General features: G+C 40.8%; 1 protein-coding gene across 2 annotated transcripts; it reads right to left on the reverse strand.

Moving 5' to 3' along the window:
- Positions 1-7,125: 7,125 nt before the first annotated feature.
- On the reverse strand, positions 7,126-13,375 carry TBXT (T-box transcription factor T). 2 transcript variants are annotated; one of them, XM_042888286.1, is made up of 8 exons: positions 13,176-13,375; positions 12,825-13,089; positions 12,549-12,683; positions 11,823-11,884; positions 11,668-11,729; positions 10,584-10,760; positions 8,920-9,052; positions 7,126-7,650 (listed from the first exon to the last, which is right to left on the reverse strand). In XM_042888286.1, the coding sequence occupies exons 1-8, from the start codon at positions 13,373-13,375 to the stop codon at positions 7,383-7,385; spliced, it is 1,302 nt and encodes a 433-aa protein (XP_042744220.1). In that variant the 3' UTR covers positions 7,126-7,382. The 2 variants fall into 2 exon arrangements, with proteins under 2 accessions (XP_042744220.1, XP_042744230.1); XM_042888296.1 differs by lacking the exon at positions 10,584-10,760 and having other exon boundaries at positions 8,920-9,049.
- Positions 13,376-72,089: the final 58,714 nt, after the last annotated feature.

Genomic DNA, 72,089 nt, shown 5'->3' on the forward strand with positions numbered 1-72,089 from the left:
ACCACCCCAAGGTTTTCAGAAGGGCCATTCCTCACCTACCCTGAAAAATACACAGGTTAGAAAAGCAGAGGAGAGGTGACTGCACATCCAGCTGCCAAAGCTCATGTCTGTGCTCTCCGTGGCACAGGAGATGGGCTCTCCTCACACTCAGCATCCTACTGTTAGATGTTCTGAGTGCACTGAAACATAACCCAAGTCCAACATAGTCCAAGGCAGTCCTACTTGCTCTCATTAGCTTTACATTTACATCCATACCATGTAAAACCTGTAACACTCATCCAGTGCTCTTCTACACCACATGTAGTTATCACTTAACACTCATTACAAATGATCTACACAGATAAGGAAAAAATTATCTTTAAATGAGAGATACCAATTTACAGGACTCATTTCTTACATTCCCCAGCTGAGTGCTCTGCTTCTGTCCATGTACCCCAGCCCAAGCCTGGATTTCCTCCTTGCCCTAGTGTATAATCAATAAATGCACAGATGTTATAGTTATGAAACATACCAGAGAGTTTGGCTACACAGTTATTATACCAAAACAGAATAGAGTGCTTACCCATATTCTGGGCTCGCTATGAAACTCCAGAGGAGGAGATCTCCAGAAGAGATCCTTCCCTACTGGTAGTCAGCCTCTTAAACGGGTCGAGGAGAGGTGGAGCCAGGCTTCATCCCTGCTGGCAGCACAGGTGAATCGCCTTCACTTGTGCTCCCATGGCTGACTCATTGCTCACCTCAGGTGATCAATCAGAGGTTCAGGCCATGATTCAGCAGTTCCCATACACCCTGCACAAACTCTGCACCCCATCCCTGTAATCTGCACAGGAGCTGGAGTACTGCAAAAGGGCAGCCCTCATCACCAGGGCATAAGGCAAGCATGCACGTAGCCCACATCCATTTTGAATTGTTTTAGTGAGTGTGCATGTGTCCACACCAGAGGAAGGGGAAGAAGCCAGCAGTTTCCATTCACCTAATGGAAAGGCTTCATTTAATTTCAGAGTAGAGTCAAAGCAGCTACATGAAGCATAAAATCCCACTGTCGGGGTGAGCGGAAATTTCTGTCTTTTCCCTCCCACCCACCAGAGTCAATGTATATCTAGGCAAAGAAGTAACAGATGATGGAAACTCATCTGAGCCATCCCCATATTAGTAAGAAAAGAACTATCCTGGGTCGCAAGTGTTAAAATTTTCTCACATAGGCCACATGTGTCAGGCACAAGTTTAGATAGAGAACATAGCAGGGTGCTGGTACAACACTACTGTTATGTATCTAAACATAGGTTTTCATAGGGAGAGATCTCAGAATGATTAAAGTTTCACAATTACTAATGTTGCGTTAAGGTGAATGATGGCAAAATTCATCACAAATGAAGCAGTATGTATTCAAGACTGCGCCAATAATCCAACTCATCCAGTCAAACCTTTGCAAGAAGGAGCCGACAGTCACACAGGATAGCTGGTAGCATCTAAGGTAGCGCAGAAACTGCTAAATCGAGTCTAGGTTAAGACAACTTACCAGCCTGTAGCAGCTTCTCTTGAAGGAAGTATCTCCTCTAGGACGGGCCCAGTTTTCTGATACTCAGACAAACTTGTCTTCATGAAAACCTACAGAGCCTCTAGGCCCCTACCACTAGCCAGCTCCTCTGCCCTGGAACACCCCTTTCTCCCCAGTGCTGGGGGAATCAAGCATCAGCCAACCACAATATCAGCTCCCAATTGCCCAGACCCTGCCTCCCCAGGGAGGGACAACATGTCAGCTCTCATAGCTCCAGCAGCCCTCTTTTAACCAAGAGAGGAAGGACAAAATGCATTCTCTCCAGACCACAGACTATAATGCCTCCAACAAAGGCTTTGCCTTCCCAGACCACAAGTTTCTTAGCAGAAATGCTCGTTACTTCAGAACATCAGTGAGCAACAAGACACCCCTCAAGCAAGTTACCCCCCAAGGGAGCTGAGTCCTGGGACATCCCCAGACCTACCTGGGTGTCCCCCCTAGCCCTTCCATCACAAAGGTAAGACCAAGCAGCAGTTCCACTTCAGGAGGACTCTGTGATGGAGGCCTCCCCAGTCAACAGTACTTCACATCTCCCAACAAACTCAATCCTACAGTACAGCTCAACATTTGTTCCACACATACCTATAAGCTGCAAACTGGCTGTTCCTGAGATAAAGGGCAAACGCTCCACTGCTGTCCAGCTATATCTGCATTCCCTTCTCTCCAGGAACAAATCAGCCTCCCACACCACCACAGCTCCACCTGCCCCTAGAGCCCCACCTGTGCCCATCAAAAACAGCCTTACTTGCCTGCACCAATTGCCCAACCTTCCCCATGCTCACCTGCACAACACAGAGCTGACACTGAGGAGAAACCACTGAACTTCACTCCAAGAGCTCAAGGGCTGCTATGTAGCTGGAGCAAAGGAAAATGTGAGAACCTTCGTCATGATTTAGCTGTTACAGGAAAGCTCGCAGATTGTATACACTAAGAGAAGAGAGGGAGAACAGGTGTGCCATTAGAGCAGGAAAGAAGTAAAGGATATTTCAGGGTTCCTTTCTACGAGCACCTATTAACCTGCTGCTGCTCTCGGGAAGAAGGAAGAGGTGTGATGTGGAGGCTGGGAAAACTAATGGGAGCTAGGCCTTGGGAACGTTCACCTGTAAAATGTAAAAAAAAAACAAAAACAAAACCAAAAAGCCTCAAGCAGGTTAGCATATTTGAGCTTGGAGATTTAACACGTTATTTCTCTTCTAGCATTTTTATACCCAAAAATGTTCTCCAGCAGCAAACATCTGTTTCTCAGTGCAGGACATTCAGCAAGCAGCAGGTATAGGAGGCATGTTTTAAAAGTTGGCAGGAAAGAGCCACTTGAACAAGGCCACATCTGGTAGTGGTGCAGTTGCATGTGATAAACTGTGTGAGATTCATCATCAGAAATGTCACTATGAAGCTTGATAGAGATGAGATTTAAGGACAGGGAACAGAATGAAACCTGTTCAGCCTATCGGTTTGTTGTTTGCCAGACTCAGCTGAAGCACAGAGGCACCTGCGCCCCTCTGAGCTGGCAGGGACAGGGGCAATCTGCATTACTTTGCAGAATCACAGAATGGGTTGGGTTGAAAGGGACCTTAAAGCCCAGCTAACCCCAACCCTCTGTGCTGGCAGGTTGCCCAGGTCCCCATCCAGCTTTGCCTTGAGTGCCTTCAGGGCTGGGGCATACACATCTTCTCTGGGCAGCCTGTGCCGGTACCTCGCTGCACTCTGAATGAAGAATTTCCTCCTAACAGAAATGGTAGGGGAACTGCAGAGCCATGTTTCCCCTTGGGCAGGCTATGGCAAGCCTCACTGGCTGAGCCTTCGTTGGGGTTAAGAAATGTGGTGGTGTCTGCATCACAGCCTTGTTTCCACCAGAAGCAGCTAAGGTGCCCCAGCAGGCATAATGTTGCTGCTGCAGGCCCACAGCGGAGAAAACCTATCCAGATGAGTCACACCAAATCCACATGGTTCTTGTGCTGACTGGAGAGCTTGTAGTTTGGATCTGATCAAGTGGCAAAGGTGAATTTGGGTTTTCCTGGATGGCTGCTGGTTGCAGGAACACCATGAGAGCAAACATACAGTGCTGGAATGAGAAGGTGGCAGAGCAGGTGTGAAGAGATGTGTAAGTGCTCAGGCTGCTTTGGAGCTGCATTCAATGGTATGAAAGGTTTGGGTTTCTTTCATTTGAAAGCAAAACCCCACACCAAAAAAAAAAAAAAGCAGGTAAGGTAAGCTTGGCCTGATACAAACGCTGAGCTGCCTGGGGATGTACAATGCTGTACTCACAAGTGAACTGTGTGCATGTATGGCTGCGCTTCATGCTCAAAAATCTTTAATGGTAATTAGCTGATTTTAATCTGCTGTCAGTGGTCCAGAATTCTCCTTGGTGTATTATTGGGGCAAAAATTTGTCTTTACAGATTCAGGCCTCTGAATCTGCCCAAGGCATTGCTTGCAGAGGGTGTTCAAAGTGCACGCATATACTTAAGTGTGCCCCTCTTCCTGGAGTGACTTGTCCTTCCTGAAGGGAAAAGCAGCTGGTAACAGCGTATCTCCAACAGGAGAGAGAACCTCAAAGGTTTTATCTACCCTTTCTTTCCTGACAACTCAGCTGATTCTGCTACACAAACGAGTATCTGTGCCTCTTGGGTCATGTACTCTGAAAGGAGCATTTCCTAAGTCGAAGGGTTTCTTTCCAGAATCATGCAGACAAATTTGTGCACAAGTCACATCACATAGGTGTTTCTCAACCACATTAGCAAGGGGCTTCACCTTCTGAAGAAAATCTATCCCTACTGCAAACCAGACCGTGAGGTCAGAGCAGCGTTCATGTGCAGCACTGTGCATTTTCATAGACTCATTAAGGTCTAAGATCATCAAGTCCAACATCAGCCCATCGCCTCTATGCCCACTAACCACATCCCTCAGTGCCACAGCCACACAGTTCTTGAACTCCGTGACAGTGGTGACTCCACCACCTCACTGGGCAGCCTGTGCTGCTCCCTGACCGCTCTTTCAGAGAAGAAATATTTCCTAATATTCAACCTGAACCTACCATGGGGCAACTTGAGGCCACGTCCTTTTCTCCTAAACAAGTAGGAACTTATTCCAGCAAAAACTGACAAACTGAATATTAACACAGTGATCCCCACTGCTACCCAAAGCACGCAGACTTTAGGGACTTTCTCACAAGTACATGGGCCACCTTAAATGCTCACCACAGGGATAGACCTCTTGCACCTAGGGACTGAGTTCCTTTAGGGATCACAGGGGAATGAGAAACAGTCTAGCTCCTAAGTTAGCATCACATGCATTCAGGCACCATGGAGCTCCTGCTGGCCTTAAGTGCTGGTCAGCACTGCTATGGAGGTCTCCAAGGCACCAAGTTAAGGCAAGAAATAGGTCACAGGCAGGCAGTCCTTATTCACAAGCAGGTCAGCTGACAAGCACCAGCTAAATCAACCGGAGGAATTATTTTTGTCTGCGTAGATGGCAGTTGTTATTTCAGGACAGTCTCTGAAAGGACCTGTACCACCACTGCCCTTGTTCTGGGCAGGAGCTGGGAGCTGCCCTCCTCTGAGTGCCTCAGTGGGCTGCCTGCCAGAGGCAACATGAGGGGACATCCTGCAGGCCTTGCAGGCCCTCCAAGGTGTAAGTTCTGGCTCACAGAGGTGACACTTGCAATGACTGATTGTCAAACAACACCCAATGCAGACCAACCCCAACTACCATTCAGTTGCAGCTTTACCAAATCAAGGAGGAAACAAAGAGGGGGAAAAAACAGAAGGAGCAGATGAAAAGAACCCAATAAATTTCTCTGTTAAAGAAATGTGGAGGTAAGCACTTTAAGTTCCCCTTAACTATTGGAACCCATTGACTGGGTTGTGAAAAACTCTCTGGTTCTTCACCCAGAGCCAGAAGCTGCGCTGTGCAACCAGAGCCATTTGTGAAACCACTTTGTGGAAGCTGGACATACTGTAGGCTCAGTATGTTTGGTTGGCTGTGCGGTGTTTCAGCTTTCCAATCCACCCCCAAAAACTGAAAATTAAGCATTGAGTTTATTTAAGAATCTTTACTCTTTTTTTTTTTTCCAATTTAAATTATACTTCCAAAGTACAATTAAAAAAAAATACAATGAAATAACACTATCTTCTACAAAATATTCTAAAAAATAATGCACTTACATCATATACACAATTTCCTTTCACAATAAAATAGGAGAGCTTAGACCAATATTTACACTATTGACAGAGAACACGGTTGCACAGCTATCTGCTGCTGGTGCAGTCTCTTGATGGAGTACCTCTGAGAGACCGTACTCTGCAGTTGCACACAAATCCTTCGGCAGGGTAAAAACCCTGACACAATCCTTCTGGGTACAGGGACCTGCCCATGAGGTTCCAAGGAGACTGACATGGTGGCAAATATTGTCGTCTTCTGCTTAAAGCTACCACCATAGCTCATGCGCACACAATGAAGAGTTATTAAGGAATTCCCTGATTTAAAACTTTTGCTCCAGTATATTAGGCACTTCGTTTTAAAAGTTATCTCCTATGGCTTATGTAGAACAAACCATTCTCCTCAGGATCTGAACTTGCCAGGTAGTGGGAGCAACAGACAAGTCCAAGGGCACCCTTTGTGCCAATGAGTTAGTCTGCGTTAGAAATTTAAGTCGTCTTGTTTTATCAAGTGTTTTATCAAGACCTGGCCATCCCAGCAAGTCAAGCAATGTATTTTAAAGCTTAGTATATCTGCACTTTTTCTCCAGCTATCGGGGACTAAAGTTTTCCCCCTCACAATAATTTAACTACTGACACCCATGTTGTTCAATGTGCCATTGGGTGACAAATCCTACACATCATTGTCTAAAGAAATACACTGCAGATTGACAGATTATTTACATATCTTAATGTGTAGACAACGAAGATGCAACTTAAGAAATAATAAATACAATTCAACAGAGTATAACATTGAAAAAAAATATATATTAGAATGATTCTCCAGGTATTGAATTCCCTCCCTTTAAGGCCTGAGCAAGAGATCATAAAAGATCGTGATGTTTTTCAATGAGTTGAAATGGTTTTGGATAGGACTTCACATTAGACACTGGCTTTTTGAAATAAAGATATTTAGCAAAGCTGACAGGTGTCTGAATATGATCAAACAGCAAAACTTACCCTGAAAAGGAATCTTTGGGGTAAAACAATTTAGACCAAATGATAATACTGTAATTTATTAGGAGGAAAGCAGTTTTTGCAGATTGTCTCAACATTAACTCAGCAGCAAGGAAACAAGCATACAGTTAAGAACACAACGTATCCGTGAGACAAATACGCATTAGTGCACATGATTTTCCAAAAACTTTCATCCTCAGCTACACTTGTGCAGAATTCAGAATGCTTCTACCTAGGTGGTTAATAACAGTCTAATATGGCTATTCCTAGGTTTGCCATTAAGAAGGAAAAAAAAACAATAAGGAGTAACTTACTCAAGAAAGTTGTTCAGATGCCAAACTTCAGGTCCAAATACATCAGAACACTGAGAAATTTGGAACCTAAGTCAAAATCTTAAAAATTAGACCTATCAAGCTAGGAAAAAAAAAAAAAAAAAAAATGAAAAGCAGTAGACCTGCTCTCAGAATTGCACGCTCACCAGATTTGTAAACTCTGCATGAAGTTAATGATGGTCTGTTCACTATCAGAGACACAACTTGGATGCTCTATGCAAAGCAGTGCAGATGCTTTATCTATAATTTCCTTCATGTCTCCTCTTCCTCTTCCTTGAGGATTAAGCATTAAAAGTAATTCAGTAGCTAAAAAAGTCAGTTCTAAAGTAGACGTCTGGGTTTACATGGAAGGTGGGGTGATGGGCGTCCACATGGATGCCAGCCGACTGTGTGCGGAGGCATCGTACTGGCTGTCAGGAAGGTCTGCAGGTGCTCCTCCATCGTACAGTGGGGATGTGGAGGTGGTGGCAGTGACGGAATGTGGGAGAGCGGTGTAGTGCACCGGAGAGCTGCGCAGGAACTGGGAGCTCAGGCCGTTGGACATCCCGCCTGACTGAGATGCTGGGGTGATGGTGCTGTTACTCACAGACCATAAGTTCGGGTACTGACTGGAGGAGGTAGAGCGACAAATTCGACAGGTTATTAGCGACTGCAGGTTCTGTTGGCTGGTGCTCAGTTTACCACGTAGCCCCAGGCCAGCTTCACTTATCCTTCTAGTCCATATCAGCACTCTACTCAGCCTATTGTCTCCCTCTCTCTCCCCCCAGATATGCACATAAACAAATATATGTGTATATATTAAAAAAAAAAAAAAAAAAAAAAGTAAAATAGAATTATTATTCTTACTTTACAGGGGCTTAAACAAAAGAGATGGCAGAAGTGCCTTCCTCAAGGTCTCACAGTTCCAGTCCTCCAGATTTTATCTACTGGACAACTCTTAATTCATCAACTTAAATTCAGTGGACTTTACAACTTTCCAAGTATGTATCCTGGGGTCAGACATGGAAAGACACGCCAGGAGTATCTGTTTACTTGATAAATGCACGTTCAGGGCCAAAACTTCTGTTCAGCAAGTCAGCTGTCTTATACTGGTTATTAGTACGTACTCTAACAGCTGAGTGCCGGTGTGCATGGCTCAAAGAAGGACGTTTTCCACAAACTAAATGGTAGATACGAGCTGCCAAAAAAGATGCCTAAACATCAACCTTCTGTGATTAACAGCAGAGGTTTTACCACCTCAGCTGTATTGCTTTGAATTTTCAAGCTCATGAGACTGAGGGTCTAAATCATGGAAAAGAATCACAGAACCATTTAGGTTGAAAAAAAAACCTTCAAGATGACCAAGTTCAACCACAACCTCTGCTAAAGGACTGAAGCTTTAAGATAACTAAGTACAACGAGGAGAAAAGATGCCTTTATACAGTCTATTGACAGTATGATTTGATGCTATGCTGGCTTATTACTCCCCCAGCCACTTCCTCATCCTGCACGCTGCAGTTCTCTGCCCCCTTTGTAGCACAACAAGGGTTTGTGGAGATGAATGGGCAAACAGTGACCGACTAAAATGAAACAAACTTCCCAACTCCACTTTGTTTAAAAGCAAAATGAGATGAAACCTAAAAGAACATCCTCAAATTCAGTGGATGCCTAGATGATTTTTGTTCTATAAAATATTGCTGTCACCAATATCCATCTACATTTCCAAAGCTGTCTTGTGTCTGTTTCATCTATCTGCTCTCTTTGCACAAAGTTCCTTCACAGTGCCCCCCCTAATGCTGACGATTCGACATGCAGCCATAAGGATTTTTCAATTTGATGGTGAGCCTCTGCCTCCTTTTACAACCTTCTCTTAGTGCTACTAAGGGATGAATTCCTACCTGGAGCTGGTAGCAGTGCCAGTGCTGTGGCTCATGGGCAGCATAGTGGTGTGTGTGGGAACTCCCAGAGAGGACCAGTTGTCATGGGACTGGAGCATGGGAAGGCAGGCAGAGGAGTTATCAGCATAAGCTGCTGAGAAAACAAGCAATCACTTCAATGCACTAGAATCAGAACAAACAACAATCTTTTATTCAAACGTCATGGATCACTTTAAAACCCTCTCCCACTGTTGGCTTGCAAAAAAGTAGTAATTAAAAAAATGAAATGCTCCCACAAAGAAAAATAAAGTCATCTACTGGTTGTATCAAGCTTACAGTTTCAGCAGCATTGCTGATTGCTTAGCTTATAACTGCAAAGTCCTACTTCTGCAAAGGATCTACACACACACAAAAAAATGCTGTCTTCAAACCACCTGCTCATTCAGATCATGCTTCCTTACCCTGTCAACAGAAAGGCTCCTTATTCACACCACTGACATCTCTCTTCCAAGGCACCTTCTTTATCACCATCACCTACACTGGCAATAACAGTCTGGCAGCCCTGATAATATGCAGTCTGGATTACATATCATAGTTCCGAGCTGTGAATGCCACCACAGAGTGATTGGACCGTGGCTTAAACCACACAGCGGGTGATCAAAACTGGCCATCCAACACAGCAAAGCCTTTGAAAAGCTATAAAGGGAACCCTAAACAGCTCCACAGAGCTAGAAGTTGCATTGCTAGCTGGCAAAGGGAAGGAAAAAAAATGGTTTCTTGCTGAAAACTTGGGAAAGAAGAGGAACACTGGAAGTGTTTTGTTCTTTCAATTTATTTCAGGTCACCAAACTTGCCCATAATGCCCAAATGTAAGGAAAGCCAAAGGAAAGCTTGTTTTCCTCTTTAAAATAGCCAACAAAGCTGCACATATGTTTGACCAGGCAGCACCTAGAAGGCTATGTATTAATACACAATCCAAAAATATTAAGCATTTTTCTAGATGGAAACCTTCAGCATAGGCAAAAGCTGTTACCAAGCCTTTGCCAGAGTAAGGGGAAAAAAAATCATTATTAAAAATGACCTCAACTTCTGTTCCTTATGCACTCCTGCTTTAAGGCACTAAGCCTTAAGCTCCTTGGCAGTTTCTGAGCACCACTGATAAATAGCTTTGCAATTCACTCAGCTCCACATTGTTAACACGATATATCCAGTTGCGACACACTTTTTGAGGACAATCTTCATGCATTAATATAAACCACGGCAATAGGTAAATAAAACTGATAGAACCAGGCCCTCAATTATTTGCTTAAACATGTTAACAACAAGTAATCCCATTACCAGAAGTGGACATAAATGACTTCATTTCATCATATCTCCTACTAACAAATGAAATCCTTACTTTCAAATTTAAAGTAAGTTTAACCTCATCAGTCATCAAGAATACATAGCGAAACCAGTACAATACAGTCTAACAATTTAGGGACCAACAGTTCTATATAGCCTCATTTTTCCACTGCAAAGACTGGAAATGCACACTCACTGCCACTCTTTCTTTGCAATGCTACCCCCCTTCCCTCTGACAAAACTCAACTGGAAAGCAACTGCCATTTCCTGCAGCATCAGTCTAAATGTACACTGCTCAAAGCTTACATCCCATCTTCAAACAGCTGCAAAATACAACTTACTTGGTGAGTTGTTTCTATGGGTGTAGGGATTGGGGTAGGGGGCAGAACGGTGATTCCTCAGCGGTGAGTACCTTTCACAGCTGTGAGCAGGGGAGAGAGACAGGGCTGCTCCAAACTGAGGATGAGGATTGGCAGGTGGGCACAGAGCCCCAGTCCCAGGAATAAGCCAACTACCTACTGTGAGAGAGCAAGAGTTATCTACTGTACGTATGCAATGCAACCGGACACTGAAAGAACAGCATGGTGACAAGGTACGTAACGGATCCAAAAGGAAATGCATGCTCATGAAAGGAGAACAAGTCGTAATACAGCTGAGAAGTCTGGAATTTTACAACTTCTCAAATGGTCTTACGAAGGAAAATTGGAAAACAGCACAGAAAAAGCCATGCATCAAGTTAAAGTTTGTTAAAATTCTCACTTAATTACAACCACAGTAAAGTAAGGAAACACTGAAACAGTTAAACTCTCCCTTAGGTGGGAAGGATGTGCTCAGTAACAGTGTAATTGTCAGTTGTAAATTGCTCTTTTGGGGGTCTCAACATATAGCTAAGATCTGAGGTTTCTCAAAATGCTAAGAACTCTCACAAACTAAGCCTCTTTGCTAAAAGAGAGTAATTCCTACTGTGGCTGAACTCCTTTTATAGGCTGCAGACAAATTTTGGCAATAACCCTTTAAACACAGACCATTGAAACACTACTGCTTTTTACTCATCTAAGAGAACTTTTCAAGCAAATGCCCCTATCTGAATTACAGAAATACAATTCCAGCAAGTTTCTGCTGTATTTTGAAATAAGCATTGATTTCCATATCTGTATGAATACCCCTGTCCTTGGCTGTCTTTTCGGAAAAGAAGGTCAATGCAAGATCCTGTTAGAGAATGCTTAAGATAATAGTGCTGCCTTTACCACACCTTTACATATCAGATGTTTATACACCCATTAGATTGCACAAAGAGCAAATTTGAAGATTGGTGATGTTGTCTCCTTATGAACTTGCACACCAACCAGCAAACACTGCTCTCCAAGTTTTGCTAATAGAAGAATTCAGAAGTATATTTACAAAGAAAAAGGTAAGGAAACATACACTGCGAGTATCCAGACTGCTGGTTGTCTCCCACTTCCTCCATCATTTCTTTGTGATCATTTCTACAAAGGAAAACATGCCAAAAGTTAAGGATATGTTTTCACAAACCTACACAATAAATCCATAAACTTCAGAATTGAGTTAAGAGCTCTCACCTTTCCTTTGCATCAAGAAATGCCTTCGCAAATGGATTGTATTTAATTTTTAAAGCTGTGATCTAAAAACAACAGATATCTTAATTATCATACAGAAATCAAAGACTTGAATGAGGACTTTCCAGTGAAGTCAGGGAAGTCATAGATTTTTGAAGAACTAAGATTAGACCCACGTACACCAATTTAACAGCATCTAATGTCTGAAGTGTTAGCAGTGGGCTAGGAATGGGTCCCACCACCTCAAATCTATGTGACCAAAGTGCCCACATTTATCTATCAACTGAGGAAACAGTTAAGGAAAATAGTACACTACAGGGCTGAAAAAAGGTTTAAGTTTCAGGACAGAGCAGAATGGGCACCAAAAAATCTCAAAAAGATCGGCAGTTTACAGATTTATGATACACAGACGAGCCTTTTGGCTAACATCAAGACCAGTTTGGAGAACGGCATGACCAGCTATTTTACAATGCAATGGAAAACTGCAACTCTGTTTCATACCACGTTGGTTTGTCCCAATAATCTATTAAACTTACTTTGCATATATACTGGGACAGGAATCAGAACTTGTGAAAACCCCAGGCACGCATAATAAGACATTTAGCTTCAGATTCAGCACAGAGAGAAGTGAAAGCTGTGGCACAAGCCCCATCGGTTTGCTGGGTAATAACATGCACTTTGCCACCTGGAAGGCCGAAAGCACCAGAGGCCTCTGCCTGCCACACGTACCTCCTCGTTCTGGTACGCCGTCACAGCGATGAACTGGGTCTCGGGGAAGGAATGGCTGGTGATCATCCGCTGCGGGCCGCCCACCCGCACGATGTGGATGCGGGGCTCGTACTTGTGCAGGGAGTTCAGCATGATCTGAGAGCAAAGGGATGCATCAGGTGAGTGTGGACCACAGACAGGCACAGTGATTCCATGGCCCGCGCTTGGGCTGATGGTCGAACTAGGCGATCTTAGCGGTCTTTCCCAACCTCAACGATTCTACGTGGACCCACCTACCTGCCCTCCGCCGTTGAGCTTGTTGGTGAGCTTGACCTTGCTGAAGGAGACGGGCGCCTTCATCCAGTGGGCACCAAAGTTGGGCGAGTCGGGGTGGATGTAGACGCAGCTGGGCGCCTGCGGCTCCGGCTTGCCGCCCGGCACCCACTCGCCATTCACGTACTTCCAGCGGTGCCCGTCTGCCGCCACGAAGTCCAGCAGGAAGGAGTACATGGCGTTGGGGTCCAGCCCCGACACGCTCACCTTCAGCACCGGGAACATCCTCCTGCGGGGTGACACCGTGGCGCGAGGGCCCGATTCCGGTCCCCTCTCCCCGTCCCCCGGCCCTCCGTCCCACCGCCCAGCCGCTACCTGCCGTTCTTGGTGACGATCATCTCGTTGGTGAGCTCCTTAAAGCGCAGCCACAGCTCGCCGTCCTCCAGCGCCACGCGCAGCTCGCGCTCCGTCGGGTCTCCCTTCTCGCTGCCCGCCTGCAGCTCGCTCTCCACCGCGCTCAGCAGGTGGTCTACTCGGTACGCCGGCGCCTTGCCCGCGTCCTCCGGGGAGCCCATGGCCGCCTCCGAAACCCCCCCCCCTCCCCGAGCGCCGCCGGCGGGGCCCGGCTGCCTCCGCCCGAGCTCGGCGGCCCCTCGCCCGCTGTCTCCGGCCGGGGCCGCCGTTATACCCCGCCATAAACGCCCCCCCGTGACATCACCGCGCCCGCGGGGAGCCGCCGCCGATTGGCGGAGCGCCGCTTTGATGTGCCCGCCCGGGCCGCCGATTGGCTCCCCGCGGCCATATCAGAGCGCGGCCCGCGGGGGGGCGCGCCGCGAATTGCCGCCCGCGGGACGCGGCGCGGCTGTTTGATGCAAATCCCCACATGTTGGCACCTCCATCAAAGCGCCGGGCCCGGCCGCCGCGCCGCGGAGGAAATGGCCCATCGCGGCCCCGGCTGCGCCCCACTCCCGCTGCCCGCGTCCGGCCGTAGCGCCCGGCCCCGTGCGGGCGGAGCTCGGCGCGGGGAGGGGCGGAGGATGCTCCCGGGATGGGCATCCTCGGGGCTGCGGCGGTGCGGGGGAGGGAGACGGTTTATTGCCCTCTGCGAGCATCTCTGGGCAGAGGGCGAGAGGTGACAACGAGCAGGAAATCGTTCAATGGGCGCTCCTTGAAAAACAACAACAACAACAAGTGACTTAAACCGGAGCTAAGGAGAGGGGGGGGAAACGGCACGGGGCGAAACCAACTCTCTGTTCACAAACACGCGCACCCACTCTGCCGCCGCCGAGCGCCGTCGCTGTGGGACGTCCCGGGACGGTGCCGTAGCCCCGCTACCCGGGGCTCAACTCTGATAGGGCCGCCGTGCCCGGCAACGAGCGCCGCGAGGTCGACAGCGGCGATAACCACCGGCACCGGAGGCGACGGGGCCAATTCGGTGGGAAAGGAACGATCCCGAAAACGAAGAGGGGGCAAAGTCCACCTGCACGTGTATTTGAGTGAGCTGCTCTTAAAAACGCGACGGCAGCTCTTCCAAACGAGCGCTCCAGGCCAGGCTATCCCCAGCGCCGGCGGTGCGCTCCAGCAGCACGCACCGGCAGCAACGCTTCAGCAGCAGCCGCGCTGCGTGAGTCCTACCGTGCGCCGAGCACTTGGCACATCGCATGGCAGCGAATCCGCCTTCATTTGTAGACATTCCCCATTTACTTAAAACGCAGCAAGCGGCCGTGCCGCTCAGCCCAGACAAAGCGTGCGCTCAGCTGAGGTTGCCGACCCAGAAGCAGTCTGGCTAGCTTTAGAACTCGAAATGACCGTGATCAAGTTTTCTGAAGTTACACATGTTTCCAACGGGTTGAAAAAAAAAAAAAAAAATTACCCTTCAGCTTGCATTCCTGATGCTGTTATTTTATTTCCTTCTCCTTTCTGATCTTAATTGCACTCCGGTTGCTCTTAAGAGAGAAAACTCCCCGCTCCCAGAACCTTTTCACTGCGAGCTGCAGTGCATGACAGTTTACAGCCAAGAAACTTCCTCCAACCGAACAGTTGTAAAGATTGCCCCTTTGTAGCGATGCCTTCCTTCTCGCAGGGGGAGAGCAGCCCCAGCTCTCGGAGAGCCCGGCTGCCCAGCCCAGCGCCCGCCCCTCGCTGCCCGCTGCCGCTTTCGCTTACAGCAGAGCGGAGCACCGCCTGACGCTGCCGTATTTCATACGGACACAGGATATTCCTGGTCCCAAAGGGTCGTCGAGTCCAGCTCCTGGCTCCATACGGGACAACCCAAAAGACCAAACCGTGTGGTCAGTCCTCTTCGTTCATTAAGAAAAGTGTATGGAAGAAAAATGAATAGATTCCACGAGATATCCATGTAAAAGAGATGGAGTTTTTTCCATGGCTGTCCATTGCTTTGGCCTGGACCCTAAGAAGGGCTGTCTTCTTGGAACTACCAATTAGTGATGGCAATTCCATTTGCATACAAAGCTGCCTAATTCCATTTCATTCTGGAATGTGTGCAAAGCTGAATCAAGAAAATTCCTGAAGTTTATTCTGTAGGAGCTCTTTACGATAACTTAAACTTTTGTAACCCCATCATTCTAACATATATGCCTAAAGAGGAAGTGACAATATGCGACAACACAGCGTTTTTTACTCATTTTAAGTTCATATAGTGTGAGCATTGGGATTATCTGGGATAACTGTGTTTCAGATTCCCTGTTTTTTAAAGGTTTTTTCGATATTTAAGAGCTGATTTTCTCCCAAAGTCGTAATTTTGAAAAATATTTTCTTTTCAAGCAGGCTGAAGGGAGCACAGCACGCTGGTTTCGGTTTGTTTTGCTGTCACCCTGTAGCAGGAGGGAGGGCAGCGCAAAGGCAGAGTGCCGTCCTGCATTTTCCGAAGGTGGCAAAACTCCCGTTGACTCGGTCAGATCTTTGCTTGAGTACTGCTAAGTACCCTCCCCAGCTCAAACGCTCAGATCCTGAGGTTTCCTTCATGAAAGTCAATGATCGAACTTCCAACGGCTTCAGCGCCCGCTGCACTAAACAGCACCAACCGGGGAAAAAAAAACAACACTAAGCTGAAGCTCAAAGGAAAGCCCTTAAGGGAGAGTCTGGCTAAAAACGGATGACATGAGCAGGCTTGAATGCAGATTACATTTGATCCAAATTCATAATTTTTAGATGAAGTATTCTTTTCAGCATCTTCATAGAATCATAGAGTTGCTCAGCTTGGAAAAGACCTTGAAGATCATCAAGTCCAACCTCCATCCGACCATATTGCCCTAACTCTACAACACTAGAGATGCTTAACCAAGGAATCCTGAGCAGGAGCAGGCAGTTGGAGCCACCCACCTCCCTTAGTCGAGCACTGCTTGAAAAACCACAGATAAAGCAGACCGTGGGGGGGGGGCTGCAAAAAGGCATAGTTGCAGAGTAAGAGGTGCTGTTTAGTGCTTTATCCTGACAGAAAAACCTGGAGACCAATGAACAAGCTAGCAACCACAGACCACTGAGCATGTGTTCTACTTCAGAGCCCATAGGAGTCTGGTGGCACAAAGTACTTCCCTTGTTGTAGACATCCTTGCAGGAGTCCCACTGAAAGACCCTGAAAAAAAAATAAACTTGTTTTCTAACTCCAACCCACATAGTCTCCAAAGTACACTGAAATAAACATTTCTTGATGAGATATAACAAGATAAGCTAAAAAAAAAAAAAATTAACATTCATCTTAAATGCAGCAATCCTGAGATATTCTGACATTGTTACTAGTAACCAAAGCAACACAGTTTAATTGGTATTCATCTTTGCCCTGAGCACTATTTCTTTTCATCAAAGAATGCAGTGCTAAGAATCAAACAGGCCATATTCTATTGCTTTAATACCAATAACAGATCTAAGGGCAGTAGGGTAGCCACAATCTCCTTCCCCTGCCTCTGAACACTTCATGGAGACAATGCTGAAAACAAACTGGGTGCTTCTCAGCTTCATAGTAACAAGGCCTCTAGAAAAACAAACAAAAAAAAAGTCTTTGTAATGGCAGTATTTAAAAAAAAAAAAAAAAATCAACTTTTTCCTTTTTTTTTTTCTTCCCCTACAGTTTAAAAACTTTTCCTCCATTCTCCATCATTGCTCCACATGCAAGGTAAACACTGTTCATAAATAAGGATAAGGTTTTTCCTATTCAGCTAGCAACTTGCAACTACATCTTAATTGTCTTGTCCTTTGCAATTAGCATTTGCCTTGAATGCTGTGTGAGGGCTTGCAGTCTCTTAGGAGCCCTTTATTGCCAAGATTACTTCCCAGTTTCTTGCTAGGTAGCTCCTCCATCCATACAAAATAAAAACACTTGGACAGATTCCTATGAGAGGTTACCGGAATTGAATTATCTGCCTGTTTCACTGGGGTTGTAGCTACTGTTAAAAATAGCAAGGAAGCTACTTGACACACAACATGGTGTTGTTTTTTTTTTTTTTTTTAATTTCATTTAATAACCTCTGACTAATACCAACAGTAGTTGTAAACTGTATCCGGTTTTTCATCATGTTGATTAAGTTGGCTCATAGGAAAGGACTGGAACTTAATTCAGCATGGATATAATTTGGACTCACAGGTTGGATTCTTGTACATCACCTGACCCAACTTTCAGGCCCCTCCAATTTCCCCACATCTTTGCAAGATGCTCTCTACCCTACCTGTCAACACCTACCTTTGCCTGCACTTGTTTTACCACTGAGGACTTTTCCACAGCTGATATGTATTTTTTTTTTTTTTTTCCACTAGTATTTTTTAAGAAAGTGAAAATCCCTCAAACTAATAAAGTCACCACCATGCTTTCCTGTGAATCTTCTCTTCTATTATGTATTTGGTATCCCTGTTGTGTGCCATCCCTGACAGGTCTGCTAAGAGGAAAATATAAGGTAGAAGGATTGCATGGAGTAGAAAAATTGGACAGATACCAACGATTCTAAATCTGAACAAAGTCTAAATGAATAAGCAGAAATGCAGATAAAAGGGAAATGACTGACACAGCAGCTCCTTTAAGCTCCTGCTGGGCTTCCCAGGGAGACAACAGGCAATGCCAACTCCTCCTTATCAGGCAGAACTAAACCAGAGAGCAGATTCTGGGACATACAGAGCAGGCTGTGCTTCTCTGCTCATGAAGAAGAATGCAAAATGTTTCAAAATGTTCAGTCTTTCTGTGCTAAATGTTACTCATTAAGCTCCAACAAATAGAAACACTCCCTACAGTTCTGTATCTCAGCAAAGATTAAATGGCTCTTGATCACTTTTCTTTCTGCCTTAAGCCACCTGATGAGGTGATCTGGAAGAAGATGTTTGATTTAATCTACAGCACAAGAAACTGGGAGCCATGACAGCCGATTGTGAGACAGACCCTCCATCTCACCTGAGGCATCTCTACTTTGGTGAGCATCTCTCTTCACAGTAAGAGCATTCCATAGCAATTGTCTTTGGTAATATCCTTATTTTCTCTGGAACCATTTGTAATGAAAGTATCAGAAGCTAATAATGCATAACAAGAAATAATTACTGTCAAAACAACAATTCATTACCTTTGTTCTCAGGTAAAGCAATTATGGCCTGGTTCTCTAACAAGGATGCATCTAATCTGCTGAATTCTTTTTGAACACTTGTACTTCTACTAAGCCTATTTTAGCTCCACCTGGTCTCAACACTCTGCAGGCATTGGCTTGTTTTGCTCTTCCAAATTGCTTAAAAAAAATAAAAATAAGAATACGCTGCACAGTAAAAAGAAGCTTCTTGAGTGATATCTTTTTGTCTAGCAGTCCGTGCTGTCAGTACCCCATACAGATACAACAGGGATGAATGAACAGCAAATGATGAATGTGTTGGGAGCACGTTGTGCAATAACCAGCAGTGCATGTGCCGCAGGAAGCAGTGCTAGGGATGCCTAGGAGACGTGACAGATACCTCAGCCCCTCTTTGAATTCGGTGCATAGCAGACACTTTCCCATGGCCAGAAAATATTTCTTGTCCTTGCTAAGAGGATGTCAGCTGCAATCCAGGATCAGCGGCTATGTAGTCTGGTGTCCTGTCTGGCAGCTACGTAGGAAGACGTGACCCTTCACCCTAATTATGCAGATTATTTTGTATTGCCTCCAGCCAGAGGGCATTGCTGTTGTGGTTCTGTTGATCACTTATTTCCCCAAAGCAAAGACTTACAGTTGTATTTTCTGTAAGCAGATAGAACTTCAAATGTTTCTCTCTTTCTACTAACCAGAATTGCTCATTCCTGTTGGACTACTTTTTATATCTAGCTCAGATCCATAGACGCTTACTGCATTCCTGAGTCTTGCAGGTTGCCAGGAAGACATACAGCTCCCTTGCCTAGAAAATCTAGGCTATATTTTCACCTTAAACATCAATGGTTAACAGCTTTAAAACATTGTAGAGGCACAATTTTGAAAACACTGCACTGTTTCCTATGCTCAGCACTGATTCCTACAGCCTATCAGCAAATTCTCAGACTGGAACCGCAAACTAGAACCAGGACAGCTGTTTCTTTTTACTCCCTGGGACCTGAGGAAGCTTCTTCTCTCTTCCAAGAGGTCTTACGTTCTCCTGTGCACATAAGGTAATTAAAGAAGGTCAATCACTTATTTTTCAAGTTAATGACAGCTCCACAGGCTACTTCCCTCAGATAGCTAAAAGAAATAGAAAAAAAAAAAAAGAGGTACCCTTATTTTTTATGGTTAGGAATCTAATTGTATAAAAATCTTTCAACAGTAACCTCCTGAGCAAGTACAAACTGGTAATTTTTGATAGTCAGTGTTGTTCTTCACAGCAGTCTAGCACACTCATATCACTATTTCTTGCTGTACATAACACTGAATTCTCAAGCCTCCAGAAGAGACAGGACTAAAGTTAATCAAGTTCCAGAAATTCTCTCTTTGGTTCTGACTCTCCTTTAAAACCCCTGGTATTGCCACAGCAAGGTTTTGGCAAAGCACTTCTATTGGGAAGGGGGAGGAAAAGAAGAGCTAGGGGATGAACCTAAAAATCCCCACCTTTTGGCTGTCTCAAGTACTTGTCTGCCCGCAAGCTCAATATGATGCAATTAATGAACAGCAATCCTCCTCCTTCAGTGCTTCCTTCCCTGAGACAGATGTCCTGACAGTATGGCACCTTCTTTAAAGGAACTCAGTTTTATGGAAGCTGATCTCTCAGGGAGGCATGGCTAGCTAGAAGCTTTTGGCTGCCCCATGTATTTCCAAGCAAAATCACCACATTTCATCCAAATATCTATAGACAGTGTCTATCAGAGACAAAAACCATTTCTCTATAGCGTCTGGCAAAGGCCTCCTTTTATACAGATCCCCTCCAAATGTTCACAAACACTGATATTTCCTTTACTAGTCTTAGGAAACACTCATATTGGCAAACATTTCTCACTCACAAACTATTTTTTTCCCCCCCTCACATGCTGCACACATTTTACTGTGTGCAACTTTCATCCTATCCCTCCTAGAGGTATCTTCAAACACACAGGAAATCTGCTCTCTCTCTGTGCTGTCACATCTGACCAGGTACACATCACCACCTTCCCCTTGTTTATACCCACATGCAAGAACCAAACCAGCTCAGAACTCACCCAACCCAGGCACCTTAAGTTAAGCACTCAGAGGAGTTACCTCTTTGTTATGAAGGTAAATACACACAAGTCCTACCAAAGCCAGAAGGCTTTTGAAAACTGGGATATACTGCAGCCCTTCCAGCCTCAGTTTCCTATCAGGCCCCAGACACAGACAAGTATAGATAATCTCAGCTGTACTCATCCAGCTAACTCTATTAGCCTCAATCACACCAAGTAAAGCAATTTCAGAAATTAAGTTATTAAACAGGATTCACATGCTTAAGTTTAGCCACAAACGTTTGATTTTTTTTTTCCTGCTTAAATATTACAAAAAAGGAAGAAAAAAAAAAAGCCAAGACGACAGAAGAAAACAATGAGATAGATGCATACAACTCTGCCCTCCAGCAGGAAGCTTTGCCCCAGGAAGCCTTATAAATATTTCTCCCTAGAAGAAACCAGCTGTCATGAGAGGTAGAGACATATCTTCTCTGGGCTTTATGATGCACACTGCCTTATAAAAGCCATCTGAAGAATGGAAACTGAGTAAAATCTTTTCCATGTCGCAGTATGTAACATTAAAGATGAAAAAAATTTTAACCTGACTTCCATGAGAACTGCACATTATTATCTCTGCTGGGATTGTACATTACTCAGCTCCTATTAATATCAGATTGTTTCCTTCTCTTCTACGTATTTCTCAAGTATACAGGCAATTGCAGAACTGAAGACTGACCAACAAGGATGGTTTTATAATCAGCAGGAGTAGCTTTGAGTTCTTACATGGTCCCACACTACATCTAAGTTACATACCAAAAAAACGGTAACACTGAACTCATGCAAGACAACAGTTTGTTTTTGTTTCCCTACCGATGGTTGCAGACATCTGCAAATCTTCCCCTTTTAGACTCCTTTCTGATTCTTTCCTCTTTATTCTGTATGTGAAATGCACATCACCATACAAGCTCAAACTTGGATTTAAATTCACACAGTTTGACTGACTGCAGAGTATAATAAAACTGCAGTTCCCTAATACTGCCAATGGCTTAGGGAAGGATCAGGGGAAAACAGTGATCTTCAGCATATTTGAAATCCCTAGGGTGTTTCCAATAAATGTATTTGGGATGCCTCAATTGAGAAACTGTGGTGCTAAATCCCTGAAGTTTCTAATTACTTATATTCCTATATTTGTATAACTAGGCTTCCAAGTAGAAATCCTATCAGCAGTGCCCCTTTCGTTCCATTGTCTGCCTGAAGAACTTTGTGCATAGTGCTGGAGGAATTCTTTGCTCCAGATGCAATGAATTTGAGGAAAGCCTCCTTCAAAGGGCAAACCTGAAGAAACCTCAGGAGGAGAAAGGCATTTGCCATTTCATACCTGTTCTGAAATGACCTTCTTCATTCTACAAAGTCTCAGCTCTAAGAGGCTTTATAAGAAAAGGAGATTCTTTTTGTGGGTTGCTAGAAGCTGCGCTTATCACAGAGAACTGACAAAACCTTGCATAGAGAGGCGAGTCAGCAGGAATATGCTCTCCTGGAAAGGGGTGTTGACTTAAAACTCTGTAAACTACACCAATCACATTTAACAAGGAATTTTACTTTAACGGTAATTCTTTGGTGTTTTCCCATTAACTGCCCATAAAGAGAGAAGAAAAAAAAAGTCATGAAAAGATATAGAATTATTTTTTGAAAACGCTTTCACTGAAAAGAAATACAAAGTAGATGGCTCAAGAGCCTTGTGTCATGAACAGTTGCCGTCATTTAGAAGTTTTTCCTCTCGTCAAAGGTGCCTTTGGTGGATTAAAAAGAACTGTTTTTCTTGCTACAGCTATGTATGTAATAAAAAAAAACATTTGAACATTTGAGCTGCCTCTACTTAAGATGGACTTCTGGTTTATACCACTATCACAGGCAGTTGACTTTGAGTTAAATCATTGAGACCGAGTCAGTTGCCCCAGCCAGCTGAAGGACTGCCATGCAACAGCCTGAAATGAGTTCTTTTCCTTCCAGCTGTTCCCCTGAAGAGCTTTGATCTCACACTTTGTTAGTCTAAGAAAAGAAGCATACAAATATTAAGCACTACTCTTCTGCCTAGGCTTTGTTTTCACTGAAGAGGCTCTGCTGAGCATCAGTCAGTTAAACCAAGCAGAATTTACAACTTGACATGTTATAATTTTCAGATTTAAATTACAGACTCACTACAATTTTCCATCCAACTGCAAATTGGTGTGTATGCTATAATTTTTTAAAAACAACAAAACAAAAAAACACCTTTGCTTTTCAGTCTTTTTCCTTCTTGCAGATTTGCTGGGAACGATGACTACAGCACTTGCCATTTCTGAGTCATTTCCACGGGAACACAACAGAAGTGAATCTGATAAATCCACATGTACTGACATACAGTACCCAGTGCTTTCCACAGTGGCATTATTTTTTTTACTTTCCAACCATGGTTTCTAATGATTGGCTTACAGCTGGTAAACATTTGCCTTAACTGACACATTTTATAAGAGCGAAATAACCTGCGAGAGTTTGAAACATCCCATCTTATTTCTTGCCTGTTGATGCTTGTAAGTTGCACTTTTTGTTTCAAGTGACACCATGAACAAAGTGAAGTTGGGAGTAGTGAGGTTTGCTGTCAGGCAAGGTGTCTTGACAAGGATGACACTATGTAGAAAATGAATATATTCTTGTACAACTTCAGAATATGGTGTTACAATCGTAAGGAGAGTATATTTTTGTCTTTGATAGCACCAGAAATTAAATGCTTTTAGAGCAACAATTGTTGCATTTAGTAACCAGGTTTAAAAATCCTCCTACTGAAAACCAAATTGTACATATGCTCCAACTACACATTTTATGTGTATAATCATACAAGATCATGTGCACGTATAGCAATAGATCACATACGCCACGGCTCCTCAGTTAACAGAATAACCCTTGTCTACATAAGCTGCAGTACAGCAAATCACTTTCTTGTTTTCATAAATTATGACAGCAATCACTGTGTACTCAAGTTTTCCCAGACCTTCAGCATGGAGCCACACCTGTATCTCACCAATAGACATCAGCTGAGAAATTAACACCTAGCTGTTTTAACACTGCCATGACCAGGCAGCACAGCAGGCCCCTTCAGGAAGACAATCCCAACCTCTGCCTACAGAAGTGACCAGCAGCTGGAGCACATCCAACCACAGAAAGATGGCCTTTTAGTGACTGTACAGTCAATAGGCATACAACCAATGGGTTCACAGAGACTTAGTAAGATTATCACAGTGGAAAGATAATCAAAATAAATGAAAATGCTCACCAGTATCACAGGCTCACAATAAACTCCACAAGAAGCAATCTCCAGAAAAAGATCCTACCTCGATGGTAGTCAGCTCTTAAATGGGATCTAGGAGAGGTGGAGCCAGGCTCCACCCCTTCCAGCAGCACAGGTGAATTGCCTTCACCTGTGTTCCTGCAGCTGACTCACTGCTTGCCTCAGGTGGTCAATCAGAGATTCAGCCGTGATCAGCAGTTCCCATACAGTGACAAGGCAGTTACCTGCCTAGCTGATCTCTTTAGTACCCATACTGATAATGCTTGGACTCTTCAGTTGTACCTGCTTCGTCTAAACCCTTTGCCTCCCGAGAGTCTCATTTTCTCATTGTTTCAGCATAAGGTGTGTTTTGAGCCTTCTCACATCCTACACCGTCTCTGCAGTGTGCTTGTGGAATATATGTGGACTGTTGTTACACATCTTTCTTTTGGGAATGTCTGTCAAACAAAGAGAGAAAGGTAGGTATTCCCCAAAAGAGCAGCAAAGTGTGTACTGTTTCCCCTTGGTTTTTAAGTGTTGCCAGTAGCTCCTCTATGGAATGGCTGCTGCATTCAGTAATGAGGTAAATTGCACATTCGTGTTCAGAAGTAGTGGAAATGTAAACAAGGTGTCTGCTGGAAGGCTGCTGTAAGAATCCTTTCTCATCAGCAGTGCTGCAATAGACAATTACCATACAAAAAGGCCTCAGGATTTCCAGTTGTTTAAGCATCTTAGAGGAAGGATACTAATATTCAAATAACCAAGGTTTGAAGACTGCAATAGTAATGGCAGAGCAGTTACTGACTTGAGAGGGAGCAGATACAACCTCTGAGAGTTCTAAGAATTGTAATAGTTCAGAAGTCAGACTCAAATATGTAGAGTTTCTTTGTGGTGCTCACAAGAGCTTAGGAATATCTCAAATGTTTTGTTTCAGAACATATTTTGATTTGGTTTTGTCATTCGTTGATATACCAGCATATAAGTTCAGAACATCACAATCTCTTGAAGACTGCATTAATCCATGAGGTATTTTCTTGGCCTTTATGTTACCTGCCTTCTCTGTACATTGTAAATTACCTTTCTTCATATGCAGATAAATATTTGAACTGGCAGTCCCACAAAATCTTACATTTGTGCTACTGTTTAACATGAAATCAGACCAACAATGACTTCAAAGAACAATAAAAAAAACCCGAACCTAACCTCTTCCTTAGGTCTTCTTTGCTTTGAGACGTTCTCTCCAAATTTTTTCTGCTCTTTCCCAAGTTCTTAATTCCATATTTCTTTTCTAATATTCCAAGACATCTGCTAGATCTGAGGAAAGGGACTCCGGTACCTCTGCAGGAAAAGCTGCCCTACAATTTATTTTCTGTCTTAAATTCAGGAAGGAAACTCCTTCAGGGGAGCAGTCCAAGCCACATATCAGCCAGAGTAAATGATTTTAGATTGCTCCTACAGTAAATATCCCGAAGCTCCTGTTGGAGACTGATGGGTCTGCTGGTGTGTATTCACACAGTTCTATTGAAATGCCTCCTTGTCAAAAGTCTGCGCTGACTTTGGTTTCCAAATAACATGAGATGCAATGTCATGGTCAGAACATAGCTTCCAAATGGCTTCAGGATGACAGAGAAACTAGTGATCACTAGAATTTATTTCATATTGCAAAATCAGAGAGCTCCAGTTATCTAGTTAAGTCTCCTCACAAAGGAAGGTTTCCTCCTCTTACACTGCTGTACTGTAAATTGCTTGAGAATTGCTGGGAAGGATGACAGCATTTTGTCACAGTTGTGATTAAAAGACTGAATCCTAAGGGCCCCTTTATATTGCCTCTCTTGTTGACCTAATTCAAGTAGAATTTCATTGTTTTCAATGCGTGGGAGGAGGATTCAGGTGGAAACACCAGCAAATTTCTGCTCTTTCCCAGAGAGGTATGTGAACAGGCAGCAGAAGTGAGCTTTTAGAGAAAAGTTTTTAGTGCCTACTAGTGTCTGCCAGTTTTTTTAGGTTCCTAAGGAAGCACAAGAATTCTTCTATAAAGTCGTTTATGTGCTGCAGAACAACGCTTGACTCTTTTGATCTCTGATATTAGAGATAATGAATGCGTAGGCACCTTCAGCTTCCTCAGCATTGCCCGGCAACCCAAGGGACCTTAGCAGACTGCTGGATGGCGTGACTGCTGCTCATCCCATTCACACCAGGATAAATCACACACTGATTATCTCAGCATAAACTAGAAGCAAACTGGGGTTTAAAACTGCTGGGAGAATTTGAGTAGAACGGTGCTTCATTTGCAATAGTAAGCATATTAAAGACAGTGAATAGGTAGGAGACACATCACTTTAAACGCTGTTCTTGGTTGCTCTTGGTTACTTTTGGCAGTTATTCTTCTCATCTTAATATGGTGGCTATGAGAGATGTTCATGATTTTGATGAGAAATTTGGGCTACTTGTATTATCCTTCCAAAGCTGGGAAACCTACAGTTGTTCATTCTCTCTCTCTCATCCAAGTGGCTGTACCTCTTTTATGCAGACCACCACCACAGCAGCAGGTCAGTACACTGCACCTGAGGACTCCCTGTACGCTGGCAGCTAGTTCCTTGCTAAAAGTTTGTCCAATGATTTGAAAAAACTCTTATTTCTACACATAAAGGATTTCTGAAAACTTTAAGAAGTACTACACCAACTGATTTTTGGTTTAACTACACTTTCCCTTACGGGCATAAATGTGCTTCTGAAAACACTGTTAGGCAAGTTAGGAAAGAAAGTCCTTAATTTTATACAAATGGCCAAAGCAACAATTTAGCATAATTGCATGCAAGTTTCATGGAGCCTTTCCTGGACTTGTGTATGCCCCTCTGGAAGAAAATACAGTTGTGCTTAATGACAGCATGATGATGGTTCCTTCTTTGTCATTTTGTCTGCTATCAGTGGGACTTCAAATACTCCAAGATTTCCCCACGAGAAGGAGAAGAAAAAGAGAGCTTGGCTGCGGCCACGCAGCTCCAGAGGGCCGTGGGAACCAAGAGCAGGGCCTGCTGTTGAAGGAGGTGGGAAGGCAGCACTGGGAGGAGAGGAGCAGCAGTGGGGGAAGGGGTCACGGTGATGTGGGGGGAAAGGAGCGGAAAGGAGAGCCGCTGCCAGGAGAGGAGGGGAAGCCGGGTGGGAGAAGTGCCTTTGTTTAGTGAAGAGAACAAAGGGCAGGAGAGGAGAAGGTAGCAGTGTAGGAAAAATACATTGCTCATACCCACTTTGAGTCTGCACCCACAAAGGGACAAATGCAAACACATGGAGGGGGTTGATTAGCTCTGAAAACATAAAGGTAAAAATCCAGTGTGGCAAGGGCACAGCTATCATATTGCATTGACCTTGCCATGTTCTAAATTTATGGTTTTTAGCAGCTCAGAAGTACTGATTTCCCTTAAGCAAGACTGATTGCTGCAAAGAAGTTTTCTATAGTATAGTGTAGTATAAAGCTTTCTACAAATCTGAAGCTTAAATTTGCGATGTTTCCTACTCCAGCTCTCCTAAGGGGCGAGAGATTTATCAGGAAGAAGATGGTTTTAATGTCAAAGCTCTTGTGCTGTTTGTAATTCTAGCTGCTTTGTTTGGGGTGAAAACTTTGTGTGGAAAACAGAAGTACCAGATGTTGTTGGGGAATAAATACATAACTTCAGTTGTCAAGATGACCATATGTAATATCAAAAATATTATTTTTTTCTAAATTAGCTCAGTCCTTTACTGCAGGATCGAATGCTTTTCTCCCAGCAGTACTACCACAGAGCAGTCAGCATTTCAATGTAATCTGCACTACAATGCCCTATGTTAATGCAGACAGATACTTCAAAAACAACACAACATGTTAATGGTCCCTCTCATATAACTCATGGGCCTAACAATTAGTAGCCACTTTTATTAGCAGTTAAGTGCAGAAATATACCATTTTAAAATCTTACAACCTTTGTTCTTGATTTTAGGTGACTTCAACAAAATGTGTCTCTACTAATTCTTTTGAAATCTTGCATGTCTGTTGTAAATGGCAGTTTAACCCCCAATTTGTTGCCTATAAGACAAAGAAGCAGGGCGCCTTGTTTTACTAAAACTGCCATTTTCTGTTTAAAATTTATGAGTAAAGGATAGCAAACTTTCTTTGCAAAGTGGGTAGTTTTTTTATTCCAGCTCTTTATATGTACTTGGAACACTGAAAATGATAGTTGGAAAATCTTATCTTACTTATCTTGATGTGAATGGGATTAAAATCTCAACATTCAGTTATAAAATTATATTCAACATGTCAGTGTATTGACTAACATAGTTGGCTCAAAAAGTGAGCTCAAAAGTGAGGACTGCCCATCACTTCCAGTAATATTCTTACTATGAGTTATCATAATAACCATACTCTCACAAAGTGCACCAGTAAGTCCCATTTTTGTTGTTTTGTTAGGTGTTATCTCTCGCTTTGCCTTTCAAACATCTACCATTTTACTTGCTGGTTTAAGACATGCTGGTTGTGTTCTGTACAAAACAGACAAAGCTAGCAGCTATTTTTGGAAGAAATCAGCTTATTCTCCAGATTGCTTTTTGTAATAAAGTTTACATTGCACTTACATATGCATCCCTGGCCCTATTGGTATCCAAAGTGTCAAAGCCTTAAAACTTCTGTGTGGTTGTATTGTGGTAATATGCTCCACAGGCTGACTCACTTAGCAGTACCATTAATAAAGAGTCTGCCTTGTAATGCCTGCTGTAGGGCTTCTGTTCCAACAATTTGAAGGACTGGGAGGAGCAAAATTGCTGGCATTTTGACTTCATCCATGTTTAAATGAGTGGAGTTGGCCAATCTGTTCTCAGGGATAAAGAATATCTGTTTTTTGCCTTCCGTTTTCCAGCTGTGACAGGAAAACAAATTTGACTGTCCATTTCATGTTCCAAAGAGCCTGGAATCAACACATATGTATACAAAATTTGGGGAGTTTTGATCTATATAAAATCTCTAGGATATATGCCCTTCCTTCTCCATCATAAATGTTCACAAACTTTCTGTTTTTTCTTGGAACTCCTAGCTCTCAGTGAACATTTCTACTTTAAAATACTGTGTGTGATCCATCTGTAAGGAGTTTCGTGTTGTATTTTTTTCTCCACTGGCCTTTTTGATTGCAATGTTCTCTCGCACTACTGACTGTCATCTCTGCTACACGAATCTGTGATCTGTTTATTTCTATAACCAGTTATTGAGAGACACTCAGACAGCCCACTCGTGAAGTACAAAGTCTTTCATAAAATGAAACTGAAACTTGTTCTCTTCAACATACCAAGAATACGAACACACTTCTGAATTCAAATATGCTAATTGTACATATTGTTCCCTAGGAAGCTTACTTTTTCATATTCTGTTTTGTTGCTTGTACATGCTGGTACATGGAAGATCCCACACTGGGAAACATTTGCCTCTAATTAAGCTTTAACACTAAAAAAAAAATCTCTCTGAGCCTTAGCTCAAATTGAGAAATTGCTGTTTCATAATATTAATATCAGCTTTCAGTTGCAGTAATACGGTCCCTTCTGTAAAATCAATCTGCACATTTTTTTTACAAAAGAGGAAGATAAAAGAGCAGAGAAAATTCTTATCTTCATACAAGGCCAGGATCATCGTTAATACTGAAACTATCAAGTGTGGTCTGCACCTGAAACAGCTTTTTGAGAAATTAAGAAAATGCAATTTCTAGCCTCTGCATTCCTTTCCAGTTTGGAAGGTTTCTTCTTTATCAGCATAACTAGTAACTCCTGATTTAGCTTCCCAAAGTTATAAAACAAACAGATATATTTATATTATAAATATAATTATATATATATATAATTATTATATAAATACATAAAATATAATATAAATAATTATATATTTATATTATAAACAGACATACTGTTATACTGAAGGATTAAGCCATGTACATTAATAGAGTCAGTCCTGAACAAGACATTTTAGTCATACTAGCTTCTTAAAAATACTCTGGTACTTTGCTACTTATTTAAGTAGAGACAAAAATGTAGTATTTGCTGAAGTAAGTAAACATTTCCATAGAATGTATGTAATTTGAACTGTAAAGTTGATACAAAAAAAATTTGCTTTTAAGTCAAATCTACGTCCTAATACTTCCATTTTTAAAATGGTTTGAATGTTTGGAGCCAAATACACCGCCTGCCTGGAAGCAGGTTCCACATAGGGATGGTAGCTTATTGCCACTGGGACTCCCTTAACTGCCCTGAATATCCTGTATTTGTGTAGGATGCAAGGAGGTCCCCCCTTGGTAGTTCTCCAGAGGTTCATGATGGGGCACAGCACAGGAGGCTGTTGAAGGTGGAAGCCCAGCAGCAGTTACTGCTCCCATAAGTCAGAAGGACACAGTAAGAATGCAAGTTGAACTGACCCAAAACAATTTGTGTCATTCCAGCAAAGTGAGATAGCACAAAGAAGTGTCGAAGACTACATGTTGCTGTTTTCAGGCCTGAGTACAAAGCCAAACCCAAACCTCTTTTCAGTTTAGAAATTGGACTAAGCTTCCCAACTTGGTACAACTGACTAAAATCCCTAGGCTTTATGGAACTGAAGATGATGACCCAGAATAAATGAGGACAAACACACTGGATGCTTCAGAGCTACCTCTTCAAGAGCTAGAGGCACAGAATTTATTTCATGTGGGATTAAAGCACTGGATTGCTGATGCCCTGGACTGCATGATATAGCAAAAACTCTTCTTAAAGTGCTTACTATAAGCAATTAATTTAATGGATATAATTTTAATGCCTACTGCATAGCACTGTGTTTGCAAAACAATAATATTCTACATATAGAGAGAATATTATATATATATACATAACAATATATATAACAATAAAACATATCTAGTTTTGACTGTAACCACATTATTTCTACCTCTTCATTTAACTACATTTCTTTTTGGGAGCACATTATCGTGGCTTTTTTCCTTCAGCTGAACTAACCTTCTGGTAAAATGCTACTCAAAATAGCTAAACTAGTTTATTTCAAAACAAACTGTGAAAATTGTATTTGCAGATATCTTTGCATTCAAAGAAACTCAAAATAATTTTATTTTAAGGGTAGCAAAATTGGCACAAAAGACACACATCCCTGGAAGGTAAGGGCATACCTTGCCCTGTTTGAAGAAATCTGGCTTCAAGTTAACAGAGTTATGGACTTTTCAAATCAGGCATCCTGGTTTGCACAGCAGGTTTTTCTTAACTTCAGAAGCAAACACCAGGATGTGATGTTCTGAATATTCACTTTCAGCATATTTGAAAGCTCGCACCTACTTGTACTTGACTGTGTGATTACTTTAAGAACTTGATTGTTTTGAATCACAGCTACTAGAAGAAAAAAAGGTGTTGGAGACCTTATTCTTATAATAAATCTGGTTTCTGCTTTCAGTCTTCATGAGAGTATATAGATGTTTTACTTGCAGAACTGAATGCAGCATTACCTCAATACCTGGATAATGTCTATTAGATAACTCCAGCTATCCACCACCTTTGAGCCTGGATACTGGTTTCATGCTGGAATTTTTGAGAGAAGAAGAAAGTACATTTCTGCCAATTACTATGATGAGATTCTATGATGGCTACCTCAGAAATGATTCCCTGTGAGTGACAGGGTAGATAAGTGAGAAGAGTCACTGCAGAGGTGCTTGCCTAGCTAGCTGCATTTGGGCAGCATAAACTTTCCACTGAAAATGCCTGTCCTTTCCCAGGAACTGCAGAACATGAGACATGTAACAGAGATGCTTAAAAATAGGTCTGATAAATCCAATCAAAATTAATTACTGTTTCATGTAGGTTTACTTTAAGAGAGTAAAGCTCAGAGTTAATATCTATGCTAAGCATGCAGCATCAAAGAAGTAATCAGAGGCAACCTGCAAGAGAATCCTGTGAAAGAACAGTGCTTAAGGCTTTTGGTTTTTAAGCATAAATTCAGTAAGAATATCCCATAATCTGAGATTACCATCACACGTTGCTTTGCTGGTTTTGATACTTTTCAGTAAGATACTAGCTAAAAGATGGAAATGTTTGTTTAGTTCTAATACTACTGAATGGTAGCACAACCAACCCGCCTGATTTGGCCATAGTACAACACAGACAGGACTGAACTGTGTTCTCCTGTTCATAGAAGAATCTTCACAGAACAGGGAGTGATTGAAAACAGACATGAACTCCTGCATCTACCATGTTCTGGCTAGACCCACTATTGACTTTATCAGAAACAAACTTTTCCAAAGAGTCTTTAGAAATAAGCCTCCTGGTTAGTTTTAGCTCTCAAGAGAAAAAGTGGTGGAGGGCACTGAGTCCAGAGCCTTGTCTGCCCACAAGCCCCCACTCAGTATTTCCAAGTTTCTGCTGCATCTGTCCTGAGATCATCACGTCAATTATACCAAACTGCACAGTGGAATAAAAGAAGTCATTCCCATATGCAAACTGCCTGCCTCTGGCACCTACCACCTACGTGTCTGCTACAGGCTTTCACTATGAAGCATATAGCTTTAGTTGATACCCACACACACATACACACCCCACAGTAATACTTGGAAAAGCTGCTTTGGTCATGTTACCTTGCAAACCCTCCATTAAACAAACAAACAAACATAAAATCCACCAAAGCAAAGCTCATTCTTTGATTACCAACCAAATAATGTATGCTGCACTCATTTTCAACAGCTGCAAACAGGTTGGTGTGTTCCAGACACCTGTTCCAAGTAACACTAAATAACACAGTACCTTATTTAATCATCAGAGATTTGTGAACCTCTTCAGCTCCATCATCTTTGTATTCACTGGTTAACTACTCTGAATAAAATTGTCATTTCTGCAACTGGGGATACTGCAGGTAATGCTTGTAAAACAAGTGTTTGTATAACACCTACTAAAATTCCACATAAATCTGTTAAACAGTGGAGCTCTACTATCTCAGATTAAACTCAGGAGATGTGAAAACACCTTCATATCAGTTAAAATATCTTCACATAGAATGAATGTAACACACCTCCTGAATGATGTCGTATTAAGAAAAGCAAGGTGATAGTGTGAGGCAAAGTTACTTGCCCTGTGCTGTAACTGACAGTAAGAAATTTGAGCAACCGTTTTTTGTTGTTGTTGTGTGGTTTTTTTTAATGAGGCAATCTTAAATTTTTAACTGTGTATGCTCTGGCCAATTCATTGAGTCCTTATCTTTGTTTTTCTATATGAATTCAGCAGCTTTCTCACCTCCTGAAGGAAACATATTGATTAGAAAGTAAATAAATCATTATTTCTATAGAGTTATTCGATCTCTACAAGTCTAGAAGAACTTGAAGATCAGCTTTGAGCAAAGGCCACAGGTGTGGACTTTGGAAGGCTTCAGGAACCTCAGTGCAGGATCCATCAGAACTAACTGATGTTGGCGACTCATTATGCAGCACCAACATTTTGTCTTCCACCGGAGTGAGCCTAATGCAACTGGGAGAAGTGTATAGCAACATGAGCAGAATCCAACCCAGCGCACATGCTTAATGAGCTGTTCAGCTGTACACTGAGAGCAAATGATTGCAGTACTGTGTGGGATGGATTTCTGTCCTGTGTGCAGCACTAAGCAAGAAAAAGAGCCTAACAAAAATAAATCCCTGCGACAAAGAAAAATGAAGAGTGAAAGTGCTACTTACTTAACTTTCAGCTGGAATTTCTGTCCTCGGGACTTTTAAAGTTGCATTCCATAAGCAGCATGTTATAACCACGCGTAGCATCTCTGGATTTACGTACACAGCACCATTTCTGTGAGTGATTGTAAGGGCTTTGACACGAATGCTCATGTGCACTGTGTCTTTGTATGATTAAAGAGAAAATGCTCTCACATCTGCTTACAGAAATATTCATCCCATCACCTTTAGAGCCAAAATAATACACTTTTTAAAAGGGTGACCAAAAGCTTTTCATAGAATGGCTTGGATTGAAAGGGACCTCGAGGATCATCAAGTTCCAACCATCCTACCACAGTTAGGGCTTCCAACCTCCGCATTTAATACTAGACCAGGCTGCCCAGGAACCTTTCATGCTTGACTAAATTATTTTGCTTTTTGCACTAATAGAGCGTGCCCGTTCTTACTAAAAACATCTGTTTTCTTCCATAGCTGTGCCCTTCAAGCATCTAAATAGTCGCAGAAATGGGGAGGGTGAGGACTCGTGGGAAATATGGAGTTAATGCAACGCAGGCCTGTTGCTATGAATAGGAAATGGCTTGCCCCTGTAGTCAATTTGCCTAATTGATTAGAAGCCTGATTGCTCCCTTGAAGGGCTAGATCCCCTGAAGGGATATGCATGCACAGAGACAGCAAACTTACAAGGCAGCTTCACAGAAAGGAATCTCCCGTGCTGCTGGAGCCTGGGTTGTGAACTTATTTCTCACCGAAAACTTTGGGAACCGAGCTCACGTCCATCTCCAGCGCGTTCCCAGCACGGAACGGCTGCGGACTTAGAGAGAGGGGGCCTGCAGAAGAAATCTGACTGCTACGTCCTGCACCAAGCAGTGGCTGACACAGAAAGCTGCCAGCATGGGAGTCTCAGCCCCCTGCGGAGCGGCTCTCCTGTAGAAGAGATGTCGTTTCGCCCGTTCAAACACCCGCCCCATCTGTAAACAGTAAACCAAAGAACCCTTGGAACAGATCCTTTCTTCAGTTTCCTCTTTCGTTTTTCAGAAATAAACCAAGAATTCCGAGAGACAGAAACTCTACGGCTCGGCAAGCGTCCCCAGGGCCCAGACACAACGGAGCGGCTCTGCAGCTCCCTAATCAGCTCAGGAAAGTGACTTGTGAAGCCCAGCGGCAGGAAGCGGTTTACAGTACAGTAACTCAGCCCATTGTCTGGGCTTTTTCAGCTCCCCTTCATTACTATTACCATGATAAAGACCGGTGGTTTTTTGGTTGTTTTTTTTTTTTCTTCTTCTTTTTTTTTTTTTTTTCCGACTTCCGTTTTGCCCCTTCAACTCCCTACTTGCTCTTGACTTCTCTGAATTTCACTTTGATACTCTGACACCTTGGTTGTTCTCTCAGACGGGTATCATTACAAGAGTTCAAATAAACCCTTTTTCTTTTTCTTTCCTTTCCTTTCCTTTCTCTTTTTTTTTTTTTTTTTTTTTGGTAGTGGTGAGGTTTTTTGTTTTGTTTTGTTTTTTGATGGAAGGAAGGAAAGAGTGAGTTGGTATGAATTGGTAATGGTTTCTATTTATTCACTCAGCACTGATGTGAGGAAAAACCGATTTTCCTTTTTCCCCTCCTCATAAGTCCACCACTTGCTGAGATTCCCGGACGGTCCCCCAACCAAACACAGTCTGGTCTGTTCAGCTGGTAGGACTTGGTTGCTTGGGCTGCAAAGTGCCAAAAGAATAGCAAACGTATTTCTGTGGCCCCATACGCAAAGTTCTCTCCCTAATCAGACACTGCAGAATTCTGCTTCACTTTCCTGAGAGTAGAAAATGAATCACAACTTCCATTATAGTTCACCTGACAGTAGTCAGCTGGTGAGGGCAATACAGTCCTTGCTCAATCTCTAATATAGAGTAAACAGGAAAACCAAAGTGGAGATACAACTTTTTGACTCTTGTGATGTTGGTAAGCCCCAGAAACTACGGCACATGGGAAAAGTGAGCCCCCTCAACAGAAGAATTATTTCTCTCATCTCCATCTCATTGTCTGTCACTAGAAATATTGTTGCATTATTAGGAAATGGAGCTGTATTTCTACAGGAAGACAGATCTTGTTGCTTTTCATCCTATTACTTCTCAGCTCCTTTATTTCTAGTCCGTTTGTTCTTGTGCATGCATACGTATCACTGTTGTGGCTCTTAATTTAGCATTATAAGGAGAAATATCTTTGAACGTTGGACTAGATGATCTCTAGAGGTTCCTTTCAGCCCCTACAATTCTGTGATTTGGTGAGTCCTTTGACAAAATACACTGGTTTATAAGAGTCATGTATGAGGAATAGAGTGCAGTGACCTGGAGGACCAAGTAGTGGGTGCATTTATGAAATCTATGTAGTGGGGAGAGACTACTGGGAAGGTGGGCTGAAAATATGACATGTTGGAATCATGACCTGAAGAAGTGCCAGGCTACCCAAAGACAAACACAAGATACTGCACATGGGTAAGAATAATCCACTATATGAATACAGGCTACAAACCAGCTGGTTAAAAAGTGAACACTAGAAAAAGGTGAGGGTCACAGAAGACAACAGGTTTAACAAACCCGAACACTGCAGGAGGAACTAGAAATGTAACTCTTACCTGGAAATTTCAAAATATTACCATCCCTTTACAGCTGATGAGAGTTTCCAGGTGGCACTGCAACCAGTGGCATTTCAAGCAGTGTATGGAACAGCTGAATGGTCTACAAAATGCACTTAGTTAAAAACTAAATACTGAAGGTAGTATGGTATTTACCCAATATTGCAAACCTGCAGAAATGAAATTATAATATATCTACTTAATTATTCCAAGGCAGAAAATGCAAAAAGGTGGTAAAGATGCAGGAAGGAGGTTTAGGTTCCAGGTTAATATGTATGCTCTGATGGTAATGAGAGGTGCTCCATCCAGTCCAGGTTTGACAGAGACAGCAGGATCCCCAAAAGACAAGAATCTGTCAGAAACAAGTAGGTCTCATCTACAGCTGCACCAGGCAGGGGAATGGACTAGATCATCCTTTCAGGTTCCTTATACTTCCATGATCCCAATCACCTAGTAAGCCTGGAAAATGTGCAGTTATAATTGATATCTCCTGAAACACTCAGCCCTTCACACATTGCAAAGACTTTGGCAATGTTTTCATAAAAGAGTCAATCTTATGAGCTAAGCTACCAATTCACCTTTAATCTGCCATATTCTACAAAATCTCTTATGTGCTCGTGCTTCTTTATTATCACACAACATTAGGAAATAACTTTTTTATGCTTGCAATGTAAAGCATTCAATGACCCTTAAACACTATTTAGAATTTATTATAGTCGATTGGTCGATAGAAGATGTCATGAAGTCTGCTTACAGTCACTGATCTTAAAAACAAAAAACAAACAAACAAAAAAACCAACAACCCCCCAACACTTCTATATTGAGAGATGTATAGCTTAGATACATCTGTCTTCATGCATTTGTGTATGCTTCTCTGTGAATTCATATATCCAGAGAGTGAAAAACAAATGTCAGTGAATGACAGACATATATTATAATGTATTAAAATACATTTGGTAAAAATAAATCAATATTTAGACCAATTTACATTAATATTTTTTTCTCAAACTATACATTTCAACTACAGCTTATCAACACGAGTAGAAACATTCTTTTAAAATTTCTGTTTAGAAACATCACTTGAAAAAGCATGACAAGAAGAGAAAGGCTGTAATGTATTTTTAATTTATACAAACTGGCTGTATATAACACAACACAGTTTGGTGCTCCCTCTTTGTTTGCCCTTAGGAGTTTTCAAAGCACTCTGTGATGCTGAACCTGATTCAGCTCCTGGCTGAGGCTGGAACATCTCTACTCGATTCTGTAAATTTATACCTCTTTGCAATGTGACTTCCTCTTTCTTTTTTCTTTTCAAGCATAGCACACAGGCAGACTATTGCAGTTACAAATCACAATAAAGTTTTACGTCATTGACACCATCCTTGGACTTTACTGTGAGATCACTCTGCACTTTACGACGGGACAGTAGATCATTTTGTTGCCTTTTTTTTCCCCCCTGCCTTTCAGAAGGAACTCCAGTGTCTTCCCAAATAAATTTTCCCAGGCTTGAGCCATACCCGCTGAATGCATTTCGTTTTAATCATTTCATACAACAATGAGCCTGGTAGATGGCTCGTTATGTTCTGAATTATTAGAGTGGCATATTTATAATCATCAAAATACAAGTTAGGATGTATTTTGCACCTGCTTTTCTGGAAGCCTATAGCGCTTTAAGAAATGTTTGTCTTCCCTTTTGTTTTCCAAATTTCAGTCTTCCAGAGTGCAGACTACACATGAATTAGAATGCCTTTGCCAAATTTGCCACATAAGAAATGAAAAATATTTTGAATGTTCAAATTTCAGCATCTACTGTGAATTATCACTGTGGGTGATGAAGAACATGTGAATAGTTTGAATCTTCCCTACAAGGAAAAGCTTGTTTTAATGTCAGCAATGATACATTCCCATATGGGCACACATAGATGGCCTTGTGCTTGAAGTATGTTTGTGTGTAAGGATTTTCTGTCACAAAGCACATCTTAGAACAAACACTGCTATGTGTTAGGATCTAATCCTAACCTTGATGGTTAACATCAAATACAGTTACTCTTGATTAACTCTCTTGCAAATTAAATGCATGTGATTCCTACCCAGATGGCAATTCAACTTTCTATCTTCTCTTTCCCCATTTCCCTAAACACATGTTAATGTACTTAGAAAGTACTAAGAACGTGAACTTTTGGCCTCTTCAAGACACAGGAAAGTTTGGTTCCTGAGTGTTGGGTTTTTTTTTTAATAGAATCCCTCAGATGAGACTTTCTGCTACAGTAAAGGAAAACAAAAGCAACATCCTGGAGCTATCGTGAAGACTGACCCAAAGTTAACACTATACACTATACAATTTATAAAAAAATCTATACATGTCCCCAGGTGCATTATGACTGCTGTGGGAATGGTCATTATGAGTTTCCTGGCTATAGAGTGATCAAATCCTAACACTGCAGTAATGCCATTTTTCATACTTGAAAGACACAGAAGGTTTAGGTTCAGACATCCCCAAATGGAACCAGTTCTTTTCCCCAGTATGTTAAACTTAGCAATAATAATAAAAGAAAGAGAAAAAAGAATAGCCAATGCAGATGAAACCATAAGTTTTTCTCTCAGAAGTGCCTCAGCATTTCCGAGGATCGCCCACCCTTTCGCATTCACTCTGGTGGCCAGTAGCTCAACGTACCTGAGACAGCTAATTAAAAAAGGAAGTGGTCAAAGTCATGCTTTTTTTGTAAACTTCAAAGGTGATCCCTCTCCTTCCTCCTCTTTACATTTTACTGTCTGGCTCTCTGCCCATCCTGCAGCTGTTGGCTGCGCCTGTGTTTCGTGGCGTCAAACCTGCCTCCTCACGGTCCATAAAGTTACAGCAGGGACCGCGGTGCGCAGGTGTGGGAAGGACAGAAGTGCAAGATGAGCCCGTTAATGATTTTTCTGGCACCCCATGCTGAGCTGCTGAAAAAAAGAGAGAGGCTTGCAGAAGGCAAGCGACTCTTTGTTTGCAAAGGTATTTGAGGTCATATTGCTTCTCCCACAGCAAAGGTGTTGGGTTTTCACTTTACGGGCTGTTCGCAGAAATGATTCGCCTTTTATATGGCTTTTAAAACACGCTTTGAGGCCTTATAATTGGATAGAGGATTTGTATCACACCACTATGAAAACTCTTACTTTTCATTTAACCCTCATCTGATCATTTAATGGTCTTATTAAATGATAAGCTGCCAGCTCTGGCGATGTGAATTTAGGTTCACTTACATCATAAGCTTTAATTCAGAATTCCTGCTTCATTTACACTTTGGGCAATGAACACAGAGAGCATCAACTGCTGAAAAAAAAAGAAGAAAGAAAAAAAAAAGGTAAATCACAGCATTGTAATTTGCTGCTCCTCTTGAATTAACAGAACAATTTGGTTACTAATAACTAAACCTCCTATCTTATGAAATTGCTTAAAAGTCTGCTTTATTTTGAACACTGTCTGCATAGGCAGCATATCAGCAGGCTCAGAAAAGAACTTTTAAAAACTCCAGATCAAGATTTATAAAAATGGGTACCTGACCATAATGGGCTACAGCCACCCACCTTCGACCAGTGCCTCTAGCTCCCACTAGGAGTGAGTCTGAACAGTTGCATTTGGGCTTTAAACTCATCCCCAAGCCCCTGGTTAAGTGTAGGACTTCCAGCACTCCTGTAGCGCCTAGGTTTTACATCCTCTAGCATCCTACTCTTTAAGCATCCATTTTTTTAAACCCAGGCCTTCTGCATCAGTGTTTTAAAGCCAGGCAGTATTTGTGCTAAGAATTAACAAGCAGAGAAGGACTGAGGGAAACAGCTAGTGAGGAACGTATTGAGGAGATAGAAGGCTGAAAAGGAGTTATGAAGGCAGATTAGTGCAGACTGCACTGTCATCTCTGATGTTTGCCCACACAACATTTGTTTACAATAAAAATTTAGCATAGCAGGAATTTGTCTGCGCATCATTCTGAGCTGGGATTTGTCTACATATTCTATAAGATGGTTCCAATTTCTGCTGTTACTGCTGCCAAGAGCACTGCTAGATGCTGCACAAACCTCAGTGATGCACATCCATCTTGTCCTACATGACAGCAAGGAACACTAGATGAATTTTGGGCTCCTGACCTACAGGTATTTTTTTCCCCCTAATATTCCATTTCCCTGAATAACCATTTCTGATTCAGCAATCCTCGAAAATTCAAACAAAAGAAACAGAAAACTGAAGATGAAGAGTGGTGACCATACATGAGTTGGAGCCAGGGGCTTTATGCCTCTGCTACCAAGTCAGCGTTTGGTTGTTCTATTGAGCAGCACCTGAAGCTGTGAAATAGCAGGACACTGCTTTAGGAAAGGCCGGAGAGAACCTGAATTGATGCTGTTATTTGCAACCAAAGAATTTGGAGTGTATTTTTTTTTCCATGCCTGCTGCTAGAGCTCTTACAACGAACATGGCATGGCTTTCCTTACGAACAGGACCCAGATCAGTCTTCCGCCAAAGGACACTAGAGAATGATGCAGTTTGTTTCATGCTGATCCTAAGTCCATTCTGAGAATGGAATTCCAAGGGAACGTGGTGCATGGTGCTGTCTTTCTCTCCTCTGTTCCAGTAACAGCTGTGGAAACTGTGCCAGTACTTTCAGCATGGAAACACAACACAAACTGCTCATTCCCAAACTCCACGAGATGAGTCTGTATCCAAAACCAGCAATCAAACAAGGTTCAAAACCTAACTTGGGATCAACTCACAGAGTATGCACAGATAGCAAAGAAACAGAGAAAGAATTACAATAAAGCTCACAACTCTGTATGCTTTTGCTAGAAGCTTGTTTCCCAGCTGCCAGGAGTAGGAGAAAGTGAATACATTGCCACTTTTGCTGGCTCTTGTGAGACCAGACTAACCCTCAGCCATCCATCCTGCATCAGACTAAGAATCTTCTCTGTGTGAGCAGATGCATTTCATCTGCACAATGCGAGAAACAAAACCTTTCAAACCTGACAGATCTCAATATCCTTTGTGCTAAACCCAGAAGAGCGCAAACAGGCCATAAGTACTTTCCATTTCTTATTTTCTTCCTTTTCAGTTAATTCTCACCAAAGAAACACTAAATTATATTACAACTCCATAAATCCATGGCAATGCCGCAATGGCTAAATGTCATCTAAGCTGATGAGAAAGGCAGGGGGAATTCTGAGGGAACAGTTGGGAATGAGAAGTGGAATGGGGAGGCCCAGAGATGGTAATAAAAAGGGAATGAGAACTCCCAGGCACAGCAGAGAAGTGTTGCTGTCCTGGAGGGATGAATGAAGAAATTCTGTTACATTGTAGCCCAGGGTCCTCCAAGCTGCAACTCTTCCAGAGCTGTTCAGCATAGTCAGCAGAGCAAGGGAGGTGATCCTGCCCCTGTGTTCCATACTGGTCTCACCTGGAGTCCTGCAGCCACATATGGAGTCCTCAGTACAGGAGAGACATGGACCTGTTGGGGCGCATCTTGAGGAGGGCCATAATAAATGATTCAAGGGATGGAACACCTCTCCTATGAGGATAGGATGAGAGAGCTGCTCAGCCTGGAGAAGAGAAGGTTCTGATATACCTGATTGTGGCTTTTCAGTATCTGAAGGTGAGCTACAGGAAAGAGGGGGAAAGATACATTAGCAGGGTGTGTGGTGACAGAACAACCAAGAGGAAATGACTTCAAGATTAAAGAGGGTAAATTTAGCTTAGATATAAGGAAAAAGTCTTCTACAGTGAGGATGATGAGGCACTGGAAAAGGTCACCCAGTGATAATGTGGTTGATGCCCTGTTCCTGGAGACTTTCAAGGCCAGGCTGGTTCAAGCCCTGGACAACCTGATTGAGCTGTGCGTGTCCCTGTTCACTGCAGGAGAGTTGGACTAGATGGCCTTTAAACGTCCCTTCCAACTCTAAGGATTCTGTGATTCTATGATCTGTGTAAAGATTGAGCAGCAACATGCACACACAGAGAAAAAGAAGAAAATAGCTGAGGATATAAGGTGAGAAAGGCGATATGAGAAGAATGTGTAACAGAGAAGAAAAGCTTTAAGGAGCTTTAAAAGTAAGAAAAGATGTGGATTCAGTGAAAGATCCTACTGTGACTAAAGCAACAGGCCAAGAGGCTACTTTCAATTCTACACTCTGAAGAATGAAAGTATCTGTGCCTGGGAGGACCAAACTTCATTGTATCATCAACGGGGAACTAAATGCAGGTTTGAATGCAGGTCAGTGCAACAATCAGCTGGCATTCAGGCAAAGTTCTCCAAGTATCTAGTTACTGAAGGGTCAAATAACATAAACATGCACCATTTCATCCTCAGCAGCAAGCAACAAGGAGGACAGCAAAGTTTTTAAAAAAAACTAATGTACTCATCATACTTAGAATTAGCAATATGTATTTCATTGGCACATTAGACACGAAAGATTGGAGGAGGAGGCACAGTACAGTCACTCCCTAATGCAGTACACAAGTAAGGCCTTCACAACTACAGTGACATATTAGCCTCTTATTGCACAAGGCTGGATTACTCCTTGTGTATATATATCAATGAAGCAAGATTAAAGCCAAAAACATACCCTGAATGACTTGGTAAGATATATGTTTTTTAATTTTAAAAATGCACACAAAAGAGGCATCAAAATTAGACAGTTTCTTTTCCTTTTAAAAAAGATGGTTATAACAGAACTGCCACTTCAATGGGACAGTTCAATAGGGTGGGGACTGACAAGTTACAAATATTTTCCTTTTCAGTTCAAATAATTTTAACAGTGAAGAAATCAAACCTTGAGAGCTTTGAAGTGAAGATTAACATAACCACCCACTGACTTATCAACTCTGTGTAACAATGGCTACCAAATGCAACTCCAGTAAGGCTACTGGAAAAAACTGCCAACAAACAAATGGGTTTTTTTTCCACATGCTCAGCTTAATAACTGCAGAAAAAAATAGTACAAAAGGACCCAGCAAGGGCTGAGATTTCACACTTACCTTAGGAAATATTTGCTCAGTTTCTTTTTGGGGCTGCATGTGTTTATGATGACAAGGTGGATGTTGGCAGCACACTGATCCCCACACTCTGACTGAACACTGCAATCAGATGGGAGAAACTAAAGACAGAAGGATGTGTTTATTAAATGGCATGGTCAGCTCATGATGATGTATTTGCCCCTAGTTGTGCCGTCTTTAAACTGCATTTTCACCTGGTAAAACATAACAAGTAGAACTACATGAGAGACTATGTTTTCCTCTATTCAGGTCAAATTCCATTTATTTGAAAGAAAAAAGAAAAAAAAAAAACCTGTTGACAAAGACCACATTCTCTTTTTCTGCTAGCAATTTTCAAGCAAAAGTTTGTGTTAACACCTCAAATAATCTACAAATCCTTAGATGAAAGAATTTAATGCAATGATTTATGAAATAAAAACAATAAATGCAGTCAGCGTTTTTATTTTTTTCATTTTTTGACAAGTTTGGTTGGAAACTCCTGTGCAGATGAAGTGCACTTTGATTTTGTAATGGATGCAATTAAAAATTTCTCTATGTAATTCTAATCATACATGCAATTGACAGCAGTCAGATTCAGAATTGGTATATCTAGACAGGGAGGTTTGACTAGAGAAGATCCCAAATAATCTGATCTAGATTTGAAGCTGGCCTTTCTAGAAACTGAGGTCAGACCAGAAACCTTCAGCTGTCCCTTACGAGCAACATATTTTCAATGATTTTGAGTGCACAAAGCAGTAGATTTGATCCAGTCACCTTAACAGAGGTTCCCTGCTTCACTACAGATGACATATTGAAAGATTCATGGAGCAACATGGCTGTGCATGTATCTGGGTACCCCCAAGGCATCTCAGATAGAAGTAGGCGACTACGCCCAGGTAACTGTGTTGGAGCTTGCTGTGGTAAGCCTTCCAAGCTTCTGAACAGGCTCTGCACTGAGGTTTTCCATCAGCCTTGAGCTAGTCCACTCTACTTGTTAGAGCATCTTTGTGCTGCATGAGATACAATGTAAAGTAGGTATGCAGCCTTCAGACAAGACATAGGTCACATCTGCAGCCACCATTGAGCACAGTGGAGATTAAAAGTGATATGTAAACTCAAGATTGAAGATGAAAACAGGTGGTGTATTCCACTGGTTTTGTGCTTTTTGTTTGCTTTGCTTTGTGTTTTTTTTTTTATTATTATTTATTTGTTGGCTTTTTGTTGTTGTTTTTAAATTAAGAAGTCACTACTCATCTCAGAAAAAATGCTGAAGTGTAGCAGCAACCCAAGTGTGTTCTGCGTCATGAAAGGAGATAAAGCATTGTTTCTGAATATTTCTTTAGGCAGCACAAGTCAATGTGATGACGAAGAGGAAAAGGCATTGGAGTCATCTGGGTTGCTTGCTTGAGAGGGTCAGCTTGGCAACATGCACTGTGATACAGACCCACTCTTTGCTAGGAAAAAGGAATGTGGGTCTTACCGACAGAGCTGGGAACAACTCTGAAAAGAACTGGAGATCATGAAAGACAAGAAATACACCAAGGGCTCCTGATGATTGAGCTCCTGAGAAAAGGGCTAGTGAGACCCTTAGCAAAATAGGAAAGAGGGTAAGTAAGAGAGGCTCTTCTTCACTACACAATGGTACCACTGGAAAACAGTTCTGACAAAAGTTTACGGAAAGGATTCCAACAAATCTAGGGTCAGGACGAAGCCAAAAATTATTTTTGATTGACTGGAAAAAATATTGCACAGCGAGAGATTTAAGAAGTACAGTCAATTCAGTTGATAGAAACAAAATAAAAAGTGGATCAAAACCAAGGTGCAGTTATCTCCATTGGGAAGTATTCCAAATACTAAACCATGCCTTAAATAGTTGACAAATACAAAAGCAATGAAAGGATGTTTTTGTCAGAATGCAGACATCAGAGCATAAACTTCAAATAGAGAGTATAATTAACAACTAGCACAAATTAGCAATACGAAGCAGTGGATTTTCCATTTTTGGTGTCATATAACAAAAACTAAACGTTTCTCTGTACTACATATTATGGCCAAATAAAAGTCATTGGGCTCTTTATGTGACAGCATGCAAAATATGACTGACCCTTAAACAGGATACTAGGTCCTGTTAAAGGTTCCGGCTTTAAACCTTAATGAATAAAGTTGAAGGGACAATAGTAGGAGAAGAGGGTCAGGCAGAAAACCTGTTTGAAGTTCTCAGTCTCCTATGAGTATCAGGTTAAATGTTATGCAGTTCTGGATTTTTTAAGATAAAGACATGGACTCGGTTAGAACTCTTCAAACTCCAAGTTCATTAGTCTTGCTGTGGAGAAGTACCATCTCTTTCTCCCAACTGCTCTAAGTAGCAACCTACAATCAAGCTTTTCCCCTTCTTTCTGACCCCACAGCACAACACACACCATGACTGAGAGAGACAGTAGCTACCAACATCCCAGCCACAGATGGCAGGCAGGAGGTCAGCTGAGCAAAGAGAGCACAGTTCCAGCCTCCATGGCCCTGTGCCTCAGGTTAGCAACGTATTGTGTGCCTTGAGAGCAACAAGGTGCTAGAGCTTCACTCCTGCAGAAGGCCAGCACAGCTTACACAGGACTTACAGCAAGAAAGGGGAGTCATTTCTAGCACTCTCCATAACTGTGACCCCCAGAGTTCTTTGTCAGATGCACACTGCCTTACGCAGTCTTAACTCATTACTTTAGATGTGCATGTCCATTTTGACAAACAAAAGCTAAGGAAATCTCAGTCTCAGAGCGAAGGATGTTAAATTTAAATCCCCTAGTCGTTATTAAAGTCATGAAAACATGACCTTTGCTTCTATCTCAGTCTTGTTTAGGAAAAAATAAATATCTAAAAGGAAAATCTTACCAAAATGGTTAACTAGTACGCTTTCAAAAAGAGAATTGTCATGCACTTGTAACACAAGTAACACGTTCACTTGGATTTTCTACGTACAGGAAATCATAGGAAAACCAAGACTTTCAAAGATGGAGTTTACCAGACACCTTTTCAGCCCCAATAAAAACAGAAGTATAATCACAAACTGATTTTTTTCTTTTTCTTCTTTGCTTCATGCCCCTGCAAGTCAATGTAGATCCCCCGCTTACTCCTTCAGATCTGTTTCATGAGAGATTTTACACTCTTCAGGCAAAGTGTGCCAGCACCGGAGTGAGCAGTGTGATCGGGTGTCAGCTGCGGCACTCTGAGACATCCTTGAGAACTAGCACATCATTAGTGGTACTTTCACAATGGAATGTGTGGGCCTTCAGTCCGTATGACAGACAAAACTAAGGATGCTCTTGTTGGGAAAGAAAAATAACATGAAATAACTTTTCATCCCCATTCCTGTAAGTGCGCTTTTTGTGTTTGTTTTCAGCTCTATAACAAATTTATAATTTATTTATAAAATAAAATACCAAACAAACAAAAGCAACAAAAAGGTCCAAGACGTATCTGTTTATCTGAAAAGTGCACTGAAAGAAAAAACAATCAGGGATGATATTTTGCAGTGCAGTATAGGGTATCACAGATACAAGATCTGATTCTCCCATCCCTACACCTTGGGGAGCCATTGCCACCTCCCTGAATTAGCGGCAGTTTACACCTACTTGCGCTGATATAAATGACAACACAAAGAGCAAGGTGACAGAAAACAGGCCTGCAATGTATAGCTTTGGCCAAACACACCTGCAGCCCTTCTACAGACCATGACAACCAACTCTCTGTATAGGAAAATAACATTAATAATAATATTGAACCACATATAACAATCATTGGGCTCATGAGATTTGATAGCGACTGATACATACAGAGCAGTAAAATGCTTGCTTTCATGTGTTACATTGCAAACACATTTTTAAACGAATCAAGAATTTATTCCTTAGCACAACCAAAGCCAAACCTGCCAATCCAGCAGCCACCTGGATGAAGGAAATGGTGAGAGCTCACACTGGTAAAGGATGTGTCAACACAAGACATTGCACTCCCTAGAAAGCACTCATAATTCCCACAGGCAAGTACCCATCCCAGCTTCTAGAACACACCACAGACTGCTTTCTAGGTTAAACATGAAACACTCTGACCACACTGACACATGATCTTAGCAGTTACTCTTTGTAAACAACACGGGGTGGATAAGCCTATGTTTTCTAAAAAAGTGATGTTGCAATTCAGTTGGTGTGTTTTTTTCTACAGCAAGGTTGCTGAAAGTACCAAGATCAGCGGCGGTCTTGAGCCTTTATTCTGTACTCCTTAAAAATGATCTGGCACAGTTTTCCCCTTCTCCACATCTCTATACACCAGTCACTGCAGCCAGGATGCCAAGATGCCACCACTGTTATATTATGGGTTTCTCTGCTGAAGATAACACATTGTTAACAACTGTGGGGTTTTTTTGGTTGGTTTTTTTTTTTTTTTTTTGGTTGTTTGTTTTCCCTTCTTATTAAGTCACAGAGATAACTGGAATTACTTAATTTCTTACTTAGTAACTTCATAGTGGTCTGTTCTACAGAATTACTGTTCAGGTTATTTCCCTGAATTCACCCACTGTAAAGAAGGTAAAGGCTTCTTAACGTTGCCAAGTCCTAAAAAGGAAGCCCACTCTGAATTCACAATAAACCAGCTGCTTTGCATTCCACGTGGATTATTTTCCATCTATAACCCTGTGACAACCTGCACCACATTTCCTTCTTCCCACCCTGACTTGTCATCTTTTTTTCTCCTTTAATGCTCATCTTGGCTTTGGTCCCCCAGTTTTGAGATTATGTCTATACTTTAAGGTAAAGACAGCCAGTGTGCTTTTAACAGGCAAACTCAACCACCAGAAAGTCTGATCTACATTGCATGCAGAAAGCTGTGTGTGCTTCTGATATCCAACCATCCTAACAAAGCTATCTCTGTGTTATATTGCAGGTCTTGGATTTCTTGTCCCCATCTAATGATTCTTCATTCTCCTCTGTCTCTTGTCTCCTGTCTGAGTGTTCTTCAAAGCTCTATCCTGGATACCATCTTCTGCATCTTATCCTCAGGAAGCCTCCTCTCTTCACACTGATATAATTATTACCTTCAGGTGAAAGGCTCACAAATCTGCATCTCAATTCCAAACCAATCTCGCTCAGTTTAGTCCTAGTCACCTAATAACACTTCAAATCTGCTTCCCTGGAAGGATAGCTATTAGCCTAATGCTAAACTGCTGTCCTTACCAAACAGCTTTTCTCCTTTCAGATTACTTCCTTTTCTGCTCTACTCTTAGTAGTAAAATCCTTCTAAATGCTAAAACTTTAATGTTTGATACGTCTTACCTAACAATACTGGATTATTTACTCTCATTCAGGTCCTCCTCTACAATGAAACAAATCCAGACAACATGTTTATCTTGGGCATTTTGACCTGCTGCAAATATTTCCTTCTCCAGTTCTTTACTGCTCTTGTCATTCTGGACCTGTGATGGTAAGTAGATATTGCACTCCCAGGACTTGGTGCACTTGAACATAGCAAGGTAATCAGTCCACACCAATTTTATTTGCATTAAAAAATCAAGCACAGTAGCAATGACAAAAAGTTGTTCCATAGGCTCCATGACTTGTTTCTTTTAATGTTAAACTTCTACTTCCTGCCCATTATCCCTAAATTGCACACGAAGAGCTGGGCAAAGGCAGCACATGCAGTGCCATGCCAAGCATGCTGTCAAAGTGTTACTGAAAAAAGCCAGCTTGAAGCCACACTAAAATCTCTCCTTCAGATTTGTGTCTGACTCACACTCCTGTTCCCAGGTATCAATTTTCACAAACTTTTTTTGAGCCTTGAGATGAAAGTGACAAGTGGAAGGGGTGGAAGGCAGAAAGAGGACAGCTGAGTTATTCTAAGGAAATGAGGTTTATAAGAGCAAGACTGAAGAAATTATTTACTTACACATTTATACAATTTACTCAAACATTCAGATCCTCACATTAATTTTATGCCAGTCTCATATTTTCAGTTGTAATGTGACACAAATTTCTGTGCTGATGGCACATATTAAAACCTTTCTATTTCAGTTAGGAATTTGACCATGGAGCAAAAACCAGCATGGCTTCTGGCCAGCCTGCGAAAGGGAGCTCATCATCTACCCCTGAGCTTGTGGAGTACTTTGACCATTTTGAGCTGAAAGAAGCAACAATTATTACATTTAAACAGCCATTTTTCCATCTCAGATCTATATTTCGAGGTGAATGAAATGAAGGCTACTCCTTCAGGGCATCCTGCCATTTCAGAAATCTAACGTACAGTCATAACATACATTCTCAGCATTTTCACTGCTTTCCTCATACAATGGACTATGAACCTTTTTTAGGAGCTGCTGGTGCTATGCCAGTACTAATAAATTAAGAGTGCCAAGTGAAGTTTTCTAGTCCTGAAGCTAAGGGGCATGGAGCAGTTTGTGCTTATGCAAGGAAGTTCTCAGAGCCCTCCAACCACAGTGGCTGCAAGCAAACTGCCCACTGTTAACAGCTCCTGCAGCACTGCAATTCTGCTGCCAGATTGCAGTGGTTCAACATTACGTTCCAGTATCCAAGAATGTGAAGTTTAACTTTGGTGATTATATCCAAAGATAGATTGCAGACTGCAGTTCTATGCCCAAGATGCATTTTGTTAAAACTCCAAATACCAGGGGTGAATTATGTGCAGTTCTGCTTAAGACATAAATACATTCTGAGAATAACATTCTCTGCTTTGAGTGACATCTGAAAAGAGCACCTATTTTCTTTCTATTTAGATAGAAGTCATTCACTTTGACATTTATTATGTGCAGTAGAATCAGCAAAGAAAAAAAGAATTGTATTTCTCTGCCTACATTTAAACTATTTCAATAGCTGCAATATGGGAGAAACTTGCAAGCCCTACAGTATGCTTGTGAAATATTTTGCATATTGATTTTCTCTTTCATTTTAACACTCGGAAGTATTAGAACGCTAAAACTAAACTTTGAAAATAAATATCCTGGATCCATCCTTCTCAATTCCAGGGTTGTTCCTGAAGTAAGCCACTAGAAATGTTCCAGAGCAACGAGAACTTGGCCATGCTGTGAACTGAAAACAAGAACTTGAAAACAAGAACTACAGAGGAAAATTAGTTTGAAGATTGTTATTATTTTTATTATTCATTTAAATTCATGAGGCCAACAATCTTCATTTGACTTACAGCTGAAGTACACAGTTTAATCAATTAAAACTGAAAGACCTGTGTCTGTCTGTATGATGGGAGCAGGGAATTTAAGGCAAGTGAAACAACGGTAATGTTTACAGATATTTTTACTATGATTATAAGCACCTAAGAACACAAGGAAATCTTAAAATAGAGTTGCATATACCTCTCTAACTCTGGCAGGCAGGAATAAAAAAAAAAATAAAATCAAGAAGTGTTCTAGGCAAAGTCTATATAGAATTCTCACCAACTCCTAAATCCATTATCAAATACAGATTTAAAAAGAAACAAACAAACAAACTTTCTGGGCCTAATTCTCCACAGGCTTCCATGATGTGGCTAGCAATGTACCGTACTGGGCAGTATACTGTCATCAGAATTTGCTCACTGTTGCAACTACTTTTACTTGTATGACTAGAAATGTATTCCCAAATGCAAAATACTAGGGGAAAAAGGAAAAAAAAAAAAAAAAAAACAGGAGCAAATCTGCATGCATTTAAACGTTCCCCTTTTGCTTTTCGTTCCTCATCCTCAGCTTAAGAATGCTTGTAAGATGTCACAAGCTAAATATATAAAACAGTCAATTGATTTCAGTCAGCCCTTTTAAGACCTTGACCTTAAGTTTTCTATCATCCATGTAGAATGTTTCTTCTAAAAACACCTGGACAGCACCTTGGTCTCTCTCTCATTCTTTTGTCACATAGTAGCCTGAAAAGTTGATTTTTTAACTTCATTTTTAACTTCAGTGGCCTTTTCCCCTCTTCATACATAAAAAGGCTGCCCCTTCATTTCTCTGCTTTATGTTTCTCTCACGTATTTGTGAACAATCACTTCTACTTCAGTCAAGCATATAGAAACAAGCACTGAGCCAAGATATATTTGTCTTGGGTCACGCAAACAGGGCCCATGTGGCATACCTCCAGGCTGGGGCAGGATGAAAGGCCAACCAGGCCTCCTCACGGTTTGGTGACATCTTAGCTCATCCTCCCTTCATTTGGAAACAATTACAAAAAGTCACCTGAAAGCATCTACAAATAACCTCTTTCCAAAAGCTAAGAGAGGATGTTTTACCCCCAACACTTTCTACCCATTGTTGCTTGCACTGATGGGAATCCACGCTTAGGACACCACTTAGGACAAACAGTTATTCTGTGATTTCTCTTTTGCTTTGCTTATAAGTGTTTGTGTGTGTGTGTGTGTATGTATATATATATATACATATATATACATACACACACACACACACACACACCTTTATTTCATGTAACTTTTTGCCAGATCCTTACGTTGCATAAAAGTTGATCTCAGTCTTCTTAAAAGGCATCAGCTGGTATCTATTTTAAGAGTGGAAAAAACAAGCTTATAGAACTGACATCTACTCAGGAAGCAAAGCAAGACGCACACAAACGTTGCCTCAAAATTATTCCCAATGGTAAGGCTTTTATGGCTGTACGAGTAGGCCTTTCTATCAACCTACAAGAATATATTAAGCAAGCTGTAGCCTGCAAGAAGAAAAAGCAGTGTGAAATTTGCTTGTTCAAATCCTTTCAAAGCCTAAAGTCAAACGATATTCTTTTGGTACCTTTCAGTCTAAGGTAAGAAGATGGTATCTGAGTCAAAGCAAAGCTCTAACAAGACCTGTACTCCAGTGCCAAGTGTTGCCCACATGGAACAACATTTGCTGTTTTTCTGTCTTGTAATAAGTAACAGCACTGCCCAGGATAAGCATAAATGATACCGAGGAATAGGAGGGGAAATCAAAGGCAGTAACTGACTCATCGCCCTTTCCCTCGTATTCAGGAACTCCATTCCTCTTCACTGGACACGAAGATATTGGATCAATGTTGGGGTGCTGCATGCCTGCTACTACTCTGTCAAGGGAGCGTAACTTCTCTAGACAAAACTGAAAGCAATCAAGACCACACTGGTGAGTGGAAGGAAGGACAAAAGTCCTCTATGGGAACACTATTATAACTACTAATTTTATAATCATCACCTAGATGCAGTGGTATACAGTGGATGCAGTGAATACATTGGAATCCATTGGAGTGAATACATTGGAGGTACAGAAAAAGTTGCTCTGATGATCACCTACCACAGCGTTTGATTCCAGTTGTCCTGAAGGGAGAACAACAGATATATCATAGAAGAACACTGAATGAGGTAGCACAGGAGAACATCTGCTTCATGTCATGAAAACTCATAAATTTTAAGAACTAAAGTGGTAAAGAAAGTTGGTTAAAATTCTACTACAAAACATCACATAATCCTCTCACTTATCTTTTCTCCCTTTCAAGCCAAATAATCTTATTTGAAAGAAAATTCAGTTCTGCTTCCTGTTCCTTTCCATATCTCATAGCTGTAATCAGGAAAAAGGGAAAAAAAAAATAAAAGAGAAATAAAATGAAAAATTCAGCTTCTTTTACTGCAAATTATTCTCTAGCAGACTGGATATACTTCTTCTCAGATTCCTCACTTACACAATTGCTATTTTACCTCATAGCAGCACTGCCAGAACTCACCAGTGCTGGCTCCTTCAAAGGTGACCTGAGGTTAGAAGATGTATACTTCATGTATTTTAAAATAAAAAAGTCATACAATCTAATGCATGAGATAAAATTCCTGATTTGTAATCCTATGATTTAAAAAAAAAAAAAAAAAAAAAAAAAAGAAGTGTACAACTGCTCTTGTCTTTCAAACTGCTTCACTGTATACATTATCATTTGGTAAACAGGCTCTAGACTTATAAATATATTAAATAGAAAATTTCAGCATGGTACTGTGTAGCTAATTTGCTGTATAAATTGCTGTATTTATGGTACAAATCATACTCCGAGGACAGGCAAATTCAGACACAAAATGACCACTTGTATATCTATACACAATTTTAAAAAATTGGATTTAAGATTAGAATATTTAACCTGGCAGGAAGAAACTGAAGCTCACCAGATTTTTCATTCCTGTAGTAACAACATTTTATTTTTGTCCCTTGTAATATAAATGAGTTTAGCGTGTCTAACATGTGAAATACCTTTGGGACAGAACTGACTTTCCTAAATTAAAGGAGAGATGGATGGAACCATTGAGTTCACGATCATGCAACCACTTTGACTTCTCTCCAGAGCATGCAGTACTTAGGAAAAGAATGCAAACTGCAAATTAAACCCTCAGTTATCCTCAGCAACCTGACAGTCTGGCCCAAGAAATACCGCTAAGTCCAGCAGATTGGGAAAGTGCTGTGCTCATCGCACAGAGGTGTGAAGAAAGTGGCCCGCCCAAGCTCATCCCACAGGGCACAGCTGGTGAACTGTACACAACAAGGGGAAGCAAGTGGACTTTGGGGGAGGAGGTGAGAAGGGGGGCTGAGATAAAGAAATGGGAGGTATTTTTGCCTTCCTTCATATTTTGCTGCTATTGCAACCAGACACTACACTTTTCACTGACAGTTTATTTGAAAAGTGCTTTCTATCCAAACAGAGAGTCAATTTATTCAATTAATATTATTGGGAAAGGTAGTGCTATTGAATCTCTTCATTCATTCTTCACACCTGCTGTCCTTTAAAAAGATTTTTTGTACTTTCCATCTAAAGCATTTTCATACGGAACACACAACAACGAGCTGGAAGAGAAGGTGTTCTACCAAGAAAACTGTGGCTCACACCAGTAAAGCTACTTCTAAGCATGTATACTCTCCCTATCTTCCTCTTGTTCCATTTACATATACTCAAACCCTCCTCCTGCCTGAATACCACTTAGTTGAGCATGGAACATCAAAAACTTGCATATCTTCACCAAGGCTCTTTTCTTAATCTTTCTCGTTTCCTCCTGACAGTTGCAGCAGGTTTCTGCATTGACTCAGACTTTTTTCTAGCCTGAAAACTATGTCCAAATAATTAATATTGTTCTCCTCTAATTTTCTACAGTTCCTTCCCACTATTAGACACAGAGTTATTCCTGCAGTATGACAGTAGATGGGATTTCAATATCAAATCAAGAGTAAAACAAATAGGCCGTCTCGAGTCCTCAAAGTAAAAGATAAGAGTGTTTCTCATTCTCACACTTCAGAAGTTGCAAAAAACTGAGAGTCAAATGCAACATGCCAGAGCAGACAGTACCTGTCTCCCGGAATATTACAGTAGTCACAGATTTGTGTAACACAAAGATATTCTGTGATAAGAACAAAGTGTACGTGCAGAGTAATCTACGCTCTGTATCCGCTGACATACAGACTACTCTCCATAAGTCAAGGGATGAGTTTTGATCAACTTTAGGCTTTTCCCTTCAGTCACAGTAATCTTGATTCGACCAGCAAGGTGAGATCAGTGAGGTAGTTACAGTGAGCCAAGTATATATTCACAGAATTATGGCAAAGACTGGGATACAAAACCATGTAAGTGTGTAATAAATAAATAAATAAATAAAAATAGGGAATGCTTAAGAAAGGATCAAGATAACAGAATAATAAATAACTCTATCTACATATTTCAGTGACTTTGAAGAGGATCAAAATGAGTAAATTATATGAAAGTTATCACAACTAAAAGTCCAGGTATTTCTCACCCTAACCCAACAACCCATTGTACTTGAGTAATCACCTCAATACTATAGCCAAGTCAATCATGAACATCACCTTTCTTTTTTCTTGCTGTCACATTGCTACTTTTTGTTTTGGCTTTAAATCTGAACTGCTTAAACATTCAGTTATGAACAAACATCCATGATGTCTATCTTTTTTGTTTAATATCTTCAAGTTCATCTTCATGCTGCAAACTATGGCAGTCCTGTGAAATCAGCATCCAAAAAAATCTACAAAGTCCTGATGATTCTTTAAGGTCCCATAAATAATTAGTTAAGTGAACAATCTAATAACAGTCTGAGAGAATAAGAGAGAGAATCAAAAACAAAAAACACTCGATTGTTTAGTAGTCAACAATGCAAGAATGTTCTCTGTTTCACTGAAAACTGCTTCCACATTATCTGGTTTACCTGAGAGGGCATCTCAAACACTGGCTGAAATTTAACATACAACAGAAGTTGCTTTCAAACATAACCTTGACACTATCAAACTGATTCAGTTTTTCGCAGTTGTGTTTCCACACATAAAAGTGAACAGAGCACAAATATCAAGGAGTTCTTTGAAAATAAATATGCACAGTAAGAATTAGTTGCTGAATTGAGATGCTGGTATTTTTTCCTCAGAAATCCACATTGCTTTTTAGGTTTACTGAAATTAAATCTTCCCCATGATCAGTCAAAAATAAAATAAAATAGTTCAGTGCAATAGAAATATATGATGCAAGATTATGGGATTAGAACGTTTTCACTGGTTCTAATTCTTCCTTGACCAGTAATGAGCAGACGTGACTATTCACCACAAATTATTCAGTGTCCCAGTTAAAAATGGCAGTTTCACTCCTGTTCCCAGCAGGGAGGTGTTCACACCATAGCTGTCACTAGCAGGCAGTCTTGCTAGGGAGACAACACAGTGCAAGCAAGGATCTGAAACATCAACCTGGACAGCATGATAGTGGTTTATTTTGTATGTTTGTTCGTATCTTATGTCCCTTTGGAATAGGACAGAAAAAAATATCACTAAATCAAAGAATTGCATCACATGTGAGAACTCCTTCATTAAGCCTTCAGCATGCAAGGTTCCATCCTTTGTGGTCTCTCACAGACTGCTCACGGGTATCCTATAAAAGCTGAGGTTTACGGGACTAATGAATATTTTTGGAGAACGAATATTTAAGAAAAGTCTGATTCTGTCTAAGGTGTCTTTTTGTTTGTTTGTCTAACCATACAAAAGGCTTGTTATAGACAAACTCCCCAGGCATTCACATAACACAGTTTTAAAAATTATATAATACAGACTGTAATAAATCGGATAATTTTCAAAATTCAAAAACAGTATCCAATGCAATGTAACTTTTGAGGTGCACCAGATAATTACGGGTCTGAGGAATAGACCTGAGGTACTTAGCATCGTCAGACAATTTGCAGTGCAGCACTTGATGTCCAGGGATACACTTAAAAGCAAAATAAAGTTTTGGTCAGTATTTTTATTCCTTCCAGTAGCTGGGAAACAAAGCACAAAACAAATGACAAGTAAACACTCAGCCACAGGAAGCCATTAACAACAGTGGGCACCAATTAGGGCTCAGCAGGTATTCTTTACACCGCCTGGTGCTCTAGCTCCTCCTCAAATACTTTGGCATAACACTCACAAACTCAGTCTTAGGAAACAACAGGCTGTTTCATTTACTCAGCAATTTGTAGCCACATATTCCTGCTGATAGGCCCATAAACCTGTTTGTAGTCTTCTTCTGTTTCCCTTCAAGTTTGTGTCATTAGAAACTACAATTACTGTCTGTCCAAAGAGAATACTTTTCAGGAAAGAAAATAAAATTGAGATACTGTGATCCCTTTCTTCTTTGTCTTTTCCCTTTTCAAATTGTCTTTTGGAAGAGATTGCAACACACAATGGAAATCAGGAAAATCACAGAGAAAATACTCTGGGCTCTTTGGTTTTGGCAGCAAGGACGTTACTTTTTCAAAGCACAACTTTTTGGTAAAAACAAGTTAAAAAAAGATATTACTCTAATGATTAAGACAAGGCTTTAAATAATTGATGAAGGGCTGCATGAAAATATATGCTATTTCAGCCAAAACCATCCCATAAAATACATGCGATTTTGATTTCCTTATATCAACAAGTAGATACTTTGTTTCCACAATCCAAAGAACCTAAATAAAATTCCAAAACCTTTTGACCCTTTGGCCAAAATCACAGAATTTTATTAAAATGTGAAAGAAAGTAGATTATTACTTTTGTATCTTAAGACCGGAAAAAAAAAAAAAGAAATCATGTTGGAACCCCTCAAACCACAGTCTTGCCATTGGCTGCTACAGTGTCAAAATAAAGAAGTACATTCTTAAAACTATACTGCTTTAAAAAAAAAAAATAGAGAAAAAACAGAACACAGATCAGAGAAGTCAGAGCTCTTTTTAGGATGTGTCAGAATATAATGCTCACTACATTAACCTTGTGACTGCCAACAGCTGCGGTGATTTCACATGACACTTCTGCACCATTGCTGCCAGATGAAAATTAACCACCACATCATCAGCTGAGGCTTGATAACTTCTGGCTGCTTTTGACATTATGGGAAAACAAGAGAAGCAGACCATGACTGGGCTATCCTTGTCAGGTCAGACCCTGTTACCCCTTCAAGACTTACTTCTTCCTCTCTATTTTTCCTTCATTTTTAATTGTGTTTTTCTCCTGTTTCTGCTATTTAAAAAAAAAAAAAAAAATTAAAAAAGCAAACATCAGCAGATTAGTGAGTTAGTTTCTGATAACGCTGTATGGTAACCCCCACTGGCTGTTCACAAAGCTGTACTCAACTATCTTTCAGCTACCTTACCCAGCACTGCTGCTCCTGGCAGCTCCTACTGAAGCCTGCAGCCTGACAGAACTGGCCACATAAATCTATCACAGACCATAACAGAGCTGCGCAGAGATAGTCAACTCCATGACATGCAAGCTCAAACATTCTTCTTCACAGCCCAGTGGACATAGTTGCTGTAGAAACTTGCTCAATCTTCACAACAAAGACTGCTTATTCCATTGGAGTTTAGTTCAGACTGGCCTTTCCCACATAACAAACTGGTGGAAGTTTTGCTGATTTCACTGAGAGGACCCTGGACTTCTGTGAGATCTACTGTATCTGCATTACTGCATCCTCATGCAAAGATTTCTGATTTATCTTACTACTTCTTAAAAAGAAATCTGGGGCTAAATCAGATCAAATTATGTGCTTCAGTGCTGATCATTTAAGGTTCAGTAACAAATCAATGCCCAAAACTTCATAAGAAAGAAGTTAATAAGAAGGATTCCTTTATTTCTACAACTGTGTATATGTATATATGTATATACATATGCATATGTATATACATATACACAGTTGTAGAAAAAAGGAACCTTTCTTATTGTAGAAATATATAGATGTAGAAATACATATGTATATATGTATATGCACATACAAATATTTAAGCAATTCTTTCAACACTAAGAAAATATCTTTGAAAACTACAGTTTATACACCAAGATCAAAAGCAGCAGTCCCCCTCTCACCTGAAGCCACCAGCTAATCAGGAGATGGGTCTATGCCAGTCACCTAGGCTCTTTCTCAAGAGAGATAAGTGCCTCCAGATTGCATTTACCCCACTGCGGGAGGTGAGTACAGTAGGTGAGATGAATCACTCTGGCATTGCAATCAGCTGTAGCTGGGGGCTCAGGTGACTGGCTTAGGACTGGTCTTTTGCTTTTAGTAACTGGCAATAAGAGAAATCCCAGAGTAGAAGATGAGGGAGAATTACACGGACTAACAATATATATTTCTACATACTTTCTAGTAAAAGTTCACATTATGTTTAGACTCATGACAGAAGTCAGATTTTAAATGTATTATGACAAAAGATCATTGTATCGTCTCCCTCATTCAAGCTGAAAGTCACTGGATCTATTGCAGGCAGATTTTTTTCCTAAGGAAATAAGGTTCACATTGTTCTGCTTTCACATGAAAATGAGATTCACACACTGTGTTACTTTTTGCAAACATGATAGTTGATTTCATTCAAGTGATATAAAAACTAAAAAAAAAAGGCATACATCTGATTACAGTGAAAGAAAGATCTGTCAGTGCTGGCCAAAGGGGAGAAGACAGAACATGGCAACCCTTCAAAACAGATGAAGCTGTAAGAGCCATTCTGAGGCACAGATCCACAGAGGGAACTTGTTTAGTTCATTGCCCCAACTTCCCCAATACCACAGTGTCAATTAGAGACAACTGTCTTTTTACATCAGTTGTTCTTCAGCAGTGCAAGGTTCATGCAACTGTATTAACACAAACAATAAAAATAGCTTTTATTATCAATAACTCTCAGTGGTACCTCTGGCACTGCTGAAGCAGGTAGCATTATTTCTTTTCTCTGTGCTTGCTAAGTATATGATGGCATTCATACTAATAAATGCTAAGTAAATCCATACAAATGAAAGACCTCAGACCAAACAATTACTCAGATCAACTGGACACCAACCATCTGTAGGTCTCGTGATAAATGGTTTAAAGCCTCTAATACTTAGTTTATATAGCGAATGATAGTTAATGCTTTGATCAGGTTCACACCTGATATTCTTGCAAGGCTGGCTGATGAAGAATACATTCAATTCCCTACCAGTAACACACATGTTGTTCAGTGCCAGTTTCTCCTTGAAGAATACATTCAATTCCCTACCAGTAACACACATGTTGTTCAGTGCCAGTTTCTCCTTGAAGAATACATTCAATTCCCTACCAGTAACACACATGTTGTTCAGTGCCAGTTTCTCCCTGCATGAGAAAAACAGAGATGGAAGATCAGACAAATATGATTAAGTGAGAACCTGACTGAAAGTAGATATGGATTTAAAAATCAGAGCCTGATCTCAAAAAGCAAGTAAAATGAAGAAATGAGATTTGCCCTTCAATCCGCTGCTATAGCTAACTGAAAAGATTCAGATACCAACCAGCAGCACACCAATATTTAGAAATTAATAACTAACTGCTACAGCTGTAACTGAAACACCAGCCTACACACTGCTTTTCACAGCACATGTTCCTTTAAATACAGCTATAAACATGTCACACTGACAATCTTACTGAAATTCAAAATGGTTGAGGAGAGGAGCAAAAAGGTTTGGTTTCCTTGCTGGTTCACAGCCACTTCACCTGCAGTGTCACGGAGCTCAGTGTTGCACTTGAGCACTGCAGATACCAGCCAGACTGCAGAGAGGTAAGAGGGCTGTGAAACAAACACTGACACACACCTCAGAGATCAGCAGATTGCACTCTACTACATTTTCACAGCCCCTATTTCCAATATCAGCTCTCAGACAACTGAAGCCTAGGCATCTACAGGCAAGGAGCAGAGCAGAGCTCCTGCTCCCCATGACCTATTACATCCGTACATTCATACACCGTGCAACTGCAAGTCTTGGGGTCAGAAAGGCAGTGTACGTGAAGCATTAAAGGACACATTTAAATGTCTTGCTGCACAGAAGATATCTTGTAATACTCGCTGCAGCCAAGAGAGAAACAGGTATCAGCAGGAATTCTTCTAGAAGAAAACTCTGCTCTTGGTTTTCCCTACAGTCATTTCTCTCCCTTCCCCTCCAACATTCTACAAAATGTATTCTTCTGAAGAAAGCTTTTGTAGAAAAATTTCCAGATTACCTTCTTCCTTTCTCATACAGGCTACTTTGTAAAAAAAACAAAAACAAAAAACAACAACAAAAAAAAAACATATATATATATATACACACACGCGCACACACACAGGCACAATTTGGCTTGCATCTGTTCAGAAATCATCTGTTGATGATTTCATTTAAATATGCTATTTAAATAAATAAATTGGTATTTACTTAGATAAAGAATTCACTCAAGTTTAAATAAACATTAAAATGTCCAATTGTTTGCCCATGTATTAATGCATTACTTTCCTGAGCCAAAGATTTTAAGTCCTATTAGTTCTGCAAACTCCATCAGCGTAAATGCCTAATGGATCGAGAACTCCACACTGCCTAAGATGCATGGCAGCTACTTTGAAAGCAGTGAAATTAACAGGGTCTGGGTACACATATCTGGCCATGCCCACATCAGTGAATAGCACAGCATAGCAGAAGCTGGGCCTGCTGAGTGAAAGTCAGTGCTAGGACCCAGTATCTCCCTTGGCACTTTTACTATGGGCTACTTCTAATCCATATATGTGGGCTGATTGTGGTGTGCATTATCCTCTATCCATCCACCCCTGAAGTGAGCCACAGAGTGCCAAGAGGGGACAACTGGAGACTCAGTGCTGAAGAGGCTGCAGGTCTGAATTAAATGTTAATGTAATGAACTTGTGGTGAAGCAAATTTATGGATTCCCTAATGCACTGACCTAGGATCACTCTCTAATTTTTCTAATGAACAAAGAAAATAGGTTTGACAGTAAAGAAAATGCACATGCTGAGTAACTAGGCTTAAAGTCATTCACTACATAAATAAGCTTCCAATTAAAAATGGTAGGCATAAAGATCATTTTAATTTTGTTGGCAGCTGTATTTAAATATGTTTATTTTCTTATATATGTTTAAATATGTTTATTTTCACCACCACTGCTGTTTCCCATATGCAAAACACTCTGGGCTTATACATGCAGCCATGTCTGCCAGTGAACGCAGCTGTAATTGAGCAGGTATGGGCCTTTGCAACAGAAAAGCTGAGCCGTCCTACCCACTTCTACAGATGCAATTTTACTACATAAGCAGAGAAAAAAAAAAAAAAACATTAAGATTTCATTTCCATATCAATCCATGTCTACAACGCACTGAGGAAAATACTTCAAATGCTCAAGATCTTGGAAGGGCAAAAAACTGAGGCTTTTGTTTGTTTTTGGACCTTGAGGCTATGCTGATCCCATTCACAAGACTACAAAAGTTGAAATATTTTTTGTGTGCAGGTCCAGGCGGAGGAGGCCTGTGTTTTTCAGTAACCCATACATTTTATTTGACAGTAATATACAGAGGGAAACAGCGATGCAGAACCCTTGAGAAATAACAGTAGAGTAAATCCTGTAAAAAGCAACATTAGCATACTTTTACCAATCTGAATGACAATTTAGTAATTGGAAACACTGACTTCCACACAGGCTTCCAGACCCATTGACATGTGGGTGTGGGAAGAGCCCGTCTAGAAGCTGCAGCCAGCAGCAGGCAGCAGGAAACCTTTAAGAGAATTTCATAATATTTTTAAAGAATCCTTAGCAGCACACACGATAGGACTGAGATTTCACTAGGGTGACACACAGCAGTGTGCGCAGGGACCCATCCGATTCCTTCCCATCTGCAGCTCTCAGCTTGTCTTACACAAATGCCATGCTGAGTATGAGCTCCATTCTGGCAGTAGTTGCACCTCTCATAGTGCATATTTGACCCCTTTCACAAACACCACAACTTCCAATGAAGCCACCTAAGTGATTCTGGAATCACTTTTCAAACTACATGAGAATTATCTTGTTTTCCACCTGACAAAACATGCAGTTTCTCCATCTCCCTTGTAAACAGACATTACTTAGCCAGCACCAGGCTACAGTTTAATAGTGACATACCAATCCAGCTTACTGCTTACTTACATAAACCAAACGTAAGTTTAAGTTGAAATAAGTGATTATTCCCAGCTTTGTTTTTTTTGTTTCCAGCTGCACTAAATCAGTGTTAAACCAACACAAGTTTAAAAGGTAGTTTCCTGGTTTGCATGGTGTACTCTGAAACAAGTACAAATTCATGTGAGCAACCCTTGTATTACAGTTCAGATTTTGCAGTCCTTTCTTTCTAGCCAGCATTTATTTTACCTAGAAAGAAAAGTCCTAAATGTTTCATTTCCTTAAGATAATTTATACAAGTCAAAATTAAAACTTAAACTTCACGATTAAAACAATTCTCTTCTAACAGTGACTGTGCTGCTCCAAAAATAATTCAATGCAGTACTTCTCTGTTAAATTCAGAGAAAAGCATTTCCTTAGAAGAGGAAATTCTCTTAAGGAAGTTGTTTTAAGATAAATAAAAGTTCAGGATGAAGCCAGCAAAAGGTGTGAAGGATTTCTCTTTGATTTCCCAGCTTGTGTATTTGGGCTCAGACACAGACTACATTTTATGCACATATTAATAGGATGCTAATGAGCCTACAACACCACTTTAACAGGGACTCGTAGAGACAACCTGATATGTGGCACCAGATATGCCAGTCTTCTAAAGCAAAAGATTTATTTCCCTTCTGTATAGGAAGAAAATCAGATGACTTATTTTTAACTACAATTTCAGGTGAAAATGTCTTGCAAAGTTAGACTACAACTTTTCTATGGATGCTTCTCAGCTAAAGCAAAAGAGTAAGGTGGAAGACTTTTAGAGTAGCTAGGAGATAATTTTGTCTTTACTGATATTACACAAAAAAATAACGCCAGTCAATTGCAAACCTGCATATAATTAATAGGTCAAGGAAACAATCTTGGTGTGGAGACTATAGAGCAGAAAAATTGTTAGTATATATTTAAAGTTTGCTACATTTCAGGGAAATCTTTGAGAGAGATCCTATGTAGTCTTGAACATCAAAGAGATTAAAAAGAGAAAGAAAAAGTTGTAAAGACACCTCATGTATACAATCATATACCTCACAATGTATATATCCTACTTACTAGCTTTTAGCTTTCTTAAAAAAAAAAAAATATATATATATATCCAGGAATTGTATTGAGTAACATTTTAACTAATTTAACTGCACACTCAAACAAGTCTTCCACGTGTCTTTTCCCTCAAATTAACTTTTCACCTTTTCAACTTCATTTTTCATACTTCTAACGCTACAAAATAGATTAGAACAAATGTGCTTTCATAAATAGAAGATTAAAAAAGATCTTTGGATTAAAAAAAAATCACACAAAATGGAATGTTTTGAAAATAGTGATTTAAATTAAAAATACTGAAAAGTAATTAGCTGTTGACAAATATCTCTTTTACTTGCATGAGATTTCTTTAAATCATTTTAATACAATTTTAAAAATCATAGTACAGATTTTTTTTTATTTTAATTGAAGAAAATCATTAGGACAAGCATTTTACAGTATTTGGGTTTGTTTTTCAATACGTAGTTATTTTTTTCAATACATAGTTGTATTTCCAGCCTGGTCAATTGGCCAGTATGTGCGTGGCTAGACACTACACACAATGATACAAGTGCTTTCTCCATGCCTCAGGATGTTCTCAACTTTACATTTTCTTTGCCAGCTCAGGGCTGCCCTGACAGTATTGGTGCATTTGGTTACAGCAGCCAACAAAAAATGGGCAATTGCCAACTGCCAGCTACTCTTCTTTGTCAGGTTGAAGAAAGTGGTGGCTTTTGTGTTTTTAATGCAAAAGTAGAGTTTGGAAATTACAAAGCACTATAGCAGTGCGAATGCTGGCTGACACGGGATTCCCCTACCCTGCCCTGCCATTTCAACATGGCAAGTTTCGTTTCTTTACTTAACCTTCTGCTCAAGAGAACGAGAAGAGCAGAAGCAAAGTCCCATCCAAAGTTGTCTCAAGACTGCGCTGCAAGTGATTCACAATGCCCTCATGCTCACATAATTGACTTCAAATGATTCTTATGAAAGTAATGAAACATATTGTGAAGTGACCCACCCAACATAGATCCAGAGATGCTGTTCCTCATATTATCTGGCTGCAGCCATCACTGCACAGTGACTTAGACAAAGTTGTTAATTTTTAAATCTCACCTGCTCGCATGATGGCTGCACTGGAACTCCAGCTTTGAGGAGGCATGTATTGAGCTTCAGGCAACAGACTTGCTTGCAGAGCAAGACAGACACCTTCAGGGGACTGTCACAGTATCTCGAGCACTGTGCTGCTCTGATTGTGTGACAGGTTATGTTCAAATAATAGGAACAACTTATGTAACTACTGGTACCTCCTGCAAATCTGCTTCTATTTCTTGCATGCGTGAACTATCAAGCCACAGTGTAGGCCCAATGGAGGAACATCCTGACCCCCAGAAAAATGGGCTCATTGGAAGGAACCAGCAACAACAGACATCTCATGAACTTGAATGGTAAAAGCAAGAGAAAGATGAGAGGCATTACTTCTTGTTATGATTTTAAATCTAAAGACATGAAGTTACTAGAACAGGAAACTGAAAGTGGAAGTTCACAGCCTTGGTACAAATAACCAGTTTCTAGGTTTGTATATCTGATATTACAAATACTTTTTATCAAAAATACAGACTACTAATATTATTAAGACCACAGCAAGGCCAGTAACAATGGGAAAAGCAGAATCTAAATTAGCAATGCTCCCTATTTTATGCAGCATTTGAAGTGCTTCCTTAGCATGAGGTAAGTACCAAGGGCCTTGGATATTTCCCTTCCTGAGTTCAAGACAGAATGATTGCTTGGTTTTGTCACACACTTGCAGACAAATATTTCCACTAGAAACACAGCCTAAAATTCAGGCAAAAAACACTCTTTTGAGCTTTCCAGTCTTTTAAAGAGTGTGCATCACATATAAGTTTTTGTCTACCTACTTTTTCTTTGGAGTACCCAGGTATACTCGTACAAATAATTAATATACTTTTATAATTATGTATTATGTGTAATTTTCCTAAAGTTCTGTGAGAGAACAAACGTTCACTTTTTCAAAAAAGTGATATCTAATGATTGTAGACTTTTAAATTCACTTGATATGAGAAGACTACAAATATTTGGAAGAATCTGTACTTGAAATGAATGGATTTATTGAACTATATGTTTTCTTTTTTTACTTGTCATAATATTATGAAATTAGAAATGTCTAGAAGTTTTGGATGTTTGCATTTACTTCCTTCAAGAAGGCATCTTAAATGCATTTTCCATCACATGTGTTGCATACACTGCTTTGAAAACTATAAGAATACTTCAGAAAAAAAAAAAAAATCCAAGAAAATCCTAACTTCTGCAGGCTCCACTCAAGCTACTTTCAGAATAAGTGTGAGAAATGTCCAGGGGCCCTAACATGGAGAGAAACATCTGCTTACCCTCTGCTTTAGTTTTTGGGAGCAAGCCTGCACGTTTCGTGATGTGAGATCTGACCAGAGTCATATTGATAGGCAGTGCACAACAGGTGGGCTTTGCTGGAGTATGAATGGGAAGACGGTACAGCTTTGCTACAGCATGAATCAAAGAACCCATAGAAGCAGTGAGCAATAGATAAGACAGCACAAAACCATGCTGATGAGGGAAGGAGTTACTTGACAAACATGAAAGTACTGACGAGTCAGTGGCAGATAAGAAAGGAAGATATTAATTGCACTAGTGATCAGCTGTAGGAATATGGAAAGGGACTTCAGGAGATATACATCACCTTATACACCACTGCTGTGACTGAGCTAGTAAGCAGAATCAGAAACCACATGAGCTTCATATCAGTGAAACGATGGCTTTGAGATGTGCCCTTTCACAGGTGCACATTTATTTTGTCTGCCTGGTCACAAGTGTGCAAATGCTGTGCTTTATTGTGGTGTTCTGGTTTCAGCTGACACAGAGCGCATTCTCTTCATAGTGCCTGGTACGATGTTATGCTTTGGTTTTAGGAGAAAAACAATGTTGATAACGCACCAATGTTTTAGCTGTTGCTGAGCAGTGCTGTACAGACCAAGGACATTGCAGTTCTTCAGCTTCTCATACTGACCAGCCAGCGAGGGGCTGTGGGGACACAAGGAACTGGGAGAACGTAGAACACACAGCTGACCTAAAGTGGCCAAAGAGATATTCATACCATATGACATATATATATATATATATATATGTCATATGGAATATATATATATATATGTCATATGGTATGACATATGAATATGACATATATGACATATATATATATATGGGGGGGATAAGTATGACAGTATATAATATATATTATATATGTAATATTATAATTGTTAGTGTTATTTCTCTCTTCCATCCTAGTGAATACTTTTTATCTCATTCTATGTTGTTCCACCTTTTTTTCCTGATTCCCTCCTACAACCAACTGAAAAGGCAGACATTCAGTGATGGGCTGTGTGGCGTTTAGCCTCTCACCAGGTTAAACTTCAAATGAAATTAAAACTGGCAAAACCTTTGCCTCAGAAGCAAGTCCAGGGTCATTTCTAGGACACAATTATGGCCCTGGGGTCTCGGGGAGTGAAAGCTACCAGCTTAACAATGTAGGACTTTGTGGGACCCACCACCACCACACGCAAAAAACTTCCCCACCTAGTGAAGGCCCAGATCACATGGATTGTAAGTCATCAGCATAAAAGTTTTTGTCCCAACATTACCCTTCACGTTTCTTCCCTTCATCACTAATTGACTTGCAAGGATTTGTCAAGAATCAGTCAATTCCTCATCTGTGTTTCTGCATACTGCTTACATAGTTTGTACACCATGAAAAATGGTACTACTCTTCCAGGACTAAGCCTCCAATTCAAGAACCAGTGCACAGCATGATTGGTACATGAGCAGATTATCTATTGAGCCTATGGAGAGGAACCTAATGTTCAGCTTAAGAGAAAAATAAGGTAGCAAGGATAAGAATATAATAATATACTGTGTACTTTTGGTTATCTTGTAGTCTGTGAAGGAATGTGTTTTAGCAGAAATCAATAGCAATTGCTTATAATCTCATCTCATACCCAAGGGGGAGTAGGTTTTATACAGGGAAGATGTAAAGTATGGAATGAAAAGTCCTGTTCAAAGAGCCTTAAAAGATTCTGATATTTAGTTTAAGTTTTCTTATTTGTTTTCATTATGAAGTAGAGGGAAACAGGAAGGAAAACAGCATCTCTTCCACCAAACTAAATGTAACAATAATAGATACAATTCAAAGTTAAACTTTAAGACCAGCAATGAAACAGATCCAGTTACTTGCATTGGCACAGGAGTTTGGATGCTGTGTTATCCACAGGATTTGTCTCGGGCTGTTCAGCAAAGCTGCTACTCACACTGCTAAAAAAAAAAAAAAAAAAAAAAAAAAAAAGGAGGGGGGTGGGGGGTAGGTTTAATGGCTTTGGACACCTAGTTAAGCAGCCTGTTTCCCAAAAGTGCTGATGACCCAGGAGCTCCTATTGACTTCAAAGCATAGTATTTGGGAATGTTTGTTGCTTTAAGATTTATGGTCTCTCTACATCCTAACTGAGAGATTCAAGAAATTACAACTGGTAGTTCATCTCCATTAAAATCAGAAAGAAGTGCTAGGCTGATTTGTGGCATCTGTTCCAGAGGCCAACGTGTTCATGTCTTTACAGGCCCTGTAGAGGGAATAAGTAGCGTGAAGAAATGAAAGTAGCACAGATAAAGAGTTACTCAAGGTAAACCAGGCAATTCACTGCAAAATCCAAGAGGTGACAGAAGCAGCAGCAAAAAACAGAGAAGCAAGAGCTGTTTTGTGCCTACAAGCTATGGCTATTTGAACAAAATGTTGTTCAAATCACTGGCCTGACTGCATTCCCATCAGTGAGACCGCTTAACAAGATTTTATAAGCACAGAATCACCAGCTGAGAAATAACAATCCAAGACAACATGTGAAAATTCATGTCTAGACAAAGCAATACCACGAGGAACAAAACTTTCATGCAAGATCGTACCCCACTTCTTAAGGAAAAACGACATGCTCAACAGTCAACATTTTGAAAGGCTTTGTCCTCTTCTGAAGAAAAAAAACATAGTAACTACTAAGGAATAAGAGTCCATAAAAGGATGCCAGTGTTAGCAGCCTGAGTGACAGACAGGAAGGGATCTCTACAATTGGCATTTGGTGAATTGCAAGCTATAAAAGCTGCAGTTTTGCTGGGCTGTCTGCAGTTCCTAGGCTCAGCAGTTTAATTCTGTCTGCTACTAGAGGTTTTATTTAAAAAGTCTGATTTCAGAATTTCTTTGTATATCACATTACAGTAATAGAAGGGAACAAATCCAAGCTTCTTACTCTGCTTAGCTGTTGGCTCTACAAAGGCGTTTTTTGATATCTGCCTCCAAACTGCATCTCTTAATCAGATTTCTCAGCCTTTTTGACTATTTTGCTTCTTGTAATAGATTTCCTTAGCTTAAAAAATGTATTAATTTCCAGTAAGAGAAAGCACATGGATCCCTCAGTGAACACAGCAGTCTTACTAAAAGTAAGAAGAAACAGTGCCAACCTTCTTGTTAGATTACACTCTCCCTGATATCCTCATATCTCCCAGCTTTATACCTTTTTTTCTTTTTATTCTGTTTGAGCTAAAATCAAAAATTTGAATCTGAATTCTGTTTCTGATCTTATCTACTCAGCAAGCCTCCTCGGCAGGCACATTTAGCATTGCTCCAGGACCGTGCAGAGGTCCTAACAAATTTTAAGGTGATGCTGAGGAAAAAAAAAGTCTCTCTCATGCACTGATGTTACTTATGTGTTGACAAAAGATGAAAAATATATATAACCTGGATAGATGAAAGATAAAAGAGAGAGCTGATGGAGCCAGACTTGTTTTGCAAGCTGAAACTGCTTTAAATTATAAAAGCCCTTTGAATAGTCATTTCACATACTTGTTCCATTGTCTTTAAAAGGGAAGAGACAGATTTGATCTTTGATATATACCTAAGGAATCTATCTGCATTATATTGCTAAAGGAAACTAGTTAATACAACAAAGATGAGGAGACATACCATTCTTTCATCATACTGCTTTGGATTTCCTAGGAACAGACATATCCTAGCACTTCCATTTGATACAAATAACAGCTGATTTAACTGAAAATCGAGGTATTCTGCATAATCCGGGCACAGATCAAGCAAACAGAAGCAGAAACACTCCATACAAAATAATTTACAAAGAACATACAGAAGTTACAGACCAGTAATAATTGCAAGAAAGTAACCTTTGTAATGATGGTGGTCTTATTTTCCTGAGGAAAATGGAAGACACCAGAGGGTTTAGTCCACGACCTCTTTATCTTCCCAAGTTTTTCAAAGTCTCTTTTCTCTAAACTCTATTAGAAAGAACTGAGGTGGTTTTTCCTTGGTGGTAATATACTGCTATCTTGTACCTCTGTATGTACATGTCTAATGTACATCTGTACATGTTCAAGCTCTAGAATATCAGATAAGTATAAAAATCTATGAATCCACAACTATCTAATGTCTATATAAAAAGAAAGAATTTTTCACCAAAGACTACTGGTAACAAGAGCAACTCCCCAGCAGATGGCAACATTGGTCTGGCTTTGATTTAGTACTACTGGTGTTCACCCAGCAACCCAGGAAGAATATACTCACAGCCAACTGAACAGAACTTCCCTCCTTTGAGCTTCAGATACCTGCATGCCTTGAATCCTACATTTAAAAAAAAATCTATATGTATATCTCTTGATCAAAGCTTATGCTTTGTTCCTATATGCTGCCTGAGTTTCCATGTGTTTGGGGTGCTAACTGCCTTAATACACGTTGCAGAATCAAGAATGCCTGTTGTCTGATGCCATAGGCTTGTACACACTGAGTCTCATGAGGTGGTCTTGGACTTGCTCTTTGCTTACAGTGGGAGGATCTGCTCCCCTAAACCTTGCCTAGAGATTCAGAGATATGAGAGGCATGGAAAGCCAAACTGCCAGTGACAGCTGAGGCAGAGAACTTGTTGAATACTTTGGCTTTCTCCTTTACGGCTGAAGTCTCATTTCTGAGCTTAGTTACTCAGTAAGTATCCTCAATAAGCATGTTCAGCATTGCTCCACATGCAGAACACTCCTGACACATTTTAAGGTGATGCTGGGGGAAAAAAAATCTCTCTCATGTTTTGATGTTACTGATGTATCAACAAAAGATGAAAAGTATATATAACCTGGGTAGATGAAAGACAAAAGAAAGCACCAGAGAGCACCGCACTGCTGGCTCATGTTCAGCCAAGTGTCAATCAACACCCCAGCTCCATTTCCTCTACACAGTCTTCCAGCCACTCTACCCCAAGCCTATTGTGGCCAAAGCACAGGACCCAGCACTTGGTATCATGCAATCTCATCCCACAGCTCTCAGCCCAGTGATCCAGCCTGTCCAGATTCCTCCGTAGGTCCTTCCTATCTCCAGGTGGATCAACGCTTCCAGCCAACTTCGTGTCATCTGCAAACTTACTGAGGGTGCACTCAATGCCCTCATCCAGGTCATCAGTAAAGATACTGAACAGGACAGGCCCCAGTACTGACCCCTGCAGAACACCACTCATGACCAGGTTGCCAGCTGAATTTAACTCCATTCACCACTACTCTCTGTGTCTGGCCATCCAGGCAGTTCTCTATCCAACAAAGAGAGTGCCTGTCCAAGCCATGGGCTGCCAGCTTCCCCAGGAGAGACAGTTCTGTGGGAGACAGTACTGTCTTGTTATTTTTCCCATCCCTTGACAAGTTCAGAAAAGATACATAATAGATGGAACTGATCCTATCTCTGCAAGTCCAGACAGCACCCCAGCTCACACATCCCTGCTTTGATTGTCTGTATATTTCCACCTCTTCCCTCAGTTTGACCAGTAGGTCCTTGCTCAACTATGCTGGTTTCCTGCCTCCTCAGTCTCATCTCTTACGCTGGGGAATGAAAGATGTCTCTTCATCTGTGTACAGTTACAATCTCTGGCACTAGCAAAAAGAACAGCTATCATGCTACTGCACATCACTGTTATGCAAATATCATGATTATACTTCATCTAAAAACAAATCTCTTCTAGTTATCAGCAATGCTTGTGCTGAAATACAGCCCCTGATTTCCCACTGAACTCTGTTAGGGGAAATGCTAGAGGTAAGCAATAATTAATAAAATATGTAATAAAAATAAACAAGTGAATTAAAGAAACTGGTAAAATCACCACAAGTGGTATCAAAATCAGTGCTCTTATCAGCTAACTCAAGGAATTACTTGGGAACCCCACCAGCACAGAAGCTCTTTTGCACCTGGGTACTAAACAGGGAAACTGAGTCTTTTCACTGCTAATTGATGAGAAATCTCTACAACTAGTAGTGTCAGTTACCTGATAATCTAATGGCATTACCTGATCTTATTCCATTGAATCTTCCTCACTTTCCTCACTAAATGCTTATTTTGTGTTTCTCTTCTTCTGTCATCTTTAATAGTCTCCTGCTTATTATTCTGTACAAAGATTAATCAGTACTTGAAAAGAGCAGCAATGAATACACACCTTCAGCTCTTTCAGCTATGCTCATCTTTGCCAAAACACAGTTCAGAACTTTGCTGGTGATATGAAGCTGAGAGGAGTGG

This window comes from Lagopus leucura, unplaced genomic scaffold (genome assembly GCF_019238085.1).
Source record: "Lagopus leucura isolate 7727_CA_CO unplaced genomic scaffold, USGS_WTPT01 Super-Scaffold_73, whole genome shotgun sequence".
Lineage (NCBI taxonomy): Eukaryota > Metazoa > Chordata > Aves > Galliformes > Phasianidae > Lagopus > Lagopus leucura.

Excerpts from the sequence above, each read along its gene's own strand:
- TBXT (XM_042888286.1), bottom strand. The coding sequence starts at position 13,375 with ATGGGCTCCCCGGAGGACGCGGGCAAGGCGCCGGCGTACCGAGTAGAC. Across the intron at positions 10,761-11,667 it reads GCAGTCTGGATACTCGCAGT|TAGGTAGTTGGCTTATTCCT; the intron begins GTATGTTTCCTT and ends GCTCTCTCACAG. Across the intron at positions 7,651-8,919 it reads GGCACTGCTACCAGCTCCAG|TCAGTACCCGAACTTATGGT; the intron begins GTAGGAATTCAT and ends TACCTCCTCCAG.